The sequence below is a fragment of the Rhinopithecus bieti genome, unplaced genomic scaffold (assembly GCF_001698545.2).
Source record: "Rhinopithecus bieti isolate Rb0 unplaced genomic scaffold, ASM169854v2 scaffold_31527, whole genome shotgun sequence".
Taxonomy (NCBI): Eukaryota; Metazoa; Chordata; class Mammalia; order Primates; family Cercopithecidae; genus Rhinopithecus; species Rhinopithecus bieti.
In genome coordinates, this window is record NW_016813959.1 from 1572385 (window position 1) to 1644473 (window position 72089).

The following is a 72089-nucleotide window of genomic DNA, read 5'->3' on the forward strand; positions in this document are numbered from 1 at the left end:
CCCCATCAAAATGTAAATTCTATCAGAGCAAGCACTTTGGTTTTTAAATCATTGTATATCTGCTCAATAAATACCAATTGAACAAGTAAATACTAACATGGAAAGAAGCTCAAAATACAGTATAATGAAAAAAAAAAAAAACAAGTTGAACATCATCCGTATAATACAATCCCATTTGTATAAATACATACACTATATATGTGTGCACAAAAGTGTGTTTGCATGTATAGAAAATTGCCTCTGGGACTCCCCAGCGTTTAGATTCAGCACATAGTCATCCTTGACTTAGTCATCATCACTATGTGTGTACCTCCTCCAAAACCTCAATTTCAATCATACTATTCAGCCTCTGCACAAACTTGCACAAGGAGAAGCAGATCATCTAAATAGGACTATATCTGTTGCAGAAGTTGAATCAAGAATTAATCACCTTCCCTAAAGAAGCACCAAGCTCAGATGGTTTCACTGGTGAATTCCACGAAATACTTAAGGAAGAAATAATACTAATTATCCACAATAATTTCAGGAACATAAAAGCAGAGAAAATGTTTTCTGACTCATTCTTTGAGGGCAGCATGACCCATACCCAAACCAAATAAAGATATTATAAGAAAGAAAAACTACATACCAATATCTCTCATAAACATAGACGCAAAAATTCTCAACAAAATACTAGCAAATCAAATCCAACAGTGTATAAAAAGAGTTACACATCACAACCAATTGGGATTTATTACAATCAATCTCTATCCAATACCTTCTCTTCTTCCAGCTCACCTTCTCCAGATTTTCATCCCTACAATTTCTTTGATATCATCAAGACCTTCTATCCATTGATGCCCCTCCACTTTTTCATTGTTCTGATGTGTCCCCTCATATTCTCACTTCCTTCCTTATTCAAGCTTAAATTTTATGGCACATTATTATAATTACACACTTGAAAAGATTCTTGGCTCCCTTGCCCATCTCTCCCTATGTTGCACTTACCCGATAAACTCTCACCTTGGTTAAACCCAAATATTCATCTTTTCTGTGGACACATCCAAGCAACCAAAGTTGTGGGAAAAAAGCATATAACTTTGCTAAACAGGTCTCACTTTAACTTCATGATTATCATTCAATACTCTGGGGACGTGTAGTATAGCTTTCACTCTCCAAAATGAACACTTCACAGCTTCTCTCTATATACCCACTACATCTCCTCCCTTGCCTTGCACTCAGTCAGTGACCTTGCTGCATACTTCACTGAGAAAACAGAAGCAAGCAAGTACCAAGTCCCTCATCTTTTCACCATCAAATCTACTAACTAAGCTAAAACTTGCCTTCACTCTCAGTCGACTTTCCTAATACACAAAGTGTTCCTGCTCCCATCAGAGTCCAACCCTTCCATTTGGCCTCTGGATTCTAGCCCCTCCCTCTTTTGCATTATCAATTTGTTTAACTCCACAGAATTTTTCTCCCCAACACAAATATACTTAATCTTGCCCATCTTTCAACATTATTCTTAGTTTCTCCTATCTTGACCTCATGTCTGCCTCTAGATAACACTTCATTTATTCGTTATCCTTCTCAACAATCCCTTTTTTCTCTAACCATTATTATGAGACAAAGTACTTGTACCTAGGTGTTGAATCACCTCCAGGATTTGGGATCTTAGGGGCCCCAGATATTGAAGAACAAAGAGACCACTGTGTCATTTCCAAATTATTGACCCACAGAATGCACGTGCCTATTAAAATGGCTGTTTTAACCCACTGTATTTGGGGTAATTTGTTATGCAGCTATAGTCACTAGGACATAGTCCAAGCCATCACTCTATTCCATCTGCATTGTGGCAATGCCTATCTATCCTTGGCCCAGCTACCCCCTGTTGGCCTACCCTTGATGCCTGCAGTCTACACTCAACATAGAAACCAGAGTGATTTTTAAATTCTGTCAGATTTTATTGCTTCTCTTCCTAAAATTCTCACTGGCTTCCCATATCACTCAATTAAAAGCCAAAGTCCCCATAGTTCCATAAGGACCTACATTATCTGACCCTTCCTAACTCATCTCCTGCCACTCTTCTCTTTGCCCATTTTGCTCCTGTTACAGGTTTTCTTGCTGCTTTTTTAAATTGACAAATAAATTATATATATTTACACATATCATGTTGTACAACATGATGTCTTAAAATAAGTATACATTCTAGAATAGCTAAATTCAACTAATTAACATATGCACTACCTCACATACTTATTTGTTGTGGTGATATATACATTCTAGAATAGCTAAATTCAACTAATTAACATATGCATTACCTCACATACTTATTTGTTGTGGTGATAACACTTAAAATTGACTTTCTTACCAATTTTCAAGTATACAATACATTGTTATTAATTATAGTTATGATGCTGTACAGTAGATCTTTGAACTATTCCTCCTAACTGAAATTGTATATCCTTTAATCAACATCTAATTCCCTCTCCCAAGCCTCAATCCCTGGTAATCACTATTCTACTCTGTTTCTTTGAATTCAACTTTAGATTCTACTTGCAAGTGAAATCATGTTGTATGTGTCTTTCTGTGCCTAGCTTATTTCACTAATATAGTATTCTCCAGGTTCATACGTGTTATCACAAATCTGACATTTTAGTTGTACTCCTACTTTAGAGACTTTGTACTTTGCGCTCCCTCTGTCTGAAAATTCTTCTTCCAGATATTCATATGGCCTGCTCCTTCACTTCTTTCAAACTTCTACTCAAATGTCACCTCAATACAGAAGCCCATCCAGGTCACTCCCCTTGGTGCAGTATGACTCCTTACTCTGCTTTATTGTTCCTTTTATAGCAGTTAATACCATCTGACATACTACATATTTACTTGTTTATTTGTTTAGGTATATTCACCCCTGCTGACTGAAACTGCCATAAGGGCAGGGCTTTGCCAGTTTTTTGCATTATCCCTTGTGCTAGAACAACAGCTGACACATAATGGACACTCAGTAAGTATGTATTGAGTAAACAAGTGAGTCAATGACCTACCCACATGATGAAATATAACTATGTAGAATGTAATAAGCAGTTGACTTGAAAGTGACTATACAACCTCTTTTCAGTAGCGATGGCCCTTTGGAGTCTCAGAGCAATTTAAAAGAAGACAAACACCAGTCTGACTTGCTGAATCTTAAGTGTTTTTCAAATTAATGTCATGCTGCCATACTGGACTACTATAGAATCTAAGACACGAACACCTCCAACCTAGGTCCCAACTGTATTTTTAAACAAAATTTATAAAAGAAAAAAAATCTTGTTCATTAGACTTTTCCTATCTACCATCTATCTTCAGCTCTTTACTACCACTTTAACTCCCTGGGTATATTTGGGAGAAGAACCAGCAAGCCATTGTGACTTTCATCTCTAGTGAAGAAATGTTTGTCTCAGCTGCCCCGGTGACACTATGCTAAGCACTTTACATACGTACATGTATGAATTAAATAAGATTACATATAATAAAGTAGATATAATCTCCCATATGTGATATAATAATATAATAATTTCTGATACCTATATATATATAATCTAATTTAATTCATACAACCCTGTAAGGTGAAGGCAGTATTTGATTTTCACCAGATTTCTGTTTTTAATAGATAAGGAAATGCAAGGTTATAGAAGCCTATAATATTTCCTAATCTGAGGAAAATAGGGAGCGAGCAGCTTTTACACAGACTGCTTAAACACAGCTTCCAAAATAACTCTCCTTATTTGGATTGGAGCCATTCTTCCCACTCATATCTAATCACAAAGAACCATACAAATACAAAAGCCTTCGTGTTAATCTCCTATGTTTTCTATGTAGACAATCCTTTAACAAGTAAGTCTAAGGGAAATGTGTACTCCCTCACTCAGTGTTGCTTCTCTTCTCTCCTTGTCCAACCTCTGCAAGGTCCTCTGATCCACTCCTGGTGGCCCATAATAGGGGTCCCACTAGAATATCATGGTCTTGTTTCAGAGCTTTCAAGATCTGAGTGATCAGTCTATCTGTAATTGATCAGAGTTCTAACTGTTATGTAAAGAGTCCTCATTATCTGTGGTCCTATAACTCATCCTATGTATCTTGGTCTCATTCATATTTTCTTCTTTCATCTTTCAACTTCAAATACAGTAAATATAATACATACTTATTATGTCTGCAAGTCAGATGCTAAGTTCCAAAAGAAGTAAAAAAAATGAGTTGTGAAAATCTGAGAGAAAAAATAGAACAAGTTTCCTTCTGGCTTAGAGCCTAGCACTTTGGGTAAGTCGCTAGACTTCTGTGAGTTATTTTCATGGAGATTTTGTTATTAAAGGCTGATCACCTATTTCACAGAATTTTATCAAAATAAATTTAAAAAGTATAAAAGATTCAATCTATCAATGTGTCAGAGATAAATTCTACGTCAACAGAATTATAAAAACAGTGATCTCATTAATCAGTAATGTAAACCAGCAGATGATAGTTGAAAATACCTCACCAGATCTCAGTTAGGGTCACACTTAGAGTAGGTATATTTCCTGTCATATTCAGTAACAGCTGTGTATGTAGCAAAACCATCAAAAGCCAGTTTATGAGTATTATGGGCATATGTGATGGCCCATCCATCTTTTCAATCCACAGGGAGAATATTGTGGATACCATGACTTTCCTCCCACCTTAAATAAAAATATGCGGTACCCACCTCATTAGAGCTATAGCTAGTCATGAGAGTCTGCCCATGAACTAGGAATGCATGTTTGTGTCTCCTTCCATTATGCAGTGGAAACATGCATGGAACATCACACAGCATCCTGTTGTTCCTTCAGTGAAAACATACAAGCTGGAGATATCCATGGAAAGTCCTCCAGAAAAAGAACAGAAGTGTTTATATCTATTCTAAATCCCTTATGCCTCCCCCAGTGGTCCATCACCACTGCCTAATCTGAGAATTCACTTTCACCTTCATATTTAGACTTTCAGACTTTAAAAGAATCTATCACCAGTCTTTCTAAAATCCAGACTGTGGCTAGGAATCTTGTCTTAATATCCATCACTCACTGCTTCCAATCATAGTGTCAGATCTAAAATTCATTCCAGACTCCTTAATGGCTCTAAGAACCAACAAATTAATTAATCCTAAACTCCTCACGTCAGACTCATTCTGTTGGACCAATTTTATAGGCAGAGGAGTAAATGGGAATCTGGTTTTGAACTCTGTGATGAATGATGCAACAGTCAAACTGGAGAAACAGCATTAGAAGCCCTGAATCCCCATCCCCTATCAAATGCCTATAAAGAACCCTAGATCATCCTCTGTCAAATTATTTATAGGTGTCAAGAAATATTTCTAATTATATCCATTCACAGCCACAGTCAGTGAATATTGTGCAAAGAGATTGCCAAAAACGGTTTTGCCAAGTAGGTTCCCAGCTAGGACAGCTGAGGTGGCTGCTGTGTTTGCAGAACGGTCTCTATAAAAGTGAAGCTGAGATGCCTCTGTCCCGTCCTTCCTTAAAATTCTTGAAGGTATGTATATGTGGAAGAACACTTACTTTTACATTCCTGATGATAATGATTTTTCATTTAAGGGATATCTACTGTTTCCCAAATTTTAATTATTCTTTCCAACATTCTTAAGGATGACATTGTACACAATATAGTTACTAGTATTTTGTGATTAAATGGGGAAAAAAAGAATCCCGCATTCTTTTTATTTTTTCTTTCAACAGTAGTTGTCTGCTTTGAGCCTGCCACCTTCTTCATCTGATAATAAAGAGGTAAGAATAATTTATTACTACGCTCTAAAGAACAAAGGAATCTCTATATTGCTACATCTTAATGAGCTACCATTTTATTTCCTAGTTTAGTATTGGGAATAGGATATCAGGGCAGCTGTTCCTTAAAAATGACTTCTCATAAAATTTTGACTTTTCAGGACACTTAATCAAACACAACTTAATGAACCTTCTCTTTCACATGTTGTTAGAACTTCAGAAAGAATGCAGCCATCATATGTAATACTTAATATGAACTACTACTCCAACATAACCCATAAGGATATATCAGAGAGACCGCATGATAAAATCAAGATGTGTTTATCCGGAAGTTGATATTTCTAGGTGCCAATCCAAGCTTTTCACTGATTCTATTTGCCTGGGTCAAGCCAGTTAGCCGTTATGTATCTCCAAATACAGTGTGTTGCAGTGGAATTAACAAACCTGCAGTTAGCGGAACAGGACTCATGTCCCAGCACTACCACTTATTATCCACCTCTGTGACACTGAATGACCCTTAACCTTTCTAGGCCTCAGTTTCCTCATCAGTAAACAAGGAGGCTGGATTCTATTGACTGCTAAGGTCCTTCCAGCTCTTGCCAACTGTGATTGAAGTCAGTGGTTTTCAAGGACAACTCCACAGAATCAAAACATTTAATGGAACTCTGCTGATGGAGAATCGAAACATGTAATGGAATCCTGCTAACTGTGCATGTGCAGACATGTACTTTTAGTATTATGTTAAGGGTATATATAATCATGAAAACCTATTTTACACTTAAGAATTATTTTAAATGAATTTATATTTAACGTGGCAGCTATATTCACTTAGAAAAGAACAGAAAACACTGTTCATGTGGAAATGCTGCTTCCTCAAACTTGAGGCAATGATCACTGTGTGGGTGGATTCAAGGACCCCTTGCAACAACCTGAGGCTCTGTGGGGGCTTGATCCACAAGTTGGGAAACAATTAATCTATAATAAGACAGGAGACGGGAAGGTTAGCAATCATCTTTCTGTGTTTCCTGGACTCACTGCATTATAGTAATCTCCACGTGGCAGTGTGTTGTTAATTCAAAGTTGTCTGGTGTAAAAACAAACACAGAAACAAAATATAATGTAATATAATAACATTTCTTCTTCAAAGAAAAAAAACCTGACATTAAATGTTCCAATATATGTTCCCTGAAAATACGTCTAAGTTTCACAGTGTCATCAGGACACTTTTACAGATAAGACTGATTTTGAAAATACAGTATGTGGAAATTCTATACTTAACATTTTAAGTTGAGGCAAAGTTTAAGGCGGATGACAAAAGATCAAGACTCTGGAAGGTCTGCAGAAGGTGGTGGCTATTGCTGTTGTCTCCATCATTGCTGTCATTGTCGCTGGCAACCAATACACTTCTGCTCCCCTGAGGTCACCTTCTTTTATTCTGGCTGCTCACCCTGTCCTTGCCATCAAGACAGCAGGACTTATTTTATTTTCTCATAATAAATTTGCCGGTGGGGAAAATTTTTAAAGTTCATTTTGGCTTGAAACTTTATACTGGCTATCCATATCAGAAAAAGTATTTAGAAGATTAGTTGGTATTTTACAAAGAGGAGAAGAAAGAGATTATAAACCTAAGACAGTAAGAATCAGATTTTAAAATCTATTATATTGAAATCCAACTAAAACAAAGAGAAACACAGACTAAACATATACAATCACTATAAAATTTTATTAAAATCAAGAAGTTCTTTTCTCCAAGAATATTTTAAAGTTGTTTTGGTTTAGATAATACTTCTGACTTTCAAACAATTTAAAAACTAATAAAAGAGACTTTAATTTTTACTTAGGGCAAAATTATACTTTGGATATTTAGTTTTCATTACAGTTATTTTTTTCCTTTACTTAACTGTCAGTTAACTAGGTGTTTATTTGTAATTATTAGATCCGGACTTATGTCCTGAAAGAACAGGTGTACCTGTCCACGTTCAATTTTAGTAAGTCTGACATCCAATTTTAGTAATTGGGGATGAGAGGAATATTTGCCCAAAGATCTGTATTTGAGTTTTTAAGACAGGTTCATTTATATTGTAAAGCCACTGGAAACAGTTATTGCCCATTTCTTCGTATCATCACAATGTTAAGAGGGGGAGGTTGGAAATAAGAAAAAAAAGAAAAGCAGCAAGTAAAAGAAAAAATTCTGAACATGCTTGGAGCATCATAAATGTTGCTGATTGAACGTTGATTCCTCCACATTTCTCAACTAAGATTTACAACATAGAGGAATGAACTTAGGCTTAAAGTATCACAAAAATTAAGCTATCAACATAGTGCTTTCAAATCAATGAGCTGATCTCTCAGCTCCTTGACATAGTACACAGGAGTGGTCCCTAAAGGCAGGGGTGAGGAAACAAGCATGGAAAATTAAGCACATTAATATGAAATCAACAGAATAATTCTCCACCCCAACCCTGAATCATCATTTGGCTCTGTTTCTTCCTCTAGGTACACCTAGTCCAGAACTGCCATCAGTAACCTGCAGCCATGAGTTCCGACTCTGAGATGGCCGTTTTTGGGGAGGCTGCTCCTTTCCTCCGAAAGTCTGAAAAGGAGCGAATTGAAGCTCAGAACAAGCCTTTTGATGCCAAGACATCAGTCTTCGTGGTGGACCCTAAGGAGTCCTACGTGAAAGCAACAGTGCAGAGCAGGGAAGGGGGGAAAGTGACAGCCAAGACCGAAGCTGGAGCTGTGAGTAAAAACATCTGGAGCTGATTAGACTCTGCCTCATTTGGGGTTAATTTAGGTGATACTTATTTTTTGACCTGGCCTTTTCTACTACTTATTTGATGTGCACTGGCTCCTTCTTTTCTTAACAGACTGTAACGGTGAAAGAAGACCAAGTCTTCTCCATGAACCCTCCCAAATATGACAAGATCGAGGACATGGCCATGATGACTCACCTGCATGAACCTGCTGTGCTGTACAACCTCAAAGAGCGCTACGCAGCCTGGATGATCTACGTGAGTACCCTTTCAACATTATTTCTCACTCACTCCATATACTACACATTAGCCAAAATAAATTAAGGGCTTTAAATAAATTTGGTTATTGCAGTGTTCTTTTATGATCAATCATTTGGTTAATGTTGTAAACTCTGATATGTTTTAAAATGTACATGTGGAAAGCCATTTACTTAACTGAATTAGTTGAAAAACTGAAGCATTTTGTGCAGCAGCAATGATGGAGGGAGGCAACAAATGAATGAAACTTTATGAGAACTAACACAGTACTTAGGTCCCGCTCTGCTTGCCCTTAAAGCAGTATTTCCAAGGTAGATAAATAAGGTGATTGCTGATTGAGCAACCCTGTCCTTTCCCACAGACCTACTCGGGCCTCTTCTGTGTCACCGTCAACCCCTACAAGTGGCTGCCGGTGTACAACCCTGAGGTGGTGACAGCCTACCGAGGCAAAAAGCGCCAGGAGGCCCCACCCCACATCTTCTCCATCTCTGACAATGCTTATCAGTTCATGCTTACTGGTGAGTAAGAATTACAATTTCCATAATCATTTGTAAAACAGTTGTATACTGATATCAGAAAAAACATGGGGCTAGTATTCTGAGAATTAATGTTCAGCACAAACATGATAATAGAAATAATAAAATTAAGGAAATATATTTAGAATAAAATGCATTAGTTCCAAACAGAGAAGAAATTTTGTTTAGATTTCTATGCTAAGTACTAGTTCCAAAAATAGGGGAAATTTTGCTTAGATTTCTGTGCTAAAATTCAAATTAACTAATGCCAGTTCCACCTCAAAATTAATTAAATTTAGGCATCAACTCTGCATTTGAATTATAGATAATACATAATCTCTCCTAAAAAGTAAGTTTTGAAGTCTCACAGTGACAAGCTATCACAAGCACAGTATAAAACTTTAAATTGGACATTAACAACATGACATAATTTTGAACTATGAACCAGGTGACAGGATGGGACACAAAATTGTTATTAATCTGATATTGATAGATTATTCTCATGGATAAAATGGTAAAATGATGCATTACATAATCTACACATTAGAAAGGTAACGGGATTATTAATTAGCAGATCTTTGATACTTATTTTAGAAAACCTTACGAGAAGCAAAGCACAAATTCATATAGTTATTTTTGCAAATGGGGAGTTTCAAAAGACAATTTTGAGTTTATAAGTACTGTGTTGACCTATGTGTTAAGTGTGTTTTTCTAAATATTATCTTTTGTTTCTCTTTCACAGATCGTGAAAACCAGTCAATCCTGATTACGTATGTATATTTCAATACTTTCTTTCTGTTTTGATCATTGTAGTGGCTACTACTACCTTAGATTCTGAACTTTTCTTCTGTTTGAATTTGATAGTGGAGAATCTGGTGCAGGGAAGACTGTGAACACGAAGCGTGTCATCCAGTACTTTGCAACAATTGCAGTTACTGGAGAGAAGAAAAAAGAGGAACCTGCCTCTGGCAAAATGCAGGTGGGCATGATATTCATCTAAGGACAGAATAACAGATTTTAAAATCTAACGACGTGCCCATCAACAGTAGACTGTATAAAGAAAATGTAGTATGTATACACCATGGAATACTATGCAGCCTTAAAAAAGAACAAAATCATATTTTTTGCAGCAATCTGAATGCAGTTGGAGGCCATTGTCCTAAGCGAATTAATGAAGGAACAGAACACCAAATACAGCATGTTCTCTTATAAGTGAGAGATAGATATTGAGCATGCATGGGCATAAAGATGGGAAGTACAGACACTGGAGACTACTAGATAGGGAAGGGTAGGAGGGAGGCAAAAGCCAAAAAACTACGTATTGGATACTATCTATGCTCATTACCTGGATGACAGGATCATTCATACCTCAAATCTCAGTGCCATGAAATACACCCATGTAACAAACTTGCACATGTATCCCCTGAATCCAAAATAAAGGTTAATTTTTTTTTAATTGACCATGGTGCTTCAAAATCATAGCAGCCAATTGCAAGTGACGCCAGAATTTGGAAAATAACTCTTGGAAGGGCTTGTGAGAATGAGATGAATAGGGCAACGTATTGGCAAGTATAACAGGAAAAATTCTCACAATCATGTTTTAGGTGCTTTTCTGGGCCTGGGGGATGCAGAAGTCAAGACCAGGTCACTGGAGTGTCCCCTCCCCTTCTCAATTTACCTTCCTTTTAACTCATTTCAGAAAGCCTTTCTCAAAGCTACAGAATACTGTTCAGGGGCAATGGGGAACGGAAAGAGGTCAATGGGAAATTACTTACTGCAACTTTTTTCTTTATCTGATTATTCATTTCTCTTAAGGGGACCCTTGAAGATCAAATCATCAGTGCTAACCCCCTACTGGAAGCCTTCGGCAACGCCAAGACCGTGAGGAATGACAACTCCTCTCGCTTTGTAAGTCTCTTGATCTTCATTTTCACGTGAAGATCAGCACTGGCTCTTCTGTGCATGCGGTGTCAACATTTTTTCCATCTGTTTGGTCCACAGATGTTTGGTCCACAGAAAAAAATAGTTTCTGACTTTTAATGTGTACAATAATCCCTCCTTTTCCTTTTTAAGGGTAAATTCATCAGGATCCATTTTGGTGCCACAGGCAAACTTGCTTCTGCAGATATTGAAACATGTAAGTTAATAAATATTAGTGATTGAGAATTTTTTTCTTTGTGGGTACATGTTGGAAAATCCTGTACTTATTTCTGTTGTGGGAAATTTTCAAACACTAAATTTTTCACTGTGGTATCTGCTTTCAAATGAGCTTAATCTGACTTTCCAGATCTGCTAGAGAAGTCCCGAGTTACTTTCCAGCTAAAGGCTGAAAGAAGCTACCACATATTTTATCAAATCATGTCCAATAAGAAACCAGAGCTCATTGGTAAGAAACATCTTTGATTTATTTCTACCAAAGAAGAATAACAGCCCTTCTAAGAAGCCCCTCTGAAATGTTTTTGATGACCAAAGTAATGCTGTCTATATATTGTTCTTTTCCACGTGTTCAGAAATGCTTCTGATCACCACCAACCCATATGACTTCGCGTTTGTCAGCCAAGGGGAAATTACTGTGCCCAGCATTGATGACCAGGAAGAGCTGATGGCCACAGATGTAAGCAATAGGCACAAAGTAGTAACAAGTAAATGTGTACAACACTCTCCTCTAATAGGGTGGAAAGCAGTGGCAGAAAGACTATAAATAGGTAATACAACCCTTTGGACTTTCTTACTCTTGGAAACAAATTATAGGATATTTCAAAACCCTCCCCCTACATGTGTTAAAAAGCCTGTAATAAATGTTGGGTCTTTAGTATTCCTTAGCTAGTAGGTTCCTTTTATTCTATCTTATTAGTCATTTTTGGTTGATATTTATGGTCCAATATTGATGTTTCTCTGCTATTTTATGCCAGACCCCACACCCAAGATCCTGGGAAGGAACTGCAATATTATTATAACTAAACATGGAACTCCCACTGTTCTTCTACAGTCACATGTAAACATAAGCCTCATTTTGAATAAACCTCTGTGGGTTAATAATATATCCCTCTCTACTCCCCAAGCAACATTAGAAGAAGTGGGTTGTCTACTTCAAAAACATGCACTTTGGGGACTCCATAAGCCTTTATATTTATTTTGAAACTACACACTCTTTCCCCACTACCACCTCTTTTTTAAGGAATATTACTTTTTGGCTTACTTTCTTTATATGTAAACTTTATATGTATTTCATCTTTTCGTTTGATTTCTGAATAATCTTCTTTATTTTTAACTTTAATATCAGTGGGAATATCCCAATACCCCCAAGTTAGGGTTGACAGTGCTTTTGCAAAAATGCTTTTTCTATTAAAATATTATTCTCAAGAAGTCAATAATTCATTTGTGTGGCTTCATCTTATAAATACCAGCTTGTACTCTCTATAACTTACTATTATCTTTGTATGTCCAAAAGTGATAGGGAGTTAAGAAACACACCCTAGTCTGCGAGGTTAAAAAAATGTAGCAGTCTTGCTCTAAGACTTCCATAATAATGTCTAGTTTCTGTAAATAGGTAGGGTTAGTGAGCCAGAAGCGGAAGGCAATAATCTGGGGAAAGAGTCTTGGTAAGAATGGTAAATAAATGCATTTTCCTCTGCCTGCTCTGAATCCTGCCCCCATTTAAAAGCCTTTTCAAAGCCTATGTGGGCAACTAAAAAGGTAATCAAAATTCTATAGAGAAAAAAGACACAGAAATATTACATTAAACAGCAAAATTCCTTCTTTTCACAAATGTCTCTTCTCTGCATGAGAAATAAATGACTAGGTAAAGTTTGCTACCCCAGGCATCTCATGGTCAGCTGAGCTGTGGCTTGCTATCAGAGATGCATGTGGAAAAAGACTCACAGCCACTGCTGTTCTCCTCATACCCTCTTTCCAACTTTATCGCTCACGCCCATTAGAGTGGGAAGGTAGACTGGGATTATGTATTAGGATAGAACAAATAGGAGAAGAAGGAGCAACAGAGAGACTTGCGAGCCTGGAGAAAAGAAACAAAAATAGCCAAGAGACCATGAGGAGCATGTGCCTGAGAAGGAAAGGGGGGCTGGGGTGGAGAAAAGGGGCAAAGTACTAGTCTTGGCATCCAAAGTCATGGCTCTGAGTCCTGGTTCAGTGAGTGTGGACAAGTCACATCATATTCTGTGACCAAATGGACTCCTGACTCAAATGGAAAGACTGATGCACACCTCTTGGTATTGCCATGTGGATCAAAAGGTGAAGCATATGAGTACCTTTTGAAGATGGCAAAGTGCTAGTCAAACATAAGGCAAGGCAAGATGAGAAAAAAGTGGGAGACAGCCCCGGTGTTCTGAGGGAGTCTTCCATGGTGCTAATTGGGGATGAGTAAATTCAACTCTTTTGACAGAGTGCTGTGGACATCCTGGGTTTCACTGCTGATGAAAAGGTGGCCATTTACAAGCTCACTGGAGCCGTGATGCATTACGGGAACATGAAATTCAAGCAAAAGCAAAGGGAAGAGCAGGCAGAGCCAGATGGCACAGAAGGTACCACCCCCCGTTGGTATCTTCCACTTGACAGAACTGACACAGTGAGCTTTTCAGAGGCAGAGACCGTGTTTTTACTTTCTCTGACCTAGTTCGTGAAGGGCAAAAGTATTATGAGAAGGAAATTACACACAGACTGACGTTTTACATTATTGAGCAGATTTGTGATTACTGCTCATTCCATTCTTCATTGGCTTTTCATAAGCTCATATTTGCTATTTGACTAATACATTTTTTATTTCAGTGAATAATCTGTGTGCCCACATGCACTGGAAGAAACAGAGATCTGAATATTTCTGTCGCTACTCCTCTAGGTTAGGGTTTCACAAATTATTTTTATCTGTGGTCTACTTTTGCAACGTTAAATATCACAGAAAGTATCGATTCCCCAACCTCCAATTTATCATCACAAGAAATGACTAAAATTAGTGAAAGTGGTGGTAATGCTTTTGAGGCAATATGAACAAATGAATAGGTTTCAATGACATTTGCACATATTACTTTTTGAGTAAAACCTTTTTTCTTTGCTATCATCATTTACATTTTAAAGTGTGTAAGCCATGGTCAGTTTCACCATTCTCACCTTGTTCACACAGTTGCTGACAAAGCTGCTTATCTGACAAGTCTGAACTCTGCTGACCTGCTCAAATCCCTCTGCTATCCCAGAGTCAAGGTCGGCAATGAGTTCGTCACCAAAGGCCAGACTGTGCAGCAGGTAAACATGACTTAAACTCTCTGATTTATTTGAACCGCAAGTGACTCAGGAGTTCATCACTATTTTCAATTTAAAAAACTAAACTATCACTCCTATTGAAGGTGTACAATGCGGTGGGTGCTCTGGCCAAAGCCATCTACGAGAAGATGTTCCTGTGGATGGTCACCCGCATCAACCAGCAGCTGGACACCAAGCAGCCCAGGCAGTACTTCATCGGGGTCTTGGACATTGCTGGCTTTGAGATCTTTGATGTGAGTTGTGAACTGACAGAAGATTAGTAAGTGCAAATCCTCAGTCATTTTATCAATCTTGTTAGAGCATACAAAATCACTTTTACAAAATGTACCTTACAAAATGTTCAAATGTAATTCCTACTGAAAAGAGTCTTTGAAAAGATATGAAAAGTAAATAGGTATAAATAGGAAAAGAGAAAATTCTATTCTTTTCAGTCTAGAAGTCTCAAAAGTTGACCTCTGAGAGGTTAAAATAGTCAAAATCTATCCTGGATCCAAGCAGATGAGCATAAAAACACCTTTTTAAAATTACTCTAAGGGAATATTTTAGAATCCTCATTTAACAGTATTTTGCCTAGTATGCAAGATCTCATGCAGTTACTTGGAAAACAAGTATTCAAAGAATCAATTCTACTTTGTTGAGAATTATGTACTAGGAAAACAATCTGAAGGTTTATAATTTAATAAACCAAAATGCCTTAAATTCACAAGAAAATACTAATAGATACTCTGTAGATAGAATACTTAAGTTATGAGTAATTTCCTATATTTATCTTGTCCTGTAGTTCAACAGCCTGGAGCAGCTGTGCATCAACTTCACCAACGAGAAACTGCAACAGTTTTTCAACCACCACATGTTCGTGCTGGAGCAGGAGGAGTACAAGAAGGAAGGTATCGAGTGGGAGTTCATTGACTTCGGGATGGACCTGGCTGCCTGCATCGAGCTCATCGAGAAGGTTCATATGACTTTTCTAGCTTTCAAAACATGAAAACCAAATTGCTTGCCTCTCTATGCTTAATCACACTCCCTGTTCTCAAAGAACAAGCAGTGCTCTTTCCTGACACACTCGTATATTCTGATTGGATATGAGGTGTCCCAAGCGATCTGTTATTAACAAGTAGACCAGTTTGTAGAAAAATGATTCTCACTCACACACACATGGATTCACATTTATCCCTCTAAAAACTTAATTCTCTCTTTTAGTCCTACGTGATTTCATGCATATGGGAGAAAGGGATGAAATTACAGCTATTCCTCTGGGTGTGTAATTAACCCTGGTGCACCCATGACAGTGTATTGTGCAGGCATCATCATCCCTCACGTGTAACAAGGCAGGCTCTGTCAACATGTCTTAAAGATCGGAAGGTTAGTCCTTCAACTCTTGCAGTCATTAAGTCTTTCTCCATTCATGATAACTACTGAATAAACACCAAACCTCTGTATCACTTACCTAGAAAATGGGCCCTGAATTCTCCATTATTAAGGGGGTGGAGCAATAGTTACATCAGATCTAGATATGTTAACACTCATCAAGCAATCGGTAAACACTTCCAAAAGTATCTTGGGAGCTTGTCATGTACTTGTTGATATCAATAAAGTCTATGTGTGAACCCTACCCTAAGCAGTGGGAAGGGAAGAGTAAATGCAATTGCCACCCAGGAAAACTTAAAATACTCAGGTTAAAATTCACAAAAATATGAAAGATAAGAGTTTAACAGAAGACTAGGTCTGCACAATTTGGGGAAAAGATATGTTAATTTGGTGATATAATATCTCTACTATTCATGAAAACTTTATGGTCCTCAGAAAAGGCATTTATTTTATTCTCTAGTATTTCAGTTTCTGTATCACCGAAATACTCTTAGGGATACAATTTGTGAATTTGTTAAATCATCAATGTTGAATTTTCTTTCACTCTTTCCTATCAAATACATTAAGAAAAAAGCCAAACTCTTAGAAAGCAAAACCAAATTACTATCATTTAACTCCACAGTGGTGGAGAACATAGGCTAAAGTACAGAAGTTTAATGATACAACATAAGATGCACTTTTCCCCTAGGAATGGATCATTTTTAGTCCTTACACATAATCCCTCTTCCCTTCATACTTCTGTCACCTCTAGATTCGAGGTAAAGGAAGTTATATTGTCAGTAGGAAAGAAAGTAGTCAGATATATACATTTATGGAATAAAGAATTCAATTTTGAAGTGATGTTTTCAGAATCTGGTTTTATACACTGAACATAAAGTGTGCCAAATGGTTCAGATGTATTTTTTTTTTTAACTGAGTCTTTCTAGCAAGCATATTTCCCATATGTTCTGGGTACATAATGATTACTTTACATGTCATGCCTGTTTAATTTATCATTCAAAGTCTTCTTTTGAAACATTGTATTTTCAGTTTTCCATCAACCACATGGAGCATAACGTTCTGAGGGGCTCATGATATATCATCCCTTTTTTCCTGTTCTTAGCCTATGGGCATCTTCTCCATCCTGGAAGAGGAGTGCATGTTCCCCAAGGCAACAGACACCTCCTTCAAGAATAAGCTGTATGAACAACATCTTGGAAAGTCCAATAACTTCCAGAAGCCCAAGCCTGCCAAAGGCAAGCCTGAGGCTCACTTCTCGCTGGTGCACTACGCCGGCACCGTGGACTACAACATTGCTGGCTGGCTCGACAAGAACAAGGACCCCCTGAACGAGACTGTGGTGGGGCTGTACCAGAAGTCTGCAATGAAGACTCTGGCTTTCCTCTTCTCTGGGGCACAAACTGCTGAATCAGGTCATGTTTAATAGCATTAATATGTTACAAGAGTACAAAATAGATATACACTGTTCAACAGAGACATATGTGGTTACAGCAAAACCGAACACGAAAACACTGGCCAATAGGCGCCTAATGAAAGAAAGTGTATTTAGGCCGGGCGCGGTGGCTCAAGCCTGTAATCCCAGCACTTTGGGAGACCGAGACGGGCGGATCACGAGGTCAGGAGATCAAGACCATCCTGGCTAACACGGTGAAACCCCGTCTCTACTAAAAAATACAAAAAACTAGCCGGGCATGGTGGCGGGCGCCTGTAGTTTCAGCTACTCGGGAGGCTGAGGCAGGAGAACGGCGTAAACCCCGGAGGCGGAGCTTGCAGTGAGCTGAAATCCGGCCACTGCACTCCAGCCTGGGCGACAGAGAGAGACTCCCGTCTCAAAAAAATAAAATAAAATAAAATAAAAAAGAAAGTGTATTTAATAACTGCGGTACAGTTTTACAGTCATAGACTTTCAGAGCTAAGTGACACTGGATCATTTAGCCCACAGCCTGATTTCATTGATGAGAAAACACGAATCTCAGAGAGGTTAAGTGATTTGCTCAGGATCATAAAACTAATATGTATCATTTTAATAGTATTGGTTCTTTCAAGGTTCTCCAGCTAGGCTGGAGATAAGGAAATCCTTTGTCAGGGCCCTAGTGCTTGCGGAACTGAAGTTCTGTTCTCTTAAGTGCCCTAACACCAGATGTGCAAGAAACACAGGCAAATGGGAGCCAGGATTTCCCTGCAGGCGAGCAGAGGCTCACCTACCTGGGACCAAGTGTGCAACTCTGCCTGTTCTCCGAGTGATACCTGCACTCACGAGGCATTACTACTCTGTCTCCTTGGCCCTTCCTTCAGAGAACAGACATTGCTGACTTGGAGTAGGAGAGTCCCATCCCCTACCCACATCTACCCTTTACACTCGCAATTCTTTTGTTGTTGGTTTTTTCCTGAATGCCTATCACGTGAGACAAATCTATGATTCTCTTAATCTACAATTGAGGGAAGAGAGATATGGAAAGCATAGGAATGATGCGAGTGAATGAGAGCAAATTTAAATTCTAAAAGGAATTTTGGCAGTCCTGATGTCTATGGATAGTACTTGAAAGGCTGTGGCAAATAACTTTAATTTTTCCATTTTGTTTTTTAGAGGGTGGTGGTGGAAAGAAAGGTGGCAAGAAGAAGGGTTCTTCTTTCCAGACAGTGTCAGCTCTTTTCAGGGTACAGTATATTCTTGAATTACAGATAAATACTTTCATTAAAAAACTAAAGTATCAAAACAGAAAATTTTTTAAAAGATATCTATGGTGAAAGTGAATAAAGTAGTATAGTATATTTTTTAGTATACTACTAAAGGTTTTGTAAACTTTTTAAATGCCTTAGGGAAAAAATTAACAACAACAAAAAAAAACTATGTATCTCTTCACATCAATCTTTATGAACCATTGCCCCGAGTCCTACATCCAAGAGATCTGGTATTGCACAAATTTCACATGAAATCAAACAACCACTGTATTCAATTACATCTCCTTCATGTGACAAAAATCTCAATACAAAGTTCCTCTGACTGGTGGTGCTTGACAATAACAAACTTAAATTAACTGATTTTGTGTAATCCGTAATTTCCTACCTATGCTCCATATATATGATTCCTCGCTGTTATGATAATTTGTTTTCCTTGAGACAGCTCATTAAAATATGAAATGAAAGACAAACATTGATAGGGACTGTCATGTAGATGCAACTAGAAATGAGTTTAAAACTTTTCATGTGGTTCCACAGGAGAATTTGAATAAGCTGATGACCAATTTGAGGAGCACTCACCCCCACTTTGTGCGGTGCATCATCCCCAATGAAACTAAAACTCCTGGTAAGACATTTCTGATATCCAGACAAGCTCCAGTGTGTGTGCAATAGACCAGGAAGTATGGCATGTGGGTTCCTTCTTTTAGGTGCCATGGAGCACGAACTTGTCCTGCACCAGCTGAGGTGTAATGGTGTGCTGGAAGGCATCCGCATCTGTAGGAAAGGATTCCCAAGCAGAATCCTTTATGCAGACTTCAAACAGAGGTTTGTGTCTCATTATTTTTCGCTTTCAATGTCTTAGTCTACATCAAAATCACTGTATAATTCAAACATTTTATAACTTTTCCTTGAAAAGTGACATGCAATTATTTTAAAATTGATCATAAAAGAAAGAATCCTAGGTTTATATTATCATAAGTTTGTCATAATATCTTTCCAAGTTTTACATAAAGCACTGTCTGACTTTTTAAATGGCATTTTGTTCACAAAAAATCTATCATCTTTTCAGTGATAGTTACCAAATGTTCTACTGGTTTTTTTCAGTGAAGAAAACCACATTTTATATTCTTTTTATTCTGACAGATACAAGGTTCTAAATGCGAGTGCTATCCCAGAGGGTCAGTTCATTGACAGCAAGAAGGCTTCTGAGAAACTTCTAGGGTCTATTGACATTGACCACACCCAGTACAAATTCGGTCATACCAAGGTATCACCAGTCCAAATTTCTGTCTGTCATAATTCTATCACTTTCAGACTTTCTCCTAAGTGGAAATAACATATTTAACTTGTTCTTTCATAAGGTTTTCTTTAAGGCTGGCCTGTTGGGAACTCTAGAGGAAATGCGAGATGAAAAGTTAGCTCAACTCATCACGCGCACTCAAGCCATATGCAGAGGGTTCCTGATGAGAGTGGAGTTCAGAAAGATGATGGAGAGGAGGTGAGAGCCCACACACAAGTCTCCCTTCTCCACACTTTCATAAATGAATCCACTGCAGTCATTACTTTTGTTGAATGATGATCACATTCCACGTTATTCTCCATTTGCATCTTTTTTTCTTTTCCTGCAGAGAGTCCATCTTCTGCATTCAGTACAACATCCGTGCTTTCATGAATGTGAAGCACTGGCCCTGGATGAAGCTGTATTTCAAGATCAAGCCCCTCCTCAAGAGTGCAGAGACAGAGAAGGAGATGGCCAACATGAAGGAAGAATTTGAGAAGACCAAAGAAGAGCTGACAAAGTCAGAGGCAAAAAGGAAAGAACTAGAAGAAAAGATGGTGACGCTAATGCAAGAGAAAAATGACTTACAACTCCAAGTTCAAGCTGTATGTATTATACATTGCACAGTACAGCCATATCTTACTGTTTTTAATGTTTTAAAATGAATGGTTTCCACTGAAACATTTGTTCTGATTGTTTGCTGTTCAAAAACACCAAGACTCGGGCATAAAGAAGCAATAGATGCAAAGTCACATATTATGCTGCACATGTTCATATGTGCATTCATACACAGTTTGCTCATCAGTGAGCAAAATCATAAAAATATCAATAGACATTTTCCTTTCTTTATGGAACCTTCTCTCAGATCAGATTACTCTTTCTTTAGTATATTTTTGTGCATAAAAGAGAAGTTACATTGTTTTTACCAGGGCTGAGAAATGGCTAAATTAATCCCCTCTTAAATGTGAGAAAACTGAGTCCTACAATGAATGAGTGACTTTTCCAAAGTTGCAAAGGTTAGTATAGAGGCAGATTTTTGCCAAAGGGCTAGTTTTCCTGATTTGGCCTTCCACACATGACTATCTGAAGGAAATTTGTTATACTTGATCAGTAGATGACAGTATTAACATTTTGTCCATTTCATTTTAAAAGTTAGCAACTTGTATACATGTTGACCAAACTGGCAGTCACTGAAGTTTCCACCTTTTAATAAATTATTGTGTGCTTGTAGATATAGCTCAAACAAATGAAAATGCTTAATTTCTCCCTTTAGGAAGCAGATGCCTTGTCTGATGCAGAGGAAAGATGTGATCAGTTGATTAAAACCAAAATCCAACTTGAGGCCAAAATCAAAGAGGTGACTGAAAGAGCTGAGGATGAGGAAGAGATCAATGCTGAGCTGACAGCCAAGAAGAGGAAACTGGAGGATGAATGCTCGGAGCTCAAAAAAGACATTGATGACCTTGAGCTGACACTGGCCAAGGTTGAGAAGGAGAAACACGCCACAGAGAACAAGGTACAAATCATGATCCATTTTAGAATATTTATAAGTACCTTGATACTGAAGTATTTTAATTAAAAATTTAATCTGAAGATGACTGAATATGAAAAATACCACTGTCATAACTATGTCATCTCTTTAGTCTTCACCACCTCAATCTACTTAGTTGACCTTTACCTCCTATTTTTTCAACCATTATAAGCCTGGGTTACCTTCTGGTTCTCATTTTCCATCTCAAGCTGACATTATCCTAAGATACTACAGTATCACGTTTTTCATCAAGATAATAGATTGTCATTGACATTCCTCCCGGTCATCTGTTCAAATCTAAAGGTGAAAAACCTCACAGAAGAGATGGCAGGCCTGGATGAAAACATTGCTAAGCTGACCAAGGAGAAGAAGGCTCTCCAGGAGGCCCATCAGCAGACCCTGGATGACCTGCAGGTGGAGGAGGACAAAGTCAACACTCTGACCAAAGCTAAAACCAAGCTAGAACAGCAAGTGGATGATGTAAGTGTGAAAAAGAAAATGTTTCCCCTAGCAACAAAATAAACAGTTGTGACATAAAACCAGCAATGATGCTCATAATGCTTGGTCTGTGAATAAAGTTCTTGTGCTATTTGTTGTATCTTTAAACATTTTTCTGGCCGGGCGCGGTGGCTCAATCCTGTAATCCCAGCACTTTGGGAGGCCAAGACGGGCGGATCACGAGGTCAGGAGATCGAGACCATCTTGGCAAACACGGTAAAACCCCGTCCCTCCTAAAAATAGAAAAAAAAAAAAACTAAGCCGGCGAAGTGGGCAGTCCGCCTGTTAGTCCAGCTAGCTCCCGGAGGCTGGGCATGGAGGAATGGCGTAAACCCGGAGGCGGAGCTGGCAGTGAGCTGAGAGCCGGCCCCACGTGCACTCCAGCCTGGGCCGACAGAGCCGAGACTTCCGTCTCAACCAAAAAAAAAAAAAAAAAAAAAAAAAAAAAAAAAACAATTTTTCTTATGTATCTTTGAAGGCTACTAAGCATAGGGTTCAGTGCTTAAGAGCTGAAATAAATACAATGCATTATAAATTTAGCTTGAAGGATCTCTGGAACAAGAAAAGAAACTTCGCATGGACTTAGAAAGAGCCAAGAGAAAACTGGAGGGTGACCTAAAATTGGCCCAAGAATCCACAATGGATATAGAAAATGACAAACAGCAACTTGATGAGAAACTCAAAAAGTAAGTATGGCATAATTCAGCTATAATCTGCTTGTTGTATGTCAATGCAAATGAAACATACGCTAAAAAGATCTCCAAAACATTACATCATGGCATATGGAAAAAAATAATGACATCTTTGACCTTTTTATTTAATTAAATTAATACATTATTAATCTGTAAAACATTGTACTACTCACTCCTTCAACACCAGCAGTATATAAAAAAACTTAGATCATACATAGAAAAGAAGATTGGTAAGAGAACTGATTATAAGCTAATGTGTTGCTCTTCTAATAGGAAAGAGTTTGAAATGAGCAATCTGCAAGGCAAGATTGAAGATGAACAAGCCCTTGCAATGCAGCTACAAAAGAAGATCAAAGAGTTACAGGTAAGTTATAAACTCCACCTTTTCTGAGCATTACAGGAAACAGAATTGACATAAATTCACATTAATGTGGACATATCACAACCAGGCCCGCATCGAGGAGCTGGAGGAAGAAATCGAAGCAGAGCGAGCCTCCCGGGCCAAAGCAGAGAAGCAGCGCTCTGACCTCTCCCGGGAACTGGAGGAGATCAGTGAGAGGCTGGAAGAAGCCGGTGGGGCCACTTCAGCCCAGATTGAGATGAACAAGAAGCGGGAGGCTGAGTTCCAGAAAATGCGCAGGGACCTGGAAGAGTCCACCCTGCAGCATGAAGCCACGGCAGCTGCTCTTCGGAAGAAGCACGCAGATAGTGTGGCTGAGCTTGGGGAGCAGATTGACAACCTTCAGCGGGTCAAGCAGAAGCTGGAGAAGGAAAAGAGTGAGCTGAAGATGGAGATCGATGACCTTGCTAGTAACATGGAGACTGTCTCCAAAGCCAAGGTCTTCATTAACTTGTGCCCTTTTCATCTTTATTTGCAATAATTCAAAATGACCAAGTTTATATATGACTATTTTTAGCCAAATTACACAAACATTAGATGTCATCTGAAGCTTAAACTTACTCCTAGTGCACATCATTGTACTGAATCACTTAAGTTCTCTTAACTTCTTTGTAGAAAACACTTTAACCTTTGATACTATTACCATGAAAAAAATATATAATTACAAAAAAGGTTTATCTAAAAACCATATTCTATATGATGCAGAATTTAAATGATGTTCACACTTTCAAAGAGAATATAATTTTGACAATCATGTGTTCATTATTTAGCCAAATTAAATGCCTCTACTACTGTATAGCCACCATGCAAGATTGATAGAAAAGTAAATAAAAATCAACCTCTTTCCACAGGTAGTTACAGATCTCTAAATCCCAGCCTCTGGAATAAAAATGTATTGTCTCTTCCTGTTTTCTACTTCTCACCCCAGGGAAACTTCGAGAAAATGTGCCGCACCCTAGAGGACCAGCTTAGTGAAATAAAAACAAAGGAAGAGGAGCAACAACGCTTAATAAATGAGTTGTCAGCCCAGAAGGCACGTTTACACACAGAATCAGGTCAGTAAATAAATAACATCAGCCTTCAGAGAGGTGAGGAATGAAAGGCAAGCCTTTACCTATCAAATACAAGTACTTTCTCAAGCTCTGTATGTTCATTTATCATGTCTTACCTATTCCTCCATCTTTTTGTTATGAGACAGTAAAATGCAATGATTCTAAGCTACAATTGAGGGAAAAAATTAAGCTCCCTGGGCTCAGGAGATTTTTGTTGCCTCAGCATTGCTCAAAACGTCTCGAATTCTAAAATATCAAAGAAAACTCACACATTTTTTAAAAAGCAAGAAATAACCTTCTCAACAGCACTGAAAATCTTGAGGATTTTTTTCATCATATGAAATAAGAGGGTTACAATGTTATTCCATTCTTTAAATTATTGTTTACCTAGACAACAGAACTAAATCATTGATGTTTTGTCTTCCACAGGTGAGTTTTCGCGACAGCTAGATGAAAAAGATGCTATGGTTTCTCAGCTATCCCGCGGCAAACAAGCATTTACACAACAGATTGAAGAATTAAAGAGGCAGCTAGAAGAGGAGACTAAGGTGAGAATTCTCCAGCTGATACTTTCAATCACTTGAATCGTGCAACATAACACACTATTGAACTTTGCAGAGAGAATTTCAATGATCAGAAGATAAACTTATATCACATACTTTTTGGTTGGTCTAGGCCAAGAGTGCTCTGGCCCATGCCCTGCAGTCAGCCCGCCATGACTGTGACCTGCTGCGGGAACAGTATGAGGAGGAGCAGGAAGCCAAGGCTGAGCTGCAGAGGGGAATGTCCAAGGCCAACAGTGAGGTTGCCCAGTGGAGGACCAAATACGAGACGGACGCCATCCAGCGCACAGAGGAGCTGGAGGAGGCCAAGTATGGGCTTTTCGTGCGGGGCAGCGGGCGGAGGAGCAGGAAGAAATAAAAGTGAAGGCAGTGAAGGAAAAATAGAAGAAAGAGAATATTCCAGGCATAGGGAGGAGAGATGAAAGACTTCAGCTTATTTTATTATAGGGTGGTGGATTCCACCATATTCTTCTTCTTAAAGTCCAATGTATGTCCACTGGAGAATGGAATGAGACCAGATCCTTCCACCCATTCTGGTCCAGAGCATCTTAAATTTCTTTCCACAAAGATGGATTATTAATTATCAGAATATTATTTATGAATTAAATAGAATTAGTATATTTTAATAGAAGGAAAAATTGAGACATTGAGACTATCTGGTAAATTATTATGAGTATTACAATTAACAATAATCGGTTTTTCCTTACCTGGAGTATTGAATGTTTAGATTAAGGTTGTCATATGCTGTCATTATTTCAACTAACAACCTATATCAATGAATGTATTCACTAATTACACATACTGTTTGTGGACTACAAGTCATGAGATTTACACATTTACACATAGAAGGAAAAAAAAGCATTATATTCCTAGTGAAGGAAGTCTTTCTAAATTTAATTTATCTCAGTAGTTGTTAGAATTAAACAGAATGAAAGTGTTTAGCAAGCATTTCCAGAGGGAGTTCTAGATAAGAGCATGGGCTGGGAAAGGTCATGAATTGCGTAGGTTGGTGAAAAGAGCAGTAGATAAGATTTTGGAGGAAATTTGGGAAATGTAATAATGCAGTAGTATTTATTATCTGAGGCCACCAAACCCAGAAAGTTACTGATTCATTGTATGACCTTGAACATATCACTCTGGGCTGCTGTTTCGTCATTTGCAAAATAAAGAGACCCATACTAGAAAATGCTTAAAGATACTATTCAATGCTAACCATTCCTTGGTGATACGCTTCCTGTTCATGATTGCCATTTCTTCCTCAAAGTAAATAAAACTCAGTCCTTTTCCACAAGTAGTTACAGATCTCTAAATCCCAGGCTTCAAAAGAGAAATGTATTCTACTTCTGTTTTCTACTTCTCACCCCAGGCAAACTTCAAGAAAATGTGCCACACCTTAAGGACCAGCTTAGTGAAATAAAAACAAAGAAAGAGGAGCAAATTTTCACATTGTTCACTTAGCCCTAGTGCTAACTTATATTCTCTCTCTCTCTCTCTCTCTCTCACACACACACACACACACACACACACATACACACGTGCTTTGTAAATATGTTTGGCAGTACCTGAGATGGATAACAATAAGAACTCAACAGGAAACCAGAATTCTAAGAGAGTGAAAATGTTTAGAAAAATTCAACAACTTGTAGACAACTCTTGAGGAAATATGCTTTCCTAGTCAGCAGCTTTATAAAGGACACTGTGGTGACTCTGAGTCTGCTCTTGGTCATTCATACTGACCCAATTTTCAGGAAGAAGCTGGCCCAGCGTCTGCAGGATGCTGAAGAACATGTAGAAGCTGTGAATTCCAAATGTGCTTCTCTTGAAAAGACAAAGCAGAGGCTACAGAATGAAGTAGAGGACCTCATGATTGATGTGGAACGATCTAATGCTGCCTGCATAGCTCTCGATAAGAAGCAAAGAAACTTTGACAAGGTGGTCCACAGTACCAGCTCCCTGGGGGGAAGCTGACATCATTCTTGGTTTCAAAGGCTTATTTTCTATATACTTCCAGATTCTGGCAGAATGGAAACAGAAGTATGAGGAAACTCAAGCTGAACTTGAGGCCTCCCAGAAGGAGTCCCGTTCTCTCAGCACTGAGCTATTCAAGGTGAAGAATGCCTACGAGGAATCCCTGGATCATCTTGAAACTCTAAAGCGAGAGAATAAGAATTTACAACGTGAGTCATTGCAATTGTTCTATTTCAAAAATGGTAGGGAGATATCTTTTCAATTTTTCTTTCTACTGAACTGAAATTTGGTACTTTATTATTATAGAGGAGATTTCTGACCTGACAGAGCACATTGCAGAGGGTGGAAAGCATATCCACGAACTGGAGAAAGTAAAGAAACAACTTGATCATGAGAAGAGTGAACTACAGGCTTCCCTAGAGGAAGCAGAGGTATATTTTTCATTTGCTTAGCTCTGCATTATAAATAAATTGAAAATTAATAGCAACTGAGATCTCTATCATGTTGCAAATCTTTAGGGGATAACACATGTAATTCAGTGAAAAGTACTGAATTGTACCTTGAGAATGCAGAGCTAATAGGATACATTAAGACGTATGATAGTTTGTGGGTTTTGTAATGCCTTCTTGGAGAAATTATCATAATGTGAAAGAAATAAAAAGCTCTTTAGGTAACCTAAATAAACGTTGCTTTTATTAAGGCATCTCTTGAGCATGAAGAAGGCAAAATTCTTCGCATTCAACTTGAGCTAAATCAGGTGAAATCTGAGATTGACCGAAGAATTGCTGAAAAAGATGAAGAACTCGATCAGCTGAAGAGGAACCATCTCAGAGTTGTGGAGTCAATGCAGAGCACGCTGGATGCTGAGATCAGGAGCAGAAATGATGCTCTGAGGATCAAGAAGAAGATGGAGGGAGATCTTAACGAAATGGAAATCCAGCTGAACCATGCCAACCGCCAGGCTGCTGAGGCACTAAGAAATCTTAGAAACACACAAGCAATACTGAAGGTATGCTGGGGAAAACACACAGAGTGTTGTACAGTCTCAGTGCCATTGTGTAACTCAAATTTTAATGTTTCACGAGGACTATGTGTCATAAATCACCTAAGCAACATGGTAATCAGTTCAAAAGTATACACACAAAACTGAAAAAGAGCTTAATTCTGGAAGGCCCAGGACAGATTTTGCTTTGTTATCTGCAGAAAGCACTGTGGTGAGGGGTAGGGAGATAGAGGAAGTGATGAAAGAGTTTGGCTACATGCCACTGCTTAAATCACTTCATTAATCTGGACTTCAATTGCTTAATATGTAAAATAACACCATTGGACTAACTGAAGTCTAAGGATACTTTCCTGATCCAAAATTTCATAGAGCCAGCCATGGTACTTTTTAATGATTCGGGGTCTAAAATAATAAAACATCATGTTCTTTTGAGTAGAACTGCAACCCTCAGCTACAAAGAATTTATTATTAAAGGTACTTGCAGATTGTTCCTATCTAATCACACTCTAAGTCATTAAGATCAAACAGTGTACATGACCATAAGTTTGCACTTGCTTTAAGTGGAGCATAAGTAAGAGGCTTTTCTCTTTTTTCTTTCTGGGTAGGACACTCAGCTACATTTGGATGATGCCATCAGAGGCCAAGATGACCTTAAGGAACAACTGGCAATGGTTGAGCGCAGAGCTAACCTCATGCAGGCTGAAGTCGAAGAGCTCAGGGCATCCCTGGAACAGACTGAGAGGAGCAGGAAAATGGCAGAACAAGAGCTTCTGGATGCCAGTGAGCGTGTGCAACTTCTGCACACTCAGGTGAGGTTCAAGACTATGGTTTAGCAAATGTACTCCCTGAAGCTGAAGACAATTTGAGAAGGTAAGCTTGTTTATAAAGCAAAAAATAATCTTGGCAGGTGCCCCTTCCTGGAGCTCTAGAAAACGTAGAGGGTGCTGTAGGATTTACTGGGACCTAGCTGGTTCACGAGTATATTTATGGGCTGGCACAATCATGTTCATTTGAAATAATCTGGAATTCTAGAAATTTTTATTAAAAAAGCACAGAAGACCACCTACAAACATACACACAATATTTGTAGCTGCCTTGTCTTATGCAACTCTAAGCTACAAAAAGATAGGCAAATAAAATAGAGGAGAAAAACAAAAAGCCACTAAATTATATTTATGTATCACACATATGCACAGAATGCTAACCTCGTGGGATACGAAGAGAAGCTCTTCAGTTCAGATTCGTGGAGGCCATTATTAATACTAGTTAGCATTTGTTGTATATAGTGAATGTGTTAAATAAATGGTGGTATATCCTCACAATGGCTAATATGTAACCACTCTAGTATGCATTTATTGCCATGGGAAGATGTTTACATTATAGTAAGTTAAAAAAGCAACAAAAATAATATAGGATGTGTGATCTTTTTTCCCATATAAACATACAGGAAACATCCAGAAAGATAAATAAAAGCTTATCCTTTATCTCTGGTGAGAGCACAATAATTATTTTTTGTCTCGTCTGCTAATTTGTATGTTCCACTATCTTTTACAATAAATATATACTTCAGAAAGTTGCAGTGTATAGACATAACTATTATAGAAGTGTTAAAATCACATGCTTTATATAACTTTAAAATCAAATTAATATGCAACCTTTTCCTTATTAACAGTATCTGAAATTGACTATTCCAAATACTGTCAACTTGCCAAAAACAGAAGGGATTCTTGGTTCATTTTTATCCCACAAGACTACTACTTATGCATTTGTAATATGGAGCCAACCAACATGAGTTAACAGCTAAGAATTATGGATTCATTTTAAATGAGCTGTGGTGTGGTACTGCATGGCACAGCACTTTGAGTTTTGCGGGTTGTGTTTCATGCTTACAGATGGCAATTGGTAATAGTTGAATATGTTTGATATCAGAAATTAGATGTTACCCGGAATAATTTAGAAGTGTGATTAATAGAGATATATATAGAAAGGAGAAAAGGCATAAACTTAGAATTATCTTCTAATTTGGTTTTTATTCTAAACATTTCTTATGATCAATAATTTATGCCTGTGTACACTAGGTAAAATGACAGTGTGAATTGTTATAATTTAATGTGCTTCTCTTCTCTTTCATTAATTTGAAACAGAACACCAGTCTGATCAACACCAAGAAGAAGCTGGAAACAGACATTTCCCAAATCCAGGGAGAGATGGAGGACATCGTCCAGGAAGCCCGCAATGCAGAGGAGAAGGCCAAGAAGGCCATCACTGATGTAAGCAAGATGAGCATTTGTCTTACTGACACATGGGCTGCTGCCTGCTATCATCAGAATTCATTATTTTCATGATTTATTTGCTAACTAGGCCGCCATGATGGCTGAGGAGCTGAAGAAGGAGCAGGACACCAGCGCCCACCTGGAGCGGATGAAGAAGAACATGGAGCAGACGGTGAAGGACCTGCAGCACCGTCTAGATGAGGCTGAGCAGCTGGCCCTGAAGGGCGGGAAGAAGCAGATCCAGAAACTGGAGGCCAGGGTGGGTCTCCCCAACTTCACTCAATTCCTAGCCTACTCATGTGGCCAGTTACAGCCAAACTGGTGAATGTCTTTGTTCCCTTCCAGGTGAGAGAGCTTGAAAGTGAAGTGGAAAGTGAACAGAAGCGCAATGTTGAGGCTGTCAAGGGTCTTCGCAAACATGAGAGGAGAGTGAAGGAACTCACTTACCAGGTGACCAGTGTTTTCATATCTTCCAGGCCTACAGCTTTCAAGAAAATAATGAGTTGTTTTAAAATAATGGCACTATCTATTTGCCCCCTCTTTCAGACTGAGGAGGACCGCAAGAATGTTCTTAGGCTGCAGGACTTGGTGGACAAATTGCAAATCAAAGTCAAAGCTTACAAGAGACAAGCTGAAGAGGCTGTGAGTATCTCCACAGTGGAAATGAAAGGTTCAGATGCAGATCCAGGTTTTATGGGGCTGAAAGTTTATAGAATTTAGGAGACTTTCTTTAAATTGGGAGTGCATAGTTAGGTATAAACATGAATATTTAGAATGAGAAAAATGAACCATAAATTACTGGAGCCTTAGCGATTTGAGTTTATTTCTTCTGAGACCTCTTTAAGCAATTTTCCAGACAGGTTAACATAGAAATGTTTCTTGGTTACAATCCACTTCCCTCCCTATCTAGAACATTCTACAACCCCCAACTCATATGAACCTGTGCAAATGAGGGTATGAATTCTAAGCCTCATTTAACTTCATGATAAATCCATCTTGGAACTTTTGTTTTTCAATTCGGCTGCAGTTATCTTTTTCATTCTGTTAATTCTGAAACCTTCCTTAGGATTCTTGGCACCAAATGCCACTACCGCATCTATTTTTTAAAGTTTGCTTTTTAGAAACAAGATTGAATTCAGATCCCTGCTACTTTGCTCTTCTGGTTATCATTGCAGCCTCTTCAGTTTTCCAGAAAGAGAGTCAAGTGAGAAAGAGACTTGAGGAGGGTCATAAGCACATTTATTTACATAGGCGAGTTTGTGGGATGCGCTGCTCTCAAATAACTATGTTACTAAATAATAAAGCCTTTTTCTTCTTCTTTTACTTTTTTTTTTTTTGAGACAGAGTTTCGCTCTTGTTGCCAGGCTGGAGTGCAATGGTGCAATCTCAGCTCACTGCAATCTCTGCCTCCTGGGTCAAGAGATTCTCCTTCCTCAGCCTCCTGAGTAGCTGGAATTACAGGCATGCACCACTACGCTGGGCTAATTTTAGTAAATACGGGGTTTCACCATGTTGGCCAGGTTGGTCTCAAACTCCTGACCTGAGGTGATCCATCCTCCTCGGTCTCCGAGAGTGCTGGGATTACAGGTGTGAGCCACCACGCCCGGACAACAGACCCTTTTCTTTCTCATTCATGAGGCAAATACTGAAGTAACAAAAGCAGTAACAATCAGAAAATGTCCAATTTTCTTGTTATCTCAAATGCATCTCTGTTTTCAGGAGGAACAATCCAATGTGAACCTTGCCAAGTTCCGCAAGCTCCAGCACGAGCTGGAGGAGGCCGAGGAACGGGCTGACATTGCTGAGTCCCAAGTCAACAAGCTGAGAATGAAGAGTCGGGAGGTTCACACAAAAGTCATAAGTGAAGAGTAATTCATTTTAATGGAAGAAAATGTGGCCAAAGAAATGCACAAAATGTGAAGTTCTTTGTCACTGTCCTGTATATCAAGGAAATAAAATTGTTAGATAATTTTGCATCTAAAAATACATTTGTCCCTTAATTATACGCTCTTTAGTGCTAATAGAACTAATGCCTTTATTCAACATTTGTGGAGCTCCTACTATGTGCAATCAGAGATGATAACAAAAATGAATGTGGGCAGTAAACCCAACTTTAAAAGAAGGTAAACGAAATAAGATATTCTGAGGAGACATGAAGGTGACAAATGCACTCTCAATTCCATTCAACCAAGTTTACTGAGTATCAACTATATGTCTGGTCCAGAAATGGACACCAAAGATATGATAGTTATCCCTCTTTGAGGAGTTTAATCCAGTGTGGAAGACGGCAATTCAAACAGATACATGCTGTATGTATGTCCAACATACATGCTCTGACATAAGTGTGAAAAACAAGTGTGGCAATAACATAGACTGAGCTGCTAACTTTGGAAATCCAGAGAGGCTTCTCAAAGGAGACTATGAGCTAGTTCCTAAAAGATGACCAGACAGTTATTAGGTGAAAGAGAAAAAAAATATGTGATCATTCGAAGAAAAGAAAACAAGCATGAGATTTCAGCATAGTTTTAGCATAGGCTTCATGAGCAAAGGGGAGCAGATGAGGCCAGATACGGAAGTTAAGGCCTGGCTGTGAAGGGTATGGCCTCACATGTAGTGCTAAGGAATAAGGACACACATCAAACTGATCCAATTTCTTGAAGAGTAGAGTTGACACAATTATGGCAGCAGTACGGAGGAATGAGTAAGGTGGGAAAGATCAAAGCCTGCAAAGACTATTTAGGAGGCTATTAAATGGTCAAAATTAGAGATGGTGGTGATGGAAATGAACAAGAATGGCTGATGGTGATGGAAATGAACAAGAATGGATGATGGTGATGGAAATGAACAAGAATGCAGAATGAATGCACAGTTCTAACAGTATAAAGAAAGGGCTTGAAAGAACGGAAGAAGTTAAACATTTTCACAGCATTCAAACCTCCCAGTTACTTTTGGTTACAGATTTCATTTCCCTTTGGAATAAATTATTTTCCTCTGAACTGTCTCCTTCTCCAAGAAAAATAGACAGAACTTTTAGATAAATCTTTTGTTGACCTTCTAGACCTTCTAATTCTACATACAGTTTTGCTTACTTATTAGGAATACTTCACCTAGGCCATGATGAAGATGAAGTTCTGCTTACTGTATGTAGAATTAGAAGGTCAAGAGAAATACTTATCCAAAAGTTCTGTCAATTTTGCTCCAGAAAAGGAGTCTGACTTTTCTCAGTATCTTGTATATTTTAAGGAGGAACTGTAAAGGAAATTTAATTCTTAATTTCAAAAAGAATATGACCAAAATTTTATCATAACCATTGCCATAGTGTTCTTCTCTTTGATATTTTCTTAAAATTTAATATTTTGCTTCTTCCAAAAATAAGATAAGAGAATACCAATTTATTCTTTTATAGTGGTGCTGTCTTTTCAAAGTTAGGCTTTTCTAATGGAGGGGCTACTTTGTGAACTCTCCTTCCCCAATGTGGGAATCCTAACTAGCAGTGAGAAGCTTGCTTCATAAGAGGAGAATTTTAAAGGGGTAGAAAATAATTATTAGGAATACTTCACCTAGGCCATGATGAAGACTAATGAAACATCCTCCCTAGAGCAGGCATTTATTATTGCTTTTTAATTAAGCTCTGGAGAGTTAATCTACTGACCTCAAAAGCACTGAGCAATTGCTTCATTATTCTGACTCCTAACTTAAATAATTGCTTATGTAGAGAGTCGAGAGTGTATTCTATTACCTATGGGTCAATTATTATGGGTTTCCTGATTAAAGGAGCAAGCACATAGAGTCACAGTTATTCTGGTTAATATTTTTCCTCATTTTCCTCAGACTAGCTGATTTATAGACTTACTTCCTTATCTACTACAATAAAGCCACACATAATAATCTAGGACAGCTTATAGCACTCTTCATCTTTCCTTTAATTGATATGAGGTATTACTGAGATTTGGTGACTGTTTCTAACCTAGTGCTGCTGGATCTGAGAACCCAAACAGGATGCATGCAAGGAGAAGGCAGAGGCTGTCTCCAAGAATACACAAGTCTGAATTAGGACCAAGACAGGTAGTTTAAGTTCAATTCCTACCTGATTGTAACACTAACACTTAGTGTGACAGAAAGAAATGGAGACTGGAAAAGACTGAAACGTTAAAAAAAAAAAAAAAAAAAAAGCAAGGGACTTCTTCTCTAACTTACAAATAAAACTATTTAAAGCACACACAGAGAACTAGGCAAAGATGACCATACCCTAGTGTTTTTGGTAAGTCAAGCGTCATGACGCTAATAAAACCCCCTAAGAATCTGTAACAACGCCAGTCCCTTTTTTTCTCTCTGTTCTGAGAACTTAAAAACCATGGTTACTAGAAACAAATTCTGTGACTAACACTGGAAATATCATAAATCTTCTTCTTTCCACTCCATTCACAAGTGTTCAAATAACCAAACAGGTATTAAGAATAGAAGAAATCTCAGGATCCTTCTACTCCACAGCATTACCTCTTCTATCTATCTTATATCCCAATCTCCTATTAGAGTCTGAATTCTTGGGACCCTAAAGGATGGTCATTTTATTTAATCTCTTTTTTTTCTCTTTTTTTTGAGACGGAGTCAAGCTCTGTCGACCAGGCCGGAGTGCAGTGGCGCGATCTCGGCTCACTGCAAGCTCCGCCTCCTGGGTTCACGCCATTCTCCTGCCTCACCTCCCGAGTAGTTGGGACTACAGGTGCCCACCACCACGCCTGGATAATTTTTTTTTTTTTTTTTTTGTATTTTTAGCAGAGACGGGGTTTCACCATGTTAGCCAGGATGGTCTCAATCTCCTGACCTTGTGATCCGCCTGCCTCAGCCTCCCACAGTGCTGGGATTACAGGCATGAGCCACCGCGCCTGGCCTGGGCTTGTTTTTTTATCCTTGCAATTAGGAGGTTGAGCTAAAAATAATCTCTAAAATATAATCTAAATGTTTTTTATTCCAAGTTAGATAGCACTGGAAGTAATAATGATACAATTATAATATCTTACATCTATAGAACCCTTTGCTTCATTTGTAAAATGCTTTTTTATGTGTAATTTGTCAGTCACTGGATTCTCACAACCATGTGAGATAAAGAGAATCCTTTTGGAAACTGAGGTACAAAGAAGACTGTGCTTTGTCAAAGGTTGTATGACTAATAGATGGGAAAGCCAGACCTAGGGCATGATCATCTAACTCTTTCTTCTGGAAGTAATACGCTGTTCTGAGTTCCACCATACCCTAACAAGCAAAAGGTTCTGATGACATTCTTCCCTTACAAATAAGGTCAGTCATCTGTCATTTCACCACAGCAGAGGCTCTTCACCCAGATATCCATGTGGCTTGCTCCTTAATGTCTTCAGGATTCTGGTCAAATTACACCTTATTAGAGAAACCTTCCCTGGCCACCCAGTATAAAACAAACAACCATTTCTCCCTACCCTGCCACTTACGCTTCTTATCTCCTTGATTTGCTTCATATCTGTCCACGGCACCACTTAACTATTAATTTATTTGTTTAACATCTGTCTCCTTCTGCTAAAATATAAGTTCCATAAGGGCAGGGACTTTGTTACGCTCCCTGTTGAATATCTGACGAACATTGCCTGACATGTAATGGGTGCTCAAGAAATATCTGTGGGATGATTGAACAATAAGAACTTAACCTGTACCAAGCACAGTGCTAGGCATCTTACACATATTATCCATAAGTACATCCTAAAGTAGTGTATATTTTAACATCTTTTCCTCAGTAATTGATAGAACTACAAAAAAAAATCTGTAAGGAGTCTTCCACTTCCAGGACGATAATTTGTACTTTTCCCTATTCCTCTCATTAAGTACAACAAAAAACCCTGGGCATTATACATAAAACTTACGTAAGAGGTTCTGAAAGATGGAGAAAAGATGGAAAAGCCGGGGACCTGATAGGGTTTTGCTGTGTCCCCACCCAAATCTCATATTGAATTGTAGTTCCCACAATCCCCATGTGCCATGGGAGGGAGGTAATTGAATCATGGGGGTGGTTACTCCCATGCTGCTGTTCTCGTGATACTGTGGGTTCTCATGAGATCCGATGGTTTGTAAGGGGGTTTTCCTCCTTTTGCTTAGCACTTACTCTGCTGTCATCATGTGAAGAAGGACATGTTTGCTTCCCCTTCTGCCACAAGTTTCCTGAGGGAAAAATGGTTTCCTGGACTGGGTCCAGGGCCCCCCTGCTGTGTGCAGGGTTGGAACTTGGTGCCCAGCATCCCAGTCACTCCAGCCATAGCTAAAAGGTGCCAAAGGACAGCTCAGGATGTTGCTTCAGAGGGTGCAAGCCCTAGCCCTGCAGAAATGTGAGTCAATTAAACCTCTTTCCTTTATAAATTACCCAGTCTTGGATATGTCTTTATCAGCAGCATGAGGACGAAGTAATACAGGACCCTCAGGACCCAAGGAATGACATAAATTCCCTGAGTTTTCTTTTTGACTTATATGCCCCAGACTTGGAACTGAAGAAGCAGACAATACAAAAACACAAATGGATAAAGATTTTAAAAGCCCCAACAAAGGCCTTTCTCTCTAGGCAGAGGAAAAAGAAACAGGCAGCCTAGCAAGACAGAAAACTTAGACAATAGCTTTTTAGACAATAGCTTCTCCAGTGGAATCGACACGAGAGAATAAAACTGTGACCCCTTCCCATCCCCAGCAAAAGACGAGTGGAAAGCCTATACTTCTGCCTTTATGAGGCTATGATTAGATGCCCAGCACTTGCACTAGAGGGTGATGATGCCAACCAAGCAGAAAAATGGAATTTTCATCCCTGCTGGTCAGTAATGCCCTCCTACCGCATATCAGTAGTGATAACATTGGGATCTTTGACTCCCACACACAGGGAGTAACAGGGCACCCCTTGTCCTTCCCACCATTAGAGGAGGCCTAGAGGAAAGTCAGCACTTTCACTGTTGTTCAGTGGTAATGAGCTTACCCCTGCAACAGTAGTGAAAAAATACTCTCCATTCAAGTGCTAACAGAAGGGAAACTGGACTTTCAACTCTATCTGGAAACGGTAAGGTAGCATCACCAGCCCCCCTTCACTTACTTCCTGTATTAGTCTGCTCTCACACTGCTAATAAAGACATACCCAAGACGGGTTAATTTATAAAGGAAAGAGGTTTAATTGACTCACAGTTCCACTGGCTGGGGAGGCCTCACAATCATGGCAGAAGGCAAAAGAGGAGTAAAGTCATGTCCTACATGGCAGCAGGCAAGAGAGCTTGCACAGGGGGACTTCCATTTATAAAACCACCAGATCTTGTGAGATTTATTCACTACCATGAGAACAGTATGGAGGAAACCGACTCCATGATTCAATTATCTCCACGTGGCCCTGCCCTTGACATGTGGGGATTGTTACAATTCATAGTGGGATTTCAATGGGGACACAGCCAAACCACATCACTTCCCTTATTAGGAAAGTGTAACAGAAAGCCAATTCAAGGGTTTAAATAAGATCCAGATTCCAAGAACATAATACAAAAATGCCCAAGTTTCAACTGAAAATCACTCATTATACCAAGAAAATCTCATACTGAATGAAAAGAAGACAAATGAGTTAAAAAAAAGCCAAAACCAAGATGATAGAGATGTTAAATTACCTGACAAAGATTTTAGAACAGACATGATAAAAGTGCTTCAAAGAGCAACTATGAACATGCTTGAAACAAACGGAGAAAGAGAAAGCCTCAGCAAATAAAAAGAAGACATAAAAAAGTGGAAATTTTAGAAGAGAAAAATACAATAACTGAATTAAAAAGCTCAGTGGATGAGCTCAACAGGAAAATGGAGAGGACAGAGAAATCAGTGAGTTGGAATAAGAATAATCGAAGTAATCCAAGCTGAACAACTAAAAGCAGTAAATGAAAAAGTAGTAGACAAAGTCTACAAAAGACCTAACATTCATGTTATCAGAGTGCTGGAAAAAGAGGGTGGGGCTGAAAAGTACTTAAATAAATAATGGTTGAAAACTTACAAATTTGTTAGGAAACATAAACCTACAGATTCAAGAAGGAGTTTATCTGTACAGGATAAACTCAAAGAAATCAACACCAAGGCATATCATTAACTTCTAAATACTAAAATAAAGCAAAATCTTGGAAGCGGCCAGAGAAAATGACATCTTACCTATAGGAGAAAAACAGTTTAGATGACAGGGGATTTCTCATCAGAAATCATGAAGGACAGAAATAAATAGTACAGTATTTTTCAGTAGTTGGAAAAAAAATGTCAACTCAGAATCTTATGTCCAGCAAAAATAAGCTCCAGGAATGAAAGGGAGATCAAGACATTCTTAGATTAGGACTATTTTAAGTCTTAGACCTAAGTCTTAGATCAAGACTGTGAGAATTGTCATAGCCTAAAATAATGGCTAAAGGAAAGTCTCTAAGCAGAAAGGAAAAAAGTGAATAAAGAAACCTTAGAACATCAAAGAGGAAAAAATATGATAAGCAAAAATAAAAGCAGGTAGAAAAGATTTTCTGTTCCTGAGTTTCATAAATTATGTTTGATGATTGAAACAAAAATTATATCACCTTCTGGTGTGGTTCTAAAAGTATACAGAGGAAATGTTTAAGACAGTTACAAACTGGGAGGATAAAAGGACTTACAGGGAGGTAAAATGTATATGTTTCATTTGAACTGATAACATGACAACAGAAGACAGTGATGAGACGCACATAATGTAATACCTAAAGCAAACTACTAAAAATGACATACAAAGAAACACACACACACATACACACACATGTGCTATAGGGAGGATTTACTTCCAGCATGACAGTGTGAGGAGCTCCACTGATCCTCTTCCCACTGAAATAGGTGAAAATTATTTTAAACAAAACAACATTTAAAGTCTCTGAAAATAAATGGCCCTAAAGAAACAGAAAAGGAAAAAACATCTATCAAGAAAATCTGTGCAAATTCAGTAAGAAAGGTAAAGTTCTGTGGTATTGAACCAAAATCACTTCTTGCCTCTTACCATCCCAACACAGAGAGGTGGGGGACTCCACTCCAGATTGCTACAGCCAACTGCAGGATTTCCTCTTCCTCAAGCTCCTAGTCAGAGGGCTTTCTTTCTAGAAAGTGAAAAACATTGGTCTTTTTCCTTCAGCCTCCAGCTACCTGTCCAGAGGCTAAGACCTGAGCAAGTGTGATTGAAAGGTTTAGGCTCTCTTTTCTGCCCAGCTACCACTCAAGGAACAGAGGCTCTACCCCAGATGCTGAGAACATTGAGGCCCTGATCACCCTTGACCTGACTTATGAGGTGGAGGTTCTACACAAGGAGAGACAAGCCAAGAGGACCTTAGGCTGCTGTTCATCCCCACCAAGTGCTCAGTTCCCAGAATGGAGGTGTCAATCAGACAGAAGATTAAAATTGTCCCCACCACCAGCTCCAAAGCCCTGGCTCAGATTTTGCCTTAGGGGAGAAGTCGGTCATAAAACAGAGCTCCTAATCTTTGCCCAAAGGAACTGATTTCATTTGCAACAGAAGGCAGAGAAATTAAAACCCAAGTACACTTTCAAGAATAGGGCACATTGTGTTAAAAACAAATTGCCATGAAATTAAATATATAGGCTAAAATGTATGCCAGCTAGTTTTTAGGAGAGAACCAGGTAATAAGATAGCTGGGAGAAGTCCCCCTGGGATCAAAACAAATATCAAACACTGACCTCAGAAATTATGTTTTCAAAGCAGATAGAATTTGATTGGATTCATTCACAGAGCAATTTATGCCCAAATGAATTATTAAAATCAATAAAGCTATCAGCCATCTAGTAGTGGAGTTTGACATCCGGGTGCGGTCAGAGAAAGAGAGGAAGAGAGCCCTCCCAAAACCATTGTCATCACAGGGTGGCTGTGGGCATACCAAAGCCGCACCTCCCTGAGGAGCAATTTCAGAAGCTTTAAACTGTGGGTTGGAAACAAACTTCACTGAAATAAACCAGCCAGTTAAAAACAAATAAGCACAAGAATAAGTTCCAGTGTTTGATAACACAGGAGCGTAACTCTAATTAACAACAAAATATTGTATATTTCAAAATAGCTAGAATGAAAAAATGGAAATCTTCCCAATGCAAAGAAATGATAAATATTTGAGGTGATGGATATCCTAAATACCTTGACTTGATCATCACATAGTGTATTCATGTATCAAAATATCACGTGTACCCCATAAATATGTACAAATATTATGTACTAATTTTAAAATAATTAAAATTTTAAAATAATAAAGGTAATAAAGAAATTGTTTAATAACAAATAAGTAAGAAAATAAAACTGACAATCCCTGGAGAGGGCAACACTACCCAAGGTTGCTACAATACATTATCTAAAATGTCCAGTTTCCAACAAAAAATTACGATACACGCAAAGAAATAAGAAAGCATGATGCATACACTGAGAAAATCAGACAACAGAAACTGCTTGTGACAGCAATCAATGTTGAATTTAACAGAAAAATACATCAAAGTAGTTATCATAAACATTTTCACAGAAATAAAGAGAACATGATGAAAGACGTAAAGGAAGGCATAATGACAATGTCACATCAAATAATGACTATCAATACAAAGGTAGAAATTATTTTAAAAAAAAACAGAATTGCGGAGTTGAAAATATAATAAATGAAATTTTAAAATTCACTAGAGGAGCCCAACAGGAAATTTGAACTGGAAGAAGAAAGAATAAGTGAACTTGAAGACAGATTGATAAAGCTTATGAAAGCCAAAGTATAGAGAGGGAAAAAATAATAATAAAAAATGAAAAGAGCCTCAAAGGAATGTAGGACATAATTAAGTACACTAATATACACACAGTGAGAATACCAGAAGGAGAAGACAAAGAGAAAGGAGCAGAAAAAATATTCAAATGTATGATGGATGAAAACTCACTGAATTTATTATCTATATATTTAATATTCAAATGTATAATGGATGAAAACTCCCTGAATTTATCAATTATCTATACATCCAGGTAACTCAATGAACACCAAGTAGGATACATGCAAATAGTTCTATAGCTATATCATAGTAAAAATGCTGAAAATTAAAGACAAGGAGAAAATCTTGAAAGCAGTGAGAGAAAAACGACTCATTACTTACAAGAGAACAGTATGATTAACAGCTGACTTCTTAGCTGAAATAATAGAGGCCAGGAGAAATAACATATTCAAAGTGGTCAAAGATTAAAAAAAAAAATGAAAAAAAAACCATCAACCAAAAAATCTTATATCCAGCAAACCTATCTTTCAAAAGTGAAGGTGAAATAAACACTTTCCCAGATAAAAACAGAGTATTTGCTGATAGCAAACCTGCTTGATAAGAAATACTAAAGAAAATTCTTCAAGCTGACAGCAAGTAACTCCAGAGGGCAATTCATATCCACACAAAAAAAGGAGTATCAGAAAATGTAAGTATGTAATTATAAGACAGTATAAATTCACATTTTTTCTTCTTTCTTCTCTTAACTGACTTAAAAAGCAATTGTATAAAATAATACATATACATTGTATGGTTGGGCCTGTAACATAAAGAAATGTAATATATGTGTAACATACTTGCCAATACAGCATGAAGGAGTTTTGTGGGAACAAAGCTGTACTGGGCTAAGGAAATGACTATAAATAGTAAAATAATAACTTTAACAATGTACTGTTGGGTTTGTAACATTAAAAGCGATAGGGCCTGTAATCCCAGCACTTTCGGAGGCCGAGACGGGCGGATCACGAGGTCAGGAGATCGAGACCATCCTGGCTAACACGGTGAAACCCCGTCTCTACTAAAAAAAAATACAAAAAAGTAGCCGGGCGCGGTGGCAGGCGCCTGTAGTCCCAGCTACTCGGGAGGCTAAGGCAGGAAAATGGCTTAAACCCGGGAGGCAGAGCTTGTAGTGAGCTGAGATCCGGCCACTGCACCCCAGCCTGGGCGACAGAGCGAGACTCTGTTTCCAAAAAAAAAAAAAAAAAAAAAAAGCGATAGGGAACAGTAATAGGTCAAAACTGGGGAAAAATGGAATAGAGTTATGGAGGAGTAACTTTTCTATATGTCACTAGAATAAAACTAGTATAAATCTGAAACTCATTCTGTTAAGTTAAGGTTTACAGTATATGGTAAACTCTAGGGTATCTATTAAAAATACAGTGAAAGGAGTGGGCATGGTGGCTTATGCCTGTAATCCCAGCATGTTAGAAGGCCAAAGTGGGAGGGTTGCTGAAAGTCGGGAGTTCAAGACCAGCATAGGAAATAAAGTGAGAACCCATCTCTATAGAAAAATTTAAAAATAAAATAAAAATATAGTGAGAGAATTACTAAAAAAGTTAAAATGCTGCATTAGAAAATATTCAATGCAAAACGAAGCAGGAAGACAGAAAAGAGGAACAAAAAAGGCATGGGACATACAGGAAATAATTACAACTATACCAATAAAGCACTAAATGTGAATCAATGTGAATGTGAATTAAGCAGTCCAATCAAAAGTCAGAGATTGTCATACTGTATAAAAATATATAGTCAAACTATGTGCTGTCTACAGAAGCCACAAATATAAGTAAAAGGATGGAAAAATACATTATCTTGCAAACAGGAACCATAATAAAATGGAATGGCTATACTGATAGGAGACAAAATAGACTTAAAAAAAACTTACAAGAGATAAAGAGAGACATTCCATAATGAAAAAATAATAAAAGGATAAGCTCATCAGGAAGACATTACACTTACACATATATTTGCACCTAATAGCAGAGGCACCAAAACACATGAGGCAAAAACTGACAGCAATAAAGGGAGAAATTGACAATTCCACAATAATGATTGAAAATGTCAATACCCCACTTTCAATAATGGATGTAACAATTAATGAAGATCAATAAGAAAAAAAGGAAGACTTGAAAAACACTATAAACCAAATAGACCTGACAGATATCTATAGAACACGCCACCCAGTAACAACAGAATATACATCCTTCTCAAGTTCAAATGTAACATTCTCCAGGACAGACCACATGCTAGGCTATAAAACAAACTTCAATAAACTTAGAAGGATAGACATGATACAAAGTATGTTCTCTGACCACAATGGAATGAAGTTAGAAATCAATACTAGGAAAAAATTTGAGATAATCACAGATTTGTGGAAATTAAACAACATACTCCTAAATAATCACGTGTCAAAGAAAAAATCAAAAGGGAAACCAGAAAGTACTTCAAGATTAATGAATATGAAGATACAATATACAAAAACATATGGGATGCCGCTAAAGCAGTGATTACAGAGAACTTTATAGCTGTAAATGCCTATATAAAGAGAAAAGAAAGAGTTCAAATAATAACCTAATTTTCCACCTAAGGCACAGCAGGTGGGAAAAACAAATGAAATCTAAGGTAAGCAGAAGAAAGGACATAATAGAGACTAGAGGAGAAATTAATGAAATCGAGAACAGAAAAACAACATAGAAAATTATAGTCCAATATCCCTAATAGACGCAAAAATCCTTAACAAAAATTTGGCAAATCAAATCCAACAATGTCTAACAATACAGTCATGTGTTGCTTACCAATGGGGATATGTTCTGAAATATGCATCGTTAGACAATTTCCTCACTGTACAAATGTCACGGAGTGTATTTACACAAACCTAGACAGTATGGCCGACTACACACCTAGCCTATTGCTCCTAGGCTACAAACCCGGACAGTGTGTTACTGTACAGAATTCTGTAGGTAACTGTAGCAGAATGGTAGGTATTTGCATATCTAAACATGTCTAAATATAGAAAAGGTACAGTAAAAATACAGTATTATAATCTTATGGGACCACCATCATATATGCAGTCTGTTGTCAACCAAAATGTCATTATGCAGTGAATGACTATATATGAAAACAATATTAACAATAATAATAATAAATCATGAGCAAATAGAATTTATCACAAGAATGCAAGGTAGGTTTAATATTCAAAAATCAGGTAATTCATAACATTCACAGAATAAAAAAGAAAATCATATAGCTATCTCAACAGATGCAGTAAAGCATTTAACAATATCCAATACCCGTCCATGGAAAAAAAAACCTCTCAGCAAACAAGCAATAAAAGAAAACTTTCTCAATCTAGTAAGAGGCACCTACAAATAAAGCACAGCTAAGATATCTTGCTTAATAATAAAACAGTAAACACTTTCTGTCAAAAAATGGACTAAAAGAGAGAGCAGAGAGAGAGACACCATGTTCTTGGACTGGAAGACTCAATATTGTAAATCTGTCAGTTTTCCACAAATTGATCTACTGTTTTAATGTAACCCTAATCAAAATCCTATCAAGCTTTATTTTTCAGAAGTTGGCAATTTGATATTAAAATGCATATAAGAATATAAAGTACCTACAGTAGCCAAAGCAGTCTTGAAAAATAAGTGGTACAAAATTAGAGAACTTACCCAACAGACTTTAAAATTTATTACAAAGCTACAGTAATTAAGATAGTGTGGTATTAGTGTAAGGGTAGAAAAATACATGAATGGAACGAATAGAGAAGAATGGAGAGTCTGGAAATAGATCCAATATGTATATAGTGGACTTTTTACTAAGTTGCTAACGCAATTCAATGTGGAAAGAAAAGTCTCTGCAATAAATGATGATGGATCAATTAGACATCTGTATGGAAAAAATAATAACTCATATACAATAATTAATTCAAGGTAAACAACAGATTTAAATGTAAATCCTAAAATTATACATCTCCTAGAAGAAAATATAGGAGAATATCTTTGTAATCTCATGCAAAATTCTTTAAACAGAACACAGCAAGCACTAAATATAAAAGAAAAAATGATAAACTGGTCTTCTTCAAAGTCAAAGCTACTGCTCATCAATTTTGTGTTAAGAACACAAAAGGCAAGTCACCAACTAGAAAAAACAGATGCAATACATATACTGCACAAATGACTTATAAAGAACACAAACAAAACAATATTTAAAAAAAATAATCCAACAAAAATGGGCAAAAGATAGACATTTCATAAAGAGAATACATGAAAGCCTAGTAATAAAACTAAAAGTTGCTCAATATCATTGGCCTAGGGACATAGATTTTAAAACCACAAAGAGATTCCACTACAAACCAACAAGAATGGCTAAATTTATAAAGACTAATGGTGCTGGGCAACCACATTGCTTATATATCACTAGCCAGAATCTAAAACAGTATAGTTACTAGACACCTACCTCTTGATCCAACAATTTCACTCCTTGCTATTTAACTGAAAGAAATCAAAGATATGTCTATAAAAAGATAAGAAATATATACCAGCAAGAGAACAGATGAATAAAATATGGTACATCCTCACAATGGAATACTACTCACCAATAAAAAGAAATGAACTACTGATACATGCAAGAATGTGGATGAATCTAAGTAACATTCCTCTTTGGCATGAGTCATATGAAAGGTCAGTTTTTCCCTTGGGTTGAAGAGAATATAATTACAAAGTTTTAGAAAAGGTAGAGATGTCTTAAAGTGGCTGTAATTCATCTGCTTTTACTCACTGGAGAGAGAAAGTAGAGGAACTCTTAGGGCAGAGGGAATCTTAGGAATTGTAAGCTAATTTCTGGCAAGGACTCTTAGAGCAGAAGGGTCATTAGATACGGTAACTTAATGTTCACCCTGGGCTTAACTGTAAGTGGATACTAGCAGAAGAGCAAGGACAAGGGATATAAGCCAGACCTTGGAAGAGCCTTTACTCTAAGTTAAAATAAATGAGTTGTCACACAAGAATGGTGGAAGAGATAACTGTACATTATAGAAGGGATGAAATATACCAATAATTAGGCTTTAGCAAAATATATCTCACAGTTTAGTATTCTTATATATGTTACCTACAAAAACTCTTTACTTCATTGTTTATTGCTATTTTAAATAAGGTTTTCAATTTTCAGTATATCTCAAAGAGAACCAGTGGAAAATGCATTATGCTGATCCAAATCTCAGATTAAGGCGAGTTTCAAGTTTCAACCACTGACCACATCATCAGAGCACCACCACTTAACAGGTGGCCACATAATTAAATTACAAAGTAACTGAATTGACAGTTGTTTCCAAAATTTTGCTATTAGAAAAAATGTTAAATGCACAGTCTTGAGCATCTGTCCTATTTCACTGTGCTTCTGTAGGAAAGAAAGTAAGAAGTGAAATCACTGCAATTTTAAATTTCAAAAGGTACAACAAATTGCCCTGGAAATTTACACCTTTACTCACAACATATGAGAACATTCACCTCTCCACACCACCATTTGATACCATCATTTTTCTTTTTTTTGTCAACTTGATGGGTAAAATATACTAGCTCTTTGTTATTTTATTTTGTACCTCTTGAGATTGAGCATGTTTTCATGTTTATTAGCCATATGTACTACATCTTCCATAAATTGTCTATTTCTATTTTTTGGCTATTTGTTTTTTTCTACTTGCTTGTATCTCCCTTTCTTTTCGATTTGAAGTAGATGTGTGTGTGTGTGTGTGTGTGTGTGTGTGTGTGTGTGTGTCTGTGTGTTTGCCAAATATAACTTCTTTGTTATTTAAGTTGCTAATAGTTTATCCAAGCCTGCCACTTGTCTTCCAATTTGTTTGTGTAGATTTTTTTAATCATTGAGAAGTTTTAAATTTTGATGTCGTCAAATGTCTGATCTTTTGCCTCATTAAAGATCTCCCCTACTCTGACAGTATCAATATATTATCCTACAATTTCTTCAATACTTCTTTGTTTTACGCCTAAGATGTTAATTCATCTAGAACTTATTTTTATAAATGGTGTCTGCCAAGGAAGTAGTTTAATTTTTTTTCAAATGGTAAGTCTCCATTTTAACTCACTGAATTGTTCTTCCTTTCCTCTAGTGAATCAGAAATGCACCTTTATCCTATACTAACTTGCTATACATATAAGAGACCATTTCTAGACTATATTATGTTCTACTGTTATACTTATCTACATTAATTATATATTGTTTTAATCTCATATTTTTAAAACATGTTTTGATGTCAGGTACGATGGCTTGTTAATTCATTGTGTGGTAAAAGCTTTTTATTCCTGGAAACTTGCTTTCTTTTGCTTAGAACTCCACTGCTACAATTCTCCATCCAGAATAGATGCAATACCTTTTGTCTGCTACTTTCCAGTCTGGCCATTTTTTATAATATCCAACATCCATTCCTGGAAAACAAATCAATAAAAACAAACCAACTAAACCACAACTTATGTGGAATGTTAATAACAACATTATTCATAAAAGCCAAAAACTAGGAAGAATTCAAATGTCCATCAACTGGTGAATGGATAAACAAAATATGGTACTTCTATACAATGGACTACCACATATACATTCATAAAAAGAAATGAATTACTGATACATAGAACAACATAGATGAAATTCAAAAAATGGAATTTCCTACTAGGATATGAACACACAACAACCAAACACACTCACAAAAGATAAAAAGATAAAATCTGCCACCCCAACACCCAACTTTCTACACCTGGAAGTTTAAAAAACAAAGCAATTTGGGAGTTGAAATGAAAATGCTAAGGGAAAGAAGTCAGACATAAAAAATTGCCTATTATAGGATTCCATTTCTATACAATTTCTAAAAAAGGCAAAATTATAGAGACAAAAAGCAGATCAGTGGTTCCCCAGGATTTGGGGTTGAATGGGAATTAACAGCAAATGGGCAAAAGGAAACTTTTTGGATTGATGAAAGTATTCTAAAACTAGATTGTGGTGATGACTGCACAACTATATAAGTTTACTAAAATCCATTGAACTGTACACTTAAAATGGATGACATTTAAGGTATATAAAATTCTACCTAAAGATGTTTAAAAAAAAACAAAATCCTGATCTATGAACAAAGCCACAAAAGAAATGTCAACTAACTCTACAATGAGATATCAGACAAGTGACAGTCACTATTCATCATGCAATCAATCAATCGATCAATAAACTATAGCTAAAAACCTGGAACAACCCAAAAATTTGTCTGCAGTAGAATGAATAAATAAATTATCACATTATCATACAACATAATACTGTACACAATGAATATAAAACACAGTTACATGCAACTTCATGGAAAAATCTCACAACAATAATTTTGGGCAAAAGAAGTAATATAGATACTACAGAATAAATTCAGCTGTATTCACATGAAGTTCAAAACCAGCCAAACTAAACTAGCAATGCATATACAAATTTTAAAACATTAAAAAATGTGGATAATTATCATAAAAATAAATTCATAGTAACCTTTGAAGGAAGGAAGATATGAGATATAATACAGAAGATCATGTGAGTTTTGTGGGGTATTGGATACTATTTGAATTGTTTTATTACTTACATCCACACACACAAACACAATCACAGGAACCACAACCCTCATTCCCATTGGGCGTACTAGGATGTGAACACACCACAACCACACACACTCACAAAAGACAAAAATAATTAATAGCTAGATGAAATCCGTCTGCCCAACACCCAAATTTATACATCCGGAAGTTTAAAAAACAAAATGCTTTAAATAATTTGGGAGTTGAAATGAGAACCAAAATGAATATAAGGAAATAAAGCATTGATAAAACTAAAAGCAGAAAATAATAAATTAGAAAATAAAAGCTATTCAGTAAAACTAAGTGAAAAAGATAAAACTTTGGCAAATATGATTTAAAATAAGGACAAAATTAATATAAATAATAAAATGAAATAGATGACTAAACTGAGATTTTTTTATTATAAAGAGATATGCACAGAAAAGATCCAAAATATAAAACTCACACAAAATAAGTAATTTTCTAGGAAAATATAATTATCCAAATGGGCCAAAAGACAAGTAGAAACTCTACAAAGATTAATCAATAATCATAAAAAGACTCAATAAGAGTAAAAAAATTATATTCCACAAAGGCTAGAGGTCAAAAGAATTCCATGGCGGAACTCTATCAAACCATCATGGAACAGATAATTCACATCTCAAACACAATGTTATAGAAAACACAAACAAATGGGAAGGTACTCAGTTTATTTTACAAGACTAATACGATCCTAATATCAAAACAAGAAAATGATAGCACAAGAAAACTTTGACCTCGTCATATATGAACTCAGATGTGAAAATTCCAATAAAAAATTAGAAAGCTGAAAGCAGCAGGGAATTAAACAATATTATATCAATAGCCTTTATTTCATGAATTGTAGGGTGGTAAGGTGAGAAAAGGCTACCATATAATTTGCTCCATGGATAGTTTAGGGGAGAAAAACAGTAATCTCAACAAATATTTAAAAATTGGTAAAATCCAATCTATTATTTGTAGACGTAATTCACATATCACAAAATTCACAATTTAAAGTGTATAATTCAGTGGTTTCTATTAGATTCACAAAGTTATGCAACCATCACCATTAATTCCAGAATGTTTTCATCACCCCAAAAAGAAACTCCATGTCCATTTTCAGTCTCTCCCCAACCTCTCTTCTCTCCACATCCTCTGGCAATCACTAATCCATTTTCTTTCTCTATGGATTTGCCTATTCTGGGCATTTTAGATCTACACAATCATCAAATATGGGCCCTTTGTGTCAGGCTTCTTTCACTTAGCATAATATTTTTGAGGTTCACCCATACGGTAGCATCTAACTTCATTCCTTCTTATGGCTGAATAATTTTTCATTGTATTAATAAATTCCATTGTAGGACAAACAGGATTTCCTTATCTACCTGTTGCCTGATGGACAGCTGATTGTTCTCACTTTTTGGCTAGTATAGATAATGTTGCTATGAACTTTACGTACAAGTTTTTATATAAACATGTTTTCAATTCTCTCGGGCATATACCTAGAAATAGAATTATTTAACTCATTTTTATGGTCAAAATGATTCGCAAACTAGATACAAAGCAAAAGTATACAGTAAATATGGTTGGTGAAACATCAGATGCAATCCAATAAAAGTCAAGAACAAGATAAGGATGCCCTTATCTTGCACAGGATGTGTACACAAGTATCTCAGTAGTAATACTATATTAATACTATTCAACACTGTCCTAAATGTCATAGACAATGCAATAAGAGAAGGGAAAAAGGCCGGGCGCAGTGGCTCACACTTGTAATCCCAGCATTTTGGGAGGCCGAGGCAATCATGAGGTCAGGAGATGGAGATCATCCTGGCTAACATGGTGAAACCCCATTTCTACTAAACATACAAAAAATTAGCCAGGCATGGTGGCGGGTGCCTGTAGTCCCAGCTACTCGAGAGGTTGAGGCAGGAGAATGGAGTGAACCCGGGAGGCGGAGCTTGCAGTGAGCCAAGATAGCACCACTGCACTCCAGCCTGGGTGACAGAGCGAGGCTCCATCTCAAAAAAAAAAAAAAAAAAAAAAAAGATTGAGAGAGAGAGAAGGGAAACAAAATAACATATAAGTGACAAGAGAAAGAAGATGGCAAAATTGTGATTATTTGCTTATGACACATTGAAAATCCAAGAGCATCAAATAAATTATTAGAAGTGATAAGAAAGTTCAGCAAGAGAGCCAGATAAAAGTTAACACAGAAAAGTCAGTAACTATCTGTTAGGGAATGTGTTCATATGTAACAAAAAAACCCAAGTCAACAATGCCTCAAAAATTTAGTGCTTTACTTTTTTCTTCACACAATGAAATTCAGCTCACAGGTGTCAAGGCTAAGGTCTCCAAAAATCTCTTGATCTTTCTTTTAAGGCTATATAGTTCTAACCATTACATCTGTGTTCTATGTAGGCGAAAGATAGAGAAAGAAAAAGGTAGTATGAGCAAAGTCTACCCTCTTTTAGAAAAGAGCTTTTCTGGGAGCTCCACCCAGCAGCTTCTGCTTGCATTTCATTAACCAAAACAGTGTCATATGGTTACTCTATGCTGAGAGTCTGAATAATATGTAGTTTGGCATACTACTGCCACAAACAAAAGTGCAGCTCTGATTATGCAAACTTGTCTGCCACATGCCAGTAGTAACCAAGTAGAAAGTGTAATAGAAAAAATAATCCCACTCATCATATCAACAAAAAACTATAAAATTTGTAGGAATAAACCTAACAAGGAATATAAGATCTTTATGGAAAAAACTTTTAAAAATGACTAAAAAACATTTTTTAAAAGGACTTGGAATAAACAGGAAAATATATCATACTTATAAATTGAAAGACTCACTTTTGTAAAGGTATCAATTCTTATCAAATTAATCTATTATATCAATTTAATCGAAATCAAAATCCCAATAGAATTCTCCACATAACCTGGAGAACATGATTCTAAAACTCATATAATAGAAGGTAAATATTAACAGGACAACTTTGAATAATTAGGGAAAATTGGCCCTACTGATCATCCAAACCTATGCTATTGGCATAGAAATACGGTACAAAATATGGAATCCAGAAACAGATTACATACACACAAACACATACAGCTGGATTACAAATCTCACAATTTTTTTAAGCAATAGATTGAAAATACAGGATTACAACTCTCACTATTTTTTAAGCATTAGATTGAAAATACAGAAGAATACATGTATGACTCTGAGTTCTTGTGTTAGAGAAAGTTTTTCTTATACAATATACACAAAATACCAAAAATATAAAAGAAAATTTTTTATAACTTTGACTACCTAAAGATGTAAAACCTCTAGAAGACTGAGATCCCACAGTAAAGATTATTATTAAATCAGGAGAAACTTTTTACAACTTGTATAAAAAAAAAATTATTGCAATCTTAAACCTATGGAATTTTACACAGAAATTTAAAAATGAGTAATATCAAAATAATCCAGCAATAGAGGGAATGGTGAGAATATGTATGAAACAAGATTGACCATGAACTGATAATTATCAGTGCTGGATGATGAGTATACTAGGTTTATTATGCTACCCTTTCTATTTTTGTATATGTTTGAAATTTTTTCATATTATTATTTATGTACTAACATGGCAAATGATCCAAGAGTGTAGAATGAAAAAAGCAAGTTTGTAAATAAACAAACTATAATACTATCTATATTTTAAACATCGATATTATGTATTATAAATTTTCTACGGGCCAATTTCCTTAGACCAGTTTTACTAATTTATATTTTCCCAGAAAATACATATGTAAATGTCCAGAAAAGGTCTACAATATTACAAACCAAACGAGTATCCATAGTTACCTTGGGAGAAAAGGGAGGTACCAGCATTGTGAATGTTCATCAAAGGGAAAATTTAGCCTAATCCCTAAGGCTTTAATTTTTATGTAATTACAGTGTAAGAGTTTATGCAACTGCATATATTTATCAAACTCATAGGCCTGGAATTGTTCTGCATCCTATCTGTGGTAGTGGCTACATGGATCAATACACATATAAAAACTCATAGAATCATACAACAAAAGAAGTAAATTTTGTTATAAAGTTAAAAAAATTTTAAAAATACAAGCAAAAAACCTCATAAAACTGTTACTTTAAAAGGGTGAATTTGACTCTATGTAAATTATACCTCAATATATCTGATCTTAAAAAATAGGAGTTTAATTTTTTAAAATCATAATTTATTTAAAGAATAGGGTATAAATTACATTAGTGGTATGATATGTTAATTGTTAAAGCAGATTACAAGGCATACATGTACTATATATGCATGTATAATATGATCCCACTTATATGCCTCTATCTTATTTCTGCATTAGAGATTACAGAGACTTTTTTTACTTACCTGTATTTTTTCTGTGATAAACACATATTATTTTCTACTAATAATATTTTTCAAGGTTAGACGAGTGGGCACTGGCCCAATGGTGGAGACTCAATGTGGAATCTCTGCTGTCTAAGCCTGGACTCCAAGAGTGAGTGTCTGCAGTGGCCCAAGGGAATGCAGTGGGGGGTTCCTGTGGTAACAAATAAGGAAACGTGCTTAAGGCCCTGACAGCCGTGTGTCCCGGGTATCTGATCATTTGGCTACCACAGGCGTGCGTGAAAGAGTTTGCCAAATTGAATATAGCTCTTAAGAACTTACTGTGAGGCCCCATCAGGCACTGTCAAAGATTCCCTTCCCAGCACACTAGAAAGCACTCTCTACCGGCAGATTGGTCTCTGTCAAATTATTTATAGGAGATTGGTTTGCATACTCAAAATGATATGAATACTTCTAATTATATCCAAACATGACAAATGTCACTACAAACTATGTTGCCAAATGTCTTGCCCTAACAAAGAGGAGGTTGTTGCAGCATCAGCACATTAGTTCCTATATAAGCAGGACTGACCCTTGTGCCTTATCTCCACCAAGAACCCAGAGGTAAGTGATGAGGGCCTTGGAACTCCAAAAACCCCAGGTGGGGCAAAAGGGCTGACCTCGTAGCTTTTTGTGAGCATTAAACTGCTCTCTCCGTCTTAACTTCTATCTTCATAGAACCAAGCTTTAGGGTAGGGAAACTTCAATTTTGTAACTATAGTACTGGAATTTCGGAGCATCACTAACAAGAAGCTTGTTGTTTTACAGTGTGGAACACTTCTGAAATTGCATTTTCATCTGGAACTCCAGAGGTAAGACTTGGCTTTATTAATTTATTGATGACAGAGGGGATATAGTCTAATGAAGCTGTGAACAATCCTTAATTATACACCATTTCCATGTTTTTGCAGTTATATCAGGAAAGAGTGTTTCTGAATGAGTGTTTATAAATGCTAGAAAATAACTTTTTCATAATGTCTTGTTCTCAGAGACTATCTTCATTTGAGTTCTAAGATTAAAAGACCGTTTAGAACAGAATTCGCTTTGACAGGGAGTTCTCAGCTGTGCTTAGAACTGTCCAGTGGCAATAGACTAGTCCACGCCAGTCTTCTTCTATGGCAAAGCATTGAACACTTAAGACATTTTATAGACACTTTTGAAGACCCCAGAAAGATTCTTACCTAAAAATATAAACACAAACACCATTGTTAAAACCATTATATTTTAGCTACCTTTGATGATTCACTATTTGTTGTTAGAAAGACTTATTATTATTTACGGAAAAGGTCTCAAGTGTTACATCCATGGGGTGTAATACCGTGACTAAATTCCATGACTAATTTAAGACGGATCCTGCCCTTCCCTAAGTAACTTAGTAATTGAAAATAAAGGAAAAACTCAACCAATCTAACATGTCCACATAGCAGAGGCCTATCTATTAATCAGAAGACAATGGCTTACATGCATGTGATGTACTCTTAAATTTTTTTCTGTTTTCTGGGTGGAAAGAAAAGAACCCCATGGAATTTATGTGGGAAGAAGGGCCTTTGTGCTGAAGCTCTCATTCTTCTGTGGTTAGATCTGTTAACTGACAGCTGCAATCTCTCATGTCAAAAAAGATTTTGGAATCAAGGCAATGCTAAGTCTGTTGGGAACAAGCCAAACGACAAAAAATTCGGAGTACTAGAATGTATTACGTTCTTCTGACAATCCACTGAGAGATACACCACCAAATATCAACATAAAGATGTTAAAAATAATTATTTGCTTTATGAGAGAAAATGGTCATCTTAAAAGGCAAAGGTTTTTTGATAGCTTTGAAAACATCAACCTTCATTTGAACAAGACAAACTTTCTTTTCTCACTGTGTGATTGTCCTGGCATATGGCATAGACAACCACTATGCAGAAAGAGAAGGAATTAAATAATGACAGTTGCTACAAAACAATCCATCAATAGTTTTAGCTGCAGAGGTTTCACTCTAATTCAGTTGTAGGTACCCTATCCCTGAGGATCAAGATATGTGATCTGGAAAGGAAACTCACAGTCCTAAAAATGAAATCTCAAATTACAGTCTGACTCCAAACTTGTCCTTTAGACTGTGTTAGAACACTGGGGAGTGCCAGTTTGGAGGAACAGTTACAGCACAGGCTATGTTCAACATGTCTTTCATTTCAAAGCCTAACTCACATTTGTGACTTCTGCTTTTTATTTCTCTCTCTCCCGTTTCTTTCCTCCCTAGGCAGAATCCTTTGCTGAATAAATCGCAGCCATGAGTGCGAGCTCGGATGCTGAGATGGCTGTTTTTGGCGAAGCTGCTCCCTATCTTCGAAAATCGGAAAAGGAGCGGATTGAGGCCCAAAACAAGCCGTTTGATGCTAAAACATCTGTCTTTGTGGCGGAGCCCAAGGAATCCTATGTGAAGAGTGCTATACAGAGCAAAGAAGGAGGGAGAGTAACTGTCAAGACTGAAGGTGGAGCAGTAAGTGAAAACAGGGAGAAAATACTCCCCATTTTATTTCTTGGTTCAAAAGTTGAAGCCTAACTTCCTGGGAATCTCCAAGCCTGTTGCCAATGCAAACACCCTTCTAGTCAGTGTGGAGACATCAGATGCAGAAGGCAAAAGGAATTCACAGCAATAACTTCATGTCTTCCCTTCCCAACTTCGCACAGGACCTCACCCCACTATGTATGGCCTTCACTATCTCCCTTCAATTCCCCACTTCCTAGTCTGAATCTCCAAACGTGAGAGAAATGAAAACAAGCTCCTTCTATCAGAAGTTAAATATTTACTTAGTTAAATAATGTATTAATATCCCCATTACTTCCAGAAAACGAAGTTTCTTAATGAATGAAAGAAAAACAATAAAAATTTAGCCTATTAAAATAATAAAAGGATACAAACTGATAAATCTGGGATAAGAGAATGTGGGAGGAAAAAATCTTTTAAAAAGATAGTGTCCTAGCTCATCATAGGAAACAGGTTTTCTTAACACTGAAGCTCTGAAATGAATATATTTCATGCCTTTTTAAGAGGACATTAAATAAAATAATGAGAAGTATGTGCGATTATAGTTTTACACCAAAATACACAGGCAAACATAAACCCTACCTCCAACTATCAAAATAAATTAGTCTCAGCCAGGGGCAGTGGCGCATGCCTGTAATCCCAGCACTTTGGGAGGCTGAGGCGGGTGGATCACCTGAGATCAGGAGTTTGAGACCAGCCTGGCCAACATGGCGAAACCCTGTCTCTACTAAAAATACTAAAATTAGCTGGGCATGGTGGTGGGCGCTTGCAATCCCAGCTACTCGGGAGGCTGAGGCAGGAGAATCGCTTGAACCAGGAAGGCGGAGGTTGCAGTGAGCTGAGATTGCGCCACTGCACTCCAGCCTGGGCAACAAGAGCAAATCTCTATCTCAAACAAACAAACAAAAACGAACTGGTTTCTTGCTTACTCCCCAGACTCTAACTGTCAGGGAAGACCAAGTCTTCCCTATGAACCCTCCAAAATATGACAAAATTGAGGACATGGCCATGATGACTCACCTGCACGAGCCTGGAGTGCTGTACAACCTCAAAGAGCGCTACGCAGCCTGGATGATCTACGTGAGTGTCTGTAAATACCTTTTTATTTCATGTCTCTCTCTGAGTAAAAACAAGATCCAAATGATAAATGTTCTGATCTTCACAGACCTACTCAGGCCTCTTCTGTGTCACCGTCAACCCCTACAAGTGGCTGCCGGTGTACAAGCCAGAGGTGGTGGCTGCCTACAGAGGCAAAAAGCGCCAGGAGGCCCCGCCCCACATCTTCTCCATCTCTGACAATGCCTATCAGTTCATGTTGACTGGTGAGTGAGAGAGGCATCTATTTACAGAAATGTGTAAATAGAATCTTTGCGGAACAGACAGACCTCTTCCGAGCCTCATTATATAATAATAATACATTCTAGCCACATGGGGCTTCACTGTTTTCAAAAAACTTTCACAGCCGTGACATCTTATGCTCTTCCCAGCAGCTACCTCCATTTTGCAGATGAGTAAAGTGAAGCTCACTGAATTCACTGTCCTTCCCAAGCTAACACAGATAGTTAAGTGGAAGGCTAGCTGAAACAATTACTAGACCACTGTAAACATATTCATTGTTTTCCATATTTTTTTACTTTCCAATTTGGATAGAAAATAATGTTCAAATAGACTTTTTAAAAATACCCAGGTTCACAGCAATCAACGAAAAGAGTTATCAGCCACAGCTGGAAAACTTTGTGAATTCTTACATTTATTTTTGAATGACACAGCTAATATTGCCAGCCTTTAAGGGTAGAACATGAGTAAAGAAAGCTATGATTTTCCTCCGAAAGATTTGAAGCACTTTCCTATTAAAATGAAAGGAAAAAATCTTTTCTGAGAAAAATTTTTAAATTGTATCAAAGCCTGTTATTCCTGCCTTATCAAGGTATAAACAACCAGCTTTGATATGCATTATAGGCCCAAATACAGCATTAAAACCTTTTATCTTCATACAGCAAATGCACTGCCTTTGGAAATAGTTTATATTCCTGAGTTTCCTGTTGTTCCATGGAATTTTAGAAACTAAGGTGTTTTGCTTTCTTTTGGTTTGTTTTGCACTTGTTTTAAATTGTCTTTTCAAGGGGAGAAAAAAGAGCAAGGGACAAAATAGGAATCTCCCATTACAAATTGGCCAACAGATTCTACAAGGATTCTATGCCAGTAAACTGTTCTTTGGTTGTCAACAGAAGCTAACTACCTCCCAGAAATCATCCAAACGCTGGCTCATTTCAGAGGTTTTAATACTCAGCAGCTGCATTTACACAGCTATGTACACCACCCCTGCCCTCCCACCCAGCAAGCTCTCTGCTCCAAATGGTTTGGTTTGGGGCTGCTCCAAACTGAAGGTTACTTATGGCTCCCAAACATGATTTTAGTACAAAATGGTGCAGCACTCCAGCATTTGAGCTGGTGAATGTTATTTTAGCATTGCCAAGAGACCCGAACATTGTTTTCTTATCTGTGCTCCCACTAGACGTGATATAATCTTCCACGGTTTTGCTTATACTAGAAAACAAATCTATCTGACTAGGATGCAAAATCTGCATCAACTTCCCTGAAGAGAAGGCTAAAGTTTTCTGAAGTCTATGTCTATATCTACATCTAAATAACATCCAGATTTGTATCTATTTTCCCTGAATAGATTTTTAGGTTTTAGAATTCTCTAAAATCTATAATCTAACACTATAGAATTAGAGATTTAACAATTCAGCAAATTGATATAAATACAACATATCAGTCACATAATCAGTGACATTTGTTTTTATTATTTAGAAATGCATATAAGATTAAAAGGAAAATAAAAGCAGATGAACACAAATATTCACAATTCCAGACCCCTTCCTTATTTAGTATTGCCAGAAGTCAAATGAGTGACATCAAAAGCTGGGAAGAGGCCAGGAGGATATCTTTGACCTTAAGTAGCTATATACTTAATATTAGAAAAGTCACTTCCTCCTTTATCGGTCTCAGTTTTTTATCCCTCAAATGTAAGGGTTGGCCTAAGCAATTTCTAAGATCTTTTATGACTTCAAAATTCTGTAATTCTAATTGCAGTATTTATAAATAAAATTATAAGATGTCTGGGATTTTCTTTAAAATAATTCAGTGAGACTGGGATGGCGTATAGATGATATAAAATTGGCCAAATGTTAATAACCATTGCATCTGTATGATGGGCACATGGGGATTCATTATATTATTGTCTCTACTTCTGTATATGTTTGAATTTTCTGTAATAAATGTTTTAAAAATTAATCAAATATGTACCTTACACTCATTAGGATGTTTACTATCAAAAAATCAGAAAATAACAAGTTTTGACAAGAACTGGAGAAATTAGAACTCTTGTACACTGTTAGTGATCATGTAAAATGATTCAGCCACTGTGGAAACAGTATGGTAGTTCCTCAACAAATTAGAAATAGAATTACAGTATGATCTAGCAATTCCACTTCTGAGTATATACCCAAAAGAACTGGAAGCAGGGTCTGGAAGAGACATTTGTACAACTATGTTAATAGCAGCATTATTTACAATAGCAAAAACATGGAAGCCACCCAAGTATCCATCGACAGACGGACGGATACGCAAAATGTGGTATATACACGCAAGAAGATATCCTGCCTCTAAAAGGAAGGCAATTCGGACATATGCTAAAATATGAACGAACCTTGAAGGCATCATGCTGAGTGAAAGAAGCCAGTCACAAAAAAGACAAATACTCTATGATTCCTCTTATATGAGGTACCTAGAGTAGTCAAATTCACAGAGGCAGAAAGTAGAACGGTGGGTGCCAGGGAATGGGAGGAGTAGGAGATGGGGAGTTAAGAGGTTAAGGGACACAGAGTTTCAGTTTGACAAGATGAAAAGAGTTATGGAGATGAAGTGTGGTGATGATTGTACAACTTTACGAATGTATTTACTGCCAGTGATCTCTACACTTAAAAATGGTTAATGGTAAATTTTATGTTATGTGTATCTTACCACAATTAAAAATTAACAAATACAAATAGGAATAGATGATTCCTTGCTCTCATTTTCACAAATTTTACAGTGAGAAGCAAATGGCTATTTTGGAGGATAAACACAAAACCAAAACCAAAGCTGACATTTTCAAAAAGTTACAAAGAACAAGCTGTGTTTGATCTGAACTGATTCAATAATCTTCATATTAAATATGCATTTTATTTATTTATTTTATTTATTTATTTTATTATACTTTAAGTTCTAGGGTACATGTGCATAACGTGCAGGTTTGTTACATATGTATACTTATGCCATGTTGGTGTGCTGCACCCATCAACTCGTCAGCACCCATCAATTCATCATTTATATCATGTATAACTCTCCAATGCAATCCCTCCCTCCTCCCAAATATGCATTTTTTAACTGATGATTTTGAATTCATTCGCAGATCGAGAGAACCAGTCCATCCTGATCACGTATGTGATTTTTTTTCTTCTCTGATTTGCAAGGATTGTCTTAGATGTTGACAATGCAGGCCATAGTTCTCTGATTTCTTCTCTGATTTCCATTTGACAGCGGAGAATCTGGTGCCGGAAAGACTGTGAACACCAAGCGTGTCATCCAATACTTTGCAACAATTGCAGTTACTGGAGAGAAGAAGAAGGATGAATCTGGCAAAATGCAGGTAGGTCTGGTAGCCAGAGTCAAAGACTCTGTCAAGGCTCTCAGATATCTGGAGTTCCAGATGTGAGAACTGCTCCTTCCTTTGCAGGGTACTCTGGAAGATCAAATCATCAGCGCCAATCCCCTACTGGAGGCCTTTGGCAATGCCAAAACTGTGAGGAATGACAACTCCTCTCGCTTTGTGAGTCTCTTGGTCACAGAGGGGTCTACTCCATCCCTAACTTCCAGAGTAGCCACATCTGAATTATTACTGAATTACTATTTCAGTTGCATCTCTCTGTGTGTTTCAGTTTTCTAATATTAAATATTCTTTTCAAGGGTAAATTCATTAGAATCCACTTTGGAACTACAGGGAAGCTGGCATCTGCTGATATAGAAACATGTGAGTAACAGGACCACTGAAAATCAAAACAAAGAGACAACTGATTTCATTTGCAGGGATATTTTGCAACCTTTGCTGCACATGAAGCCTGTTAAAAGGGTAGTCTGCTGCCAGTACTGCCTGCAAGCTAATGCCAGGCTTACCCATAATCCACTGAATGCTCCCTTTATCTCAGTCTCAGACTTGATGGTTCTGTAACACGTCCTAGAGAAATTCCTGCCCCAGAAGCAACTATGATTTTTTTCCAGGACAAAAGCTAGGGCTACCTATGGGTTTCCAACACATCCCTGTGGTTGCTCCGGATCTGAGTTTTGGTAGATGTTTCCAAGGTAGCCCCTCACCACAGAGTGAATCCTAGGTGATCCAAAGAAGGAGGGGACATTAGGGATCAACTAAAATACAGAGGTCATGGATCCTTCATGTGAAAAATATATTTGTCCTAGAGCAAGTATGCTTCAGTTGCTGCTCTTAGACAGTGAGAATCACAATCCATCTGCCATTGGTCATCAAGTTGAAATCTCACTGGAGCCAAATGTAATGCCCCAAATTTGACCAAAAACGTGAGTTTCATTTACCATCTCAGAAGCACTGATACTTTTTTCTAACTCAATATCTATTTCCCTCTCCAGATCTTTTAGAAAAGTCCAGAGTTACTTTCCAGCTAAAGGCAGAAAGAAGCTACCATATTTTTTATCAGATCACTTCCAATAAGAAGCCAGATCTAATTGGTAAGAAAGAACTTAAAGTCATAGATGGAAGTTAATATTTTATTAACAATGTCTAATGTAAAATGTATGCCCTGAATTCTGTGACCCAGAAATGCTCCTGATCACCACCAACCCATATGACTATGCCTTCGTCAGTCAAGGGGAGATCACAGTTCCCAGTATTGATGACCAAGAAGAGTTGATGGCCACTGATGTAAGTCAAACACACTAATTTTAAAAATCCATTACGTATGGGAATGATAATAGCAACTTACTGTAGGTAAGTAACTTACTGTGGTTACCTTAGGATATGTATAAATTCTCTTATAAGTTAGTCTCTTCGGCCCTAACCTCTGTCCTATCATTTTTCCTGGTAGAGTGCCATTGACATCCTGGGCTTCACTCCTGAAGAGAAAGTGTCCATCTATAAACTCACAGGGGCTGTGATGCATTATGGGAACATGAAATTCAAGCAAAAGCAGCGTGAGGAGCAAGCTGAGCCAGATGGCACAGAAGGTACCAAATGAAACCTTTTCTGGGTTTAATGAGAGAATGTAGCAAAAAAAAATAAAAATAAAAAATAAAAAAATAAAAAAAATCCTATTTTACACTCACATCTCCTTTGTGGCTGGACTTGTGACTTGTGAAGGGCATATACACATTTACACACACTGCATGCTTTCCTCACCCCCTCCCTTCCTTACATCTCCATGTCTCCATCATTTCCATCCAGCCCAAATAAGTCACAACAAACCCCAAAAGCCACTTATAAGCACAAACTATGAGATAGAATGAGGTATAATAGTGCTTCTCGTTGGCCTTGGCAATGAAGGTGGGCATATGAGATAACTGTAGGCTGCTCTATCTCAGCACTGAATAGGAAGACCCTAGGAACGGACAACAGAGAATCTGCCCAAATTCAGGGCTGGGGAGAAAGATACCCCCAGAGTCATCTGTATGAATGTGTGTATTGTCTGTATATAAATCTATAGACAATATAGGCAGCAAGTAAGATTTAAAAGAAGGAATTGAGAAAAAAAGATTATATATTCTATGTATGGAAAGAACACACAATATACAGGACCTACCACAGAAAGATAGTTATCGCTCCTTAAAGCCTTTCCTGACCACCTCGAATTGACATTCTTTCTTCTTCCTCTAAATGTTTCATCGGTTACTGGTGTACCTGACATGTGACATTTATTTACATTATAGTCACTGACAGAATTTTAGATAGGGACTCTGTAGGGATCACCCAGTAAAATTTAATCTCCACATTTTTAGATAAAGAAATTAATCCCGCAAGGTTTAATAGGGAGGTGAAAAACTAAGATGAGAATCAAAATATTCTGACGTTTACCCTCTCTAACAGTGAATATTTATATTATCCTTCCAATTACACCTAATGTGTCTTAAAAACAGGGACTATGGCTTTTACTTATAAAAAATTGCAAGACTGCAATAAACATTACATATGTTTATGGTTGATGAAAAATTTCTTTAAAACTACTTGTAATAAATCACTAAAGGTCAGTATAAGCAATCAACCATTTACTGGCAACCACATGCTCTAAGGTTAGAGAATCTCATTTGGCCTTTTATAGAGTTATTTGAGCTTTTTATTTAAATAATAGGTTGAATTGGAGAAAAAATGGAAAGAGTAGGTAAAAGAGGATATCCTTCATGAAACATGTCCTGAACTGTGTCTCTGCAGTTGCTGACAAGGCAGCCTATCTTCAGAGTCTGAACTCTGCAGATCTGCTCAAAGCCCTCTGCTACCCCAGGGTCAAGGTTGGCAATGAGTATGTCACCAAAGGTCAAACTGTGCAGCAGGTAAGTACATGACCTCAATGAATCATACACATCTCAGGCCTTCATGGCATGTCTTTAACAACACCAATAAACTTTATCTGTGAAGGTGTACAATGCAGTGGGTGCTCTGGCCAAAGCCGTCTACGAGAAGATGTTCCTGTGGATGGTCACCCGCATCAACCAGCAGCTGGACACCAAGCAGCCCAGGCAGTACTTCATCGGGGTCTTGGACATTGCTGGCTTTGAAATCTTTGATGTGAGTTATCTTCATGTTAATAAGAATTAAGAAGGAGGCAATTGTGGGCTTTGATGTATTAAGTATTATCATTATTCATTCACATTTATAGTGTCCATATTACTTGCCTCCAACACTGCACCTAGAACAAGGGTTATCTGCAAAATAGGAGGTAACATAATGTACTACTAATAATAGCTAACACTCACTGGGCCAGCAGTGCACACTAGGGACTTCAAAATGTTACCTTATTTAATCTTCAAAACAACCCAAGGAGTAGCTAATATTCTCCCAACTTATATAAAAGAAACTGAAATGCAGGGAAATCAAAACACTAGCAAAAGATCCCACAGATGCATAAGACAAATCCAGGACAGCAACCCAGATCTACAGCAGTTGGTCCATACACAAGCCTTCTTCATAGAGGAGAAAAGGCCCAAAGGTAGAAGCCTAGAGACAGATGAGAGTCTGTCTCTCCTCTTCCAGATTCATCTTACACAAACTATTTTACCTCCAGGGCATCAGTTCACCATCTATAAAATAAGGGAGTAAATTATTACAAAGACTCTTTTGGATCTTCAACTGCTATACTATATCAGGTCCCTGGTTTTATCCCCCCCCTGACAAGGGGGATCTGCTAAATGTCTGCTATAAATAGAAGAGAAATTACCCTAACGATTTCACTTTATACATCAAGACCTTTATACTAAAGGTCTTAAGATCAGTTTTCCTTAATAATGTAACAGCCAAAGTTGAAAATGTGAACTTTATTTTGAATTGGAGAGTGGGAGTGGTAAAAGAAGCGAGGCTTGCCAATAAACTCCTTTCCCCTTTACCTTTGAATCTAAACCGTAACACAGGACCATGGTTGAACTTTTAATGTATACCCTTGTCCATGGAATCTTAGAGGAGAAAAGGTAAATTCTACCAGAACTTGTGTTCTAACATTGATATCTGGGACCCTAAACAATGCCTGGAATCCATGAGAAAGGCTCATGTGAATAAAGATCTTTTCTTTCAGAGTCTCACTCTGCCACCCAGTCTGGAGTGCAGTGGCACGATCTCGGCTCACTGCAACCTCCGCCTCCCAGGTTCAAGCGATTCTCCTGCCTCAGCTTCCCAAGTAGCTGGGATTACAGACGCCCGCCACCATGCCCAGCTACTTTTTTTGTATTTTTAGTAGAGACAGGGTTTCACCATGTTGGCCAGGATGGTCTTGATCTCTTGACCTCATGCTCTACCTAGCCAGCCTCCCAAAGTGCTGGAATTACAGTTGTGAGACACCACGCCAGGCCAATGATCATTTTTTGAAGGAATAACAGTTTGAATTGCATCTCATTACTACATTCCACATTTTTTCAATAAAAGAATTTTTTCAGTGATGAATTTTACTACTATAAAAACTCATTTGATTTGGAAATCTCTACTATTTTGTATAGTTCAACAGCCTGGAGCAGCTGTGCATCAACTTCACCAACGAGAAACTGCAACAGTTTTTCAACCACCACATGTTTGTGCTGGAGCAGGAGGAGTATAAGAAGGAAGGCATCGAGTGGACGTTCATTGACTTCGGGATGGACCTGGCTGCCTGCATCGAGCTCATTGAGAAGGTCAGTTTGGTTTCCAAAGAAGGGCAGACTGCGAGGATCACTTTCCCAGAAATCTTAAGCAATTCCAGAAAGTATTACTGTAATCTTTCTGGAATGGTTTGTGATCTGAACAAATTGGAAAATTACTACTTAGAAATGACTTCCTCCTTTTAACTTTTACATAAGAAAGATCTGACAGTGTTTACTTCGTTTTGTTCTAACCATTCTTATTCTGATACTGGATCAAATCCAACTTTAACGCAGCACTGACAACTCTATTTGAGATGTTCTGCTTCACTGCAACTACTATCCTCATTAGTTCTTGATCTATCTCCATTATGATCCATGATGTCCACAATAAAAATATTTTTCTATATAAAAATTAATGCACACATGATACAGTTAGTGCTTTCATGAAAGCTAATCTGTTCAAAGTCAAGAAGTCAAACTGCATATGCTACTTCATAATCGATTTTATTTATTTAGTTAGTTAGTTATTTAGACAGGGTCTCACTCTGTTGCCCAGGCTGAAGTGCAATGGTGCGATCACAGCTCACTGCAGCCTAAACCTTGAGGCTCAAGCAATCCTCTCACCTCCGTCTCCCAAGTAGCTGGGACCACCAGCATGTGCTTGGCTAATTTTTGAATTTTTTGTAGAGACAGTGTCTTGCCATGTTGCCCTAGCTGGTCTCGAACTCCTGAGTTCAAGTGATCCTCCTGTCTTGTCCTCCCAAAGTATTAGGATTACAGGCGTAAGCCACTGTACTCAGCTTATAATCTATTTTAAAGAAATTAAATACCCAAAATATCTTAAAGAAAGTTTGGTTGTTTATACTGTTTAATTACTGCATAGAGTCAACATCGTAAGTCAGCAAGTTATTTTCATAGCAAAAGAAAAACTCTGACAATAGATTTATTCACTGAATAGGAAAAAGGTGTGATAATACACAACATTTCAACATGCTGTGTTGAGGGAGTTTGCATCCACTATTCTTTTAATTGAAAGTAATGCTACAGATTGAATGTGAGAAGAATAGTGCAAAAGTCACTGTAGTGATAACAAGGGACTTCTTTGAGCTATGACCCTGGTTTATTTCAGACATATATTTAATCGGGTGTGCTCATAATTCAGTCAAATGACAGCCACCATGTCTCTATCTTTTGAGAGAAGTTAAGTTGACACCAATGTTACTTTTCTGAATCTAGCCTATGGGCATCTTCTCCATCCTGGAAGAGGAGTGCATGTTCCCCAAGGCAACAGACACCTCCTTCAAGAACAAGCTGTATGACCAGCACCTGGGCAAGTCTGCCAACTTCCAGAAGCCCAAGGTGGTCAAAGGCAAGGCCGAGGCCCACTTCTCTCTGATTCACTATGCTGGCACTGTGGACTACAATATTACTGGCTGGCTGGACAAGAACAAGGACCCCCTGAATGACACTGTGGTGGGGTTGTACCAGAAGTCTGCAATGAAGACTCTAGCCAGTCTCTTTTCCACGTATGCGAGTGCTGAAGCAGGTACTTTCTGTGTCCTTAATCGAAATTGAACCCATTCTCATAGAATGTTATAATACATGTTCATATAAGCCTCTGGTATTCTATTCTTATTGATGGGTTTTCTTTTTACCTCAGATAGCGGCGCAAAGAAAGGTGCTAAGAAAAAGGGCTCTTCTTTCCAGACTGTGTCTGCCCTTTTCAGGGTAAAGTACAAATTTAATTTGAAATATCTACTCAGTTTCTAGGAATTATCATAATTAAGGATTTAGAACACATTATGAGGGAATAAAATGTTAACAGGAACCACTTCAAATATCCGCTCTTGTCAAGAGTATAGCCAAAGAAATACTACTCCTGTAGGAACGGATGCTTTACCCATTATTCCTTATTATGATGATCTAATGTATTCAGGATGGCCAAAATGTCCTTAGAAATTTTCTTATTATATAATGAAGCTGATTTCTAAAGAAGTATAGTCAAACTTCAGAGCTGTCCCTGTGGAGGGCCATATTCTTATTCCACTAATGTTGCCCTTTGAAAATGTTCCTGAGTTCCTCTTTGAGAATGAGCTTCAGAAACACTCTTTATGACATCTTTCACCAAAACATATCTTTGTCCTCTGAGGTGAATTTCATTTTTCCTCACAGCTGAAAATCATCTAAAGCCAAGCCCAGTGATTTAAATGGATCATTAAGATACGAAATATCTCTTGAGATTAAAGAATAATAGTTTCACTAAAAAATAATGTGATTTCCCTATGTAGCTTAAAAAATGGTTCTTATATATGGACTAATAATGGCTTTTTAATCAAAATGTGTATGGCTAAGTCTCATTCCTTATAAAACTAAAATACAAACATGACATACGACCTATGCTATAAACAAGAAAACTACTCTTGTTCTTTTTCTTTCTCACAACCAATTTGCATTATCTTACCAAATAAGACTTCTGTTTTATCAACTTGTTTTCATACATGTTTTCAAAATTAGGAACTCACATTACTTATTTTCTTCATTTCCTAATGGTTAACTGAGATATGAAAAAAAAAAAAAAAAAAAAAAAACTGCCTTCTTGGCCAGGCGCAGTGGCTCATGCCTGTAATCCCAGCACTTTGGGAGACCAAGGCAGGCAGATCACGAGGTCAGGAGATCGAGACCAGCCTGCCCAATATGGTGAAATCCCATCTTTACTAAAATTATACAAATTAGCTGGGCATAGTGGTGCACGCCTGTAGTCCCAGCTACTCGGGAGGCTGAGGCAGAAGAATCACTTGAACCCGGGAGGCAGAGGTTGCAGTGGACCGAGATTGCACCACTGTACTCCAGCCTGGGCAACTGAGTGAGATTCTGTCAAAAAAAAAAATCTGCCTTCTTAAGCGTTTACCTAAGAATATTGAGAAATATTCATATGAGTTTTCTATGGCTGATTAAAACATCATCCTCTGGCACAACTGAGTATTTCTGGAATAACTCCCCCCATATGCTTCAGATAGTAAATAGTCTCAGGTACATAACACCCACCCACCCAAGGTTATATAGTTTCACAATTTTATTTTATTTTATTTTATTTTATTTTATTTTCGAGATGAAGTCTTGCTTTGTCACCCAGGCTGTAGTGCAGTGGCGCGATCTCGGCTCACTGCAACCTCCGCCTCCTGGGTTCAAGCAATTTTCCTGCCTCAGCCTTCTGAGCAGTTGGGATTACAGGTGCCCGCCACCACACCCGGCTAATTTTTGTATTTTTAGTAGAGACGGGGTTTCGCCATGTTGGTCAGGCTGGTCTCGAACTCCTGACCTCACGATCCACCCGCCTTGGCCTCCCAAAGTGCTGGGATTACAGGCGTGAGCCGCCATGCCCAGCCAGTTTCACAATTTTAGACTCTGCAAAACCCAAAACAAAAGCAGAGGTTAAGAGGTCCCAGGGAATAATACACTCAAGGAAGGAAAGGCAAAAGTCAGGACAATTGCTAACTTAGGTTGCCACTGTAAACTGCTACTGTGAAAATTATTAGCACTGAGAGAGATGAAAGAGACCCCACACACAATCTCAACTATTCTCAGATAATGTCCAGAGAAACAAAAGGGAGTTTATAGAGTCAGGTAGCTCATTAGTAGCATAGCAAGGCCATCGCTTTTTATCTTGTGATTCTCCGTTGAGAACCTTTCCTTGTGAATCACAAGGTTACTGAATTGCAATTTGTTTATGAGACAGATCCCTGGTGTTACAAAGGAATACCTTGGAGATGCGCATTCCTTCCAAGCACTTTAGCCTTTTTGTTATTTGGCAGGCTAGAACTCTTGAGACCCTCAAAATACAGAGCAATGAAGCCTCACAGATGCATGCCTAGTAAAGGACTGTCTAGGTTCATTCCACATAATTACAAAAAACAACCTGAAGTAGAACTTTTTCATCAAGTCCTTTCTGTCTGGTTTTCTAGGAAAATTTAAATAAACTGATGACGAATCTGAGGAGCACACACCCTCACTTCGTACGGTGTATCATTCCCAATGAAACCAAAACTCCTGGTAAGACACAGAGAGTGAAATAACCAAACAGGCACAGGTTTGAAAATCAAATGCCCAGTAATAAGTACTGTTCTATATTTTTAGGGGCAATGGAACATGAACTTGTCCTGCACCAGCTGAGGTGTAACGGTGTGCTGGAAGGCATCCGCATCTGTAGGAAAGGATTCCCAAGCAGAATCTTATACGGTGATTTTAAACAAAGGTCAGTCTTCTTTGTTGTATTTCATTAATACTGTGAATATTTTACCATCTCAATTGTGTCCTCTCTTCATTTTGTTTCATATATCCTCAGTATATATTAAAAAATTAAGAAGTCGAATAATATAGTCTTGTGGTAGTAGGATAATACAACAGGTTAGAAGGATAACAGGAAGCAGGCATGCAACAGAAAATCATATTGTTTTACTGTCTGTCCTCAAAGGACAGTTGGATTTTCTACTTTTATTTCTACTCTCAGATTTTGTTGATATTTCTTTTGGTGTCATTTTTGTTGGCACGCGGTCGCATTTTCCTAACCATTCCTTCTTTGTTTAACTGAGCAGATACAAGGTTTTAAATGCAAGTGCTATTCCAGAGGGACAGTTCATTGACAGCAAGAAGGCTTCTGAGAAACTTCTTGCTTCTATTGACATTGATCACACTCAATATAAATTTGGACATACCAAGGTATATTGTTATTTATTTACACCTGACCCAAGTACCTTCTGCCATTTCTGCGTCTCCTGCAGTATGGGGATGATTTGTGACTGTCTCTTTCTCCAGGTTTTCTTCAAAGCTGGCCTCCTGGGTCTTCTGGAAGAAATGAGAGATGAAAAATTGGCCCAGATTATAACAAGAACACAAGCTGTCTGTAGGGGATTCCTAATGAGGGTAGAATATCAGAAGATGTTGCAAAGGAGGTAACAACCATACAGAATATCAGAGTTATAAAGTCCCTTAAGGACTATCAATCAGTCTTCTTCATTCATTTATTATTTCGTTTTGTGGCTAATAGTTCCTCTCACCCAATTCAGAACTCACTCCTACAACACAGCAGCCTTTGCTTCAGCTCTCACAATTGGATTCCCTTCAAAACTTCTCTCCTACCTCCAGCCATCTCACATACAGCCACAAGAATAGTTTGCAGTAAACAGTATTTTTGTCAAGCCAGTTGCTTGCTTGCCTGCCAAGGCCCTCTCTATTCCCCACCTCATCTATCATTTCCAACCACATAGCCTTTTCCAGCCAGGCTAAACAATTTGCTTATCTACTATTCTCTCATTTGCTTATCTCCTTATCTCATCTCTCCCCTCATCCTAATTTATCTATTTACCAATTTAAAACTTTAATTTCCCTTTTCTGTAACTAACCTCACCCAGTTTGTCTACCCAACACTACTGCATTCCCTCTACTTATGCACACACTGTGCATTAATTTTTCTCATCTGTACTAATTCAGGCCCGCACTGGAAGTGTTCCTGAGTCTTTCCCATGTGTGAACGTTATGGTCTGTGTCAAGGTATCTGCTTTCACAGAGTTACAAGTCTTAAAAATTGGACCTATAGGCCGGGCGCAGTGGCTCACACCTGTAATCCCAGCACTTTGGGAGGCCAAGGCGGGTGGATCACGAGGTCAGGAGATCAAGACCATCCTGGCTAACACGGTGAAACCCCATCTCTACTAAATATACAAAAAATTAGCCAGGCAAGGTGGCGGGCGCCTGTAGTTCTAGCTACTCTGAGGACTGCCAGCTAGGCTGAGGCAGGAGAATGGCGTCAACCGGGAGGCGGAGCTTGCAGTGAGCCAAGATCGCGCCACTGCACTCCAGCCTGGGTGACAGAGCGAGACTCCATCCCCCCAAAAAAAAAAAAAAAAAAAAAAATTGGACCTATAGAGATGGAATTTCCATTTTAACAAGCTTGAAGAAACAGACACATTGCTACAAGGTAGTCAAACCTAGCCAGTCGATGGCTATAGTTTGCAGTAGGGGTACCTTTTATTACTATTTTTCACTTTATTTCAATAAAATAAATTTTAGAGCTCAACAGAGGCTGAATGCCTCGCAAATATTAACAACCCAATTAATCAGTTAAGACTGAGGCACTTGAAAGAATTTGAGATAAGCCAGTGTATTATCTGAAGAAGCTAGTAAAAAAAGTTTAGAGTGGACAATTCAGTGTTGTTCAAAATAAGAGGAGCAACTTCAAGGAAGAGATGACAAACCATACTCTCAGTTTAGGTGGGCAATTCAGAAAGCAACCTATGCCATTTCACAGTTCTCATCCGTATGCCCAGAGACAGGCAGCACAATCAACACGCAATCGCCACGCCCACCTCAAATCACTAATACTGTCATAGGTCAAATGGCATGTGCTGATCTTACATTCAAAATATTCACCCCTAAAGGCACTTTCTTTGCTAGTTTGATAGGGACTGAGAACACAGAAGATCTGCTCAATATGAACAGCATTCAATTAGCAAAGTGGTTATACTGAGGGCTACTGACCATGAGTGTGAGTGTCAGAATGTGTGTACACGTATGTGTGTGTAAAGCCTGCATATAATATGTAGAGAATGTGACATATTTATTTGTGAGGGGCAGTCATTAAAAGGGAAATCTGTGTGTGATAAGTAACAATAACATTGCCTCTAATGGATCAGTCTACACTGATATTTTCATGTCATCGCAGAGAAGCACTTTTCTGCATCCAGTATAATGTCCGTGCCTTTATGAACGTCAAGCACTGGCCCTGGATGAAACTGTTCTTCAAGATTAAGCCCCTCCTCAAGAGTGCGGAGACTGAGAAAGAGATGGCCACCATGAAGGAAGAATTCCAGAAAACAAAAGATGAACTTGCCAAGTCAGAGGCAAAAAGGAAGGAACTAGAGGAAAAAATGGTCACTCTCTTAAAAGAGAAAAATGACCTGCAACTCCAGGTTCAATCTGTGAGTACTCCATATTCTGAATGCACCATGTTACTGAAGCTTTTTTGAAACACACATATACTGTGGATTTACAAATGGTCTCTACTTGAAAATCTCAAGTTGCTGTTTTTAATACCTCATTTATCTTTCAATACTCTATGAGGAAGAAAAGCCACAATTATTTCCAAGTTACAATGGGAAAAGGAAAGATTGAAGAATTTGTTTAAATAATATCACAACATTTAACAGCCATGAAGGAAGTAGCTTAAAGCCAACCCCCACAAGTCTCAGACAAATATTTTATCCCTTTGCCTGGGCTACTTTAGCCCAGCATTAAAAGTACAGCCCTATTTTCTAAATGCAAGTCTATGAGATGTATTTAAATTCAAACTTATTTCTCTCTGTATCTCCTTTCCCCAACCCCCAAGATTTAGCTCAATAAATTTATCTGTATTTAATGGAACTGAACTACCAGCATGTCAGGCAGAGCAATGTGTCCTCCTGATTC

The 72089-nt window shown here is 37.7% G+C and overlaps 2 protein-coding genes across 2 annotated transcripts in view; both read left to right on the plus strand.

The window, feature by feature from the left end:
* The first annotated feature begins 8291 nt into the window (after window positions 1–8291).
* LOC108513496 (myosin-4) lies at window positions 8292–31867 on the plus strand. Its single transcript, XM_017849251.1, has 38 exons — window positions 8292–8513; window positions 8642–8785; window positions 9147–9303; window positions 10043–10070; window positions 10165–10279; window positions 11116–11208; window positions 11374–11437; window positions 11588–11686; window positions 11811–11914; window positions 13703–13841; window positions 14438–14556; window positions 14658–14807; window positions 15356–15526; window positions 17045–17354; window positions 18530–18600; window positions 19162–19249; window positions 19332–19449; window positions 19768–19891; window positions 19986–20122; window positions 20253–20508; window positions 21177–21419; window positions 21738–21914; window positions 22473–22618; window positions 22898–22988; window positions 23074–23463; window positions 23953–24079; window positions 24506–24624; window positions 24752–24948; window positions 26388–26571; window positions 26651–26816; window positions 26914–27038; window positions 27308–27616; window positions 28216–28419; window positions 29755–29880; window positions 29972–30142; window positions 30229–30333; window positions 30430–30525; window positions 31603–31867. Exons 1-38 carry the CDS (start codon window positions 8310–8312, stop codon window positions 31753–31755), a joined length of 5820 nt encoding a protein of 1939 aa, XP_017704740.1. The 5' UTR covers window positions 8292–8309; the 3' UTR covers window positions 31756–31867.
* A 21617-nt stretch (window positions 31868–53484) lies between these two features.
* Window positions 53485–72089, plus strand: part of MYH8 (myosin heavy chain 8) — a 32635-nt gene continuing 14030 nt past the window's right edge. The window contains exons 1-21 of the mRNA XM_017849250.1: window positions 53485–53523; window positions 54954–55193; window positions 56178–56321; window positions 56407–56563; window positions 59698–59725; window positions 59826–59934; window positions 60022–60114; window positions 60252–60315; window positions 60945–61043; window positions 61133–61236; window positions 61400–61538; window positions 62737–62855; window positions 62941–63090; window positions 64509–64679; window positions 65865–66174; window positions 66289–66356; window positions 68591–68678; window positions 68763–68880; window positions 69221–69344; window positions 69441–69577; window positions 71347–71602. Of these exons, the coding sequence (XP_017704739.1) occupies window positions 54984–55193; window positions 56178–56321; window positions 56407–56563; window positions 59698–59725; window positions 59826–59934; window positions 60022–60114; window positions 60252–60315; window positions 60945–61043; window positions 61133–61236; window positions 61400–61538; window positions 62737–62855; window positions 62941–63090; window positions 64509–64679; window positions 65865–66174; window positions 66289–66356; window positions 68591–68678; window positions 68763–68880; window positions 69221–69344; window positions 69441–69577; window positions 71347–71602 (2688 nt within the window). The 5' untranslated portion in view covers window positions 53485–53523; window positions 54954–54983. The remainder of the gene's footprint in view (window positions 53524–54953; window positions 55194–56177; window positions 56322–56406; window positions 56564–59697; window positions 59726–59825; window positions 59935–60021; window positions 60115–60251; window positions 60316–60944; window positions 61044–61132; window positions 61237–61399; window positions 61539–62736; window positions 62856–62940; window positions 63091–64508; window positions 64680–65864; window positions 66175–66288; window positions 66357–68590; window positions 68679–68762; window positions 68881–69220; window positions 69345–69440; window positions 69578–71346; window positions 71603–72089) is intronic.

What these genes read in the sequence shown, in the direction of transcription:
- LOC108513496 (XM_017849251.1), top strand. Translation starts at nt 8,310, where the DNA reads ATGAGTTCCGACTCTGAGATGGCCGTTTTTGGGGAGGCTGCTCCTTTC. An exon ending in TTATCAGTTCATGCTTACTG is followed by an intron (nt 9,304 to 10,042) that starts GTGAGTAAGAAT and finishes TCTCTTTCACAG; the next exon opens with ATCGTGAAAACCAGTCAATC. An exon ending in AGAAGATCAAAGAGTTACAG is followed by an intron (nt 22,989 to 23,073) that starts GTAAGTTATAAA and finishes TATCACAACCAG; the next exon opens with GCCCGCATCGAGGAGCTGGA.